This window comes from Staurois parvus, unplaced genomic scaffold, assembly GCF_062004578.1.
Source record: "Staurois parvus isolate SC_StPar_1 unplaced genomic scaffold, SC_StPar_1.0 ptg001162l, whole genome shotgun sequence".
In the NCBI taxonomy this organism is placed as follows: domain Eukaryota; kingdom Metazoa; phylum Chordata; class Amphibia; order Anura; family Ranidae; genus Staurois; species Staurois parvus.
In genome coordinates this window covers 1,168,998-1,241,086 of record NW_028318958.1, presented here as the reverse complement: position 1 = coordinate 1,241,086, position 72,089 = coordinate 1,168,998, and the positions used below count along the sequence as shown (strand labels likewise).

General features: G+C 42.6%; 1 protein-coding gene and 1 long non-coding RNA gene across 2 annotated transcripts; both read right to left on the bottom strand.

Moving 5' to 3' along the window:
- Positions 1–18,447: 18,447 nt before the first annotated feature.
- On the bottom strand, positions 18,448–22,702 carry LOC149439034 (claudin-8-like). Its single transcript, XM_089659509.1, has one exon. It carries the CDS (start codon positions 22,549–22,551, stop codon positions 21,877–21,879), a length of 675 nt encoding a protein of 224 aa, XP_089515635.1. The 5' UTR covers positions 22,552–22,702; the 3' UTR covers positions 18,448–21,876.
- A 28,859-nt stretch (positions 22,703–51,561) lies between these two features.
- On the bottom strand, positions 51,562–61,187 carry LOC149439033 (uncharacterized). Its single transcript, XR_016307876.1, has 2 exons — positions 60,894–61,187; positions 51,562–55,103 (listed from the first exon to the last, which is right to left on the bottom strand). It is a non-coding gene; the product is annotated as an uncharacterized LOC149439033 (long non-coding RNA).
- Positions 61,188–72,089: the final 10,902 nt, after the last annotated feature.

Below are 72,089 nucleotides of genomic sequence, written 5' to 3'. Positions count from 1 at the left end.
TTGCCCCGATGCTGGGCCGGCCGTTGCTGGGGCAACCGGGAAGCGTCCTGCTCAGGCTTAAAAAGACTGGAGCAGGACCCGAGCTGCCTGTTCGTCCCCCGCTCAGGACAGGGTGCTGGGGCCAGACCCCCACAGCTGGTACCCACTGCCACTCTGCCTAATCCACTGGGTCGGGAGTACCCGCTGCCGCTCTGCATACTACACTGGGTCAGGACTATTACCCGCTGCCACTCTGCCTAATACTCTGGGTCGGGAGTACCCGCTGCCGCTCTGCATAATACTTTGGATCAGGACTATTACCGGCTAATACTCTGCCTAATACTCTGGGGCCAGGATTACCCGTTGCTGCTGTGTGCCAGAACTAACTGCTGTGTGGATTACCTGCCATGTACTGAGGGTTGTCGTTGCCTGTTGCCGGCCACTGGGAGCCAGAAGAACCCCTGCCAGAACTGCAAGTGTCCATTCCCCCGTTTCTCCTGCCTGGACTGTCCATGGACTCCCCCCCCCTTACTTTTTCCTGCCTGGACTGTCCGTGAGCCTGCTGTTGTCCCTAGAGAGCTGTGTGAGGGCTGTGCTGAGGTCAGACCCCACAGCCAAGACCCCGCTGAGTCCCCATGAGCCTGCTGTTGTCCCTAGAGAGCTGTGTGAGGGCTGTGCTGAGGTCAGATTCCACAGCCAAGATCCTGTTGAGTCCCTGTGAGCCTGCCGTTGTCCCTAGAGAGCTGTGTGAGGGCTGTGCTGAGGTCAGACCCCACAGCCAAGATCCCGCTGAGTCCCCGTGAGCCTGTTGTTGTCCCTAGAGAGCTGTGTGAGGGCTGTGCTGAGGTCAGACCCCACAGCCAGGGTCCAGCTGAGTCCTCGTGTGCCTGCTACCGTGAGTGTCCCTAGAAGCCACCTCCTGCTGAGTTTCTGCAAGCCGCTTACCGTGAGTGTCCCTAGAAGCCGCATGTTGCGGAGTGCCCTGGACTGCCCCTATTGTATGCCCAGATTACCCTTGCCTGAACTGTCCTTATTGTGTGCACGAATTACCCTTACCTGAACTGCCCCATTGCGTGCCCGGATTAGCTACCTGGACTGCCCCCCTGATTGCTTGGGCCATCGCTACCTGAAGTGGGCCGGATTACAATTATTTTGGGCTTCTCCCCTCTCTTCCCCTTTTTGGTACCTTGACGCTACCTTCCTCCCCTGAGTGAGTGCCTTCCATAGTTTAATAAAGCTTTGTGTGTTTACCATCTTCTTTGTGTGTCCTGCCTACGCTCTGTCACAGAAAGTTTAGAGGCAGAAACTTTTGCGTCCAAGAGTTGTGGCATTTTGGTAAAAAAAAAACACTTTGCACCTGTAAATGTGCCTAAATATGTCTAAATGCGCCTAAGTGCTAGCTGTGTTTAGTACTTGAGTGTTAATTCATTTCATTGGCCAGAATAAATTATTATTCTGGCCATTGAAATTAGTTAATGCCCAAGAGCTTAACACTTCTAAATGCGCCTAAATGCATTGCAAACTTTTACAATTGTTAAGCTTTTTTCTGCCAAAACGGTGCTGCCAGGAGGAAAGGCTTTCTTGGAGAGTTGGCAAAACGTCCTGTGTGCATGAGGCCTTTTTACGCTTCTCCTCTTCCCTATAACTCCAACAAATTCATCCCACGGATGACTGATGTCATTCTCCCCTCTAACCAGTTATGTTTTCTACACCTGACCGTCATCTTAACTCTATATCCCACTCCTTATTTCATTTTTGAACTGTTTGATACTTAAGACCAGTTAGCTAGTAATTGGCCTATCTTACTTTATATTGGTGTATTGTCATGGATGGAAATGTGTCATCTTGTAATACATATGTCGAATTACACTCAATATTTTGTATCACTCAGACATGTCCTATTTGTACCTATATTTTTCAAAGCTCAATAAAACTTTTGTGAAAGAACAAAACCTTCTAATTATATTTTTATAGTACGCTCTGATTGAATCGCCCATGTTTATTTCAAATTGCTGTTGCATGTTTATTAGCCTTTATTTAGATTGTTAGACAGTCCTGTAATCAGTGTAGTAGCAGCATTATGTAAAAGCTATTCTCACCGGTGATACAGAGGAAGTTCTCCCACACACTGTATGGGTAACACAATCACAGCTTTTCCTATTGCCTTCCACATTAGGATGCCATACTTACTAAATGTCCCAGAGTTTCAAGGACATTCCCACTTTTTAGTGTGCTGTGTCCTGGGATCAGGGCTGTGAAGACAACTGCAGTGTCCATGTCCTAGCACCAGTGGTGGAACATCCCCTATGGGAGCCTCTGTAGATAAACTGTGCCACCTGGTCCCATCCAGATCCTTGTCCATGCTGACCTATTCTCTGCGCTGTTCTGTACAATTTATATTTCTCCCACCTCATTCTTTACCCTGTGATGTACATCCCCTCTCCAACAAAGCCCCATTCTGTATGCTCTGCTGTACGTTTTATGCTTCATTCTAAACACTGTACTGTACCTGAGTGCCACAGTGTGGCTTGAAATAATAGTCCATTTTGCATCGGTGTCAGTGGGACAACCAATTAAACCAATGAAACTTTATTTTTCAGTGCAGCTAAGAGCAATGTAAGAAGGGTATTTGTTGTTAGGGAATAAGCCTCTCTATTAAGGAGACCCTCTCACTAGCTTCTTATGAGGACTCTAAAGTCCACCTCATAAAAGAAGCAGATAAATACTGTAGCCCTTTTTTGGGCGTGGGGGGTGGTAATGAGAAATGGTCCTCCCAAAACAGGATATTCCACTAAACCTGTAGCTAAAGAGAACCAGAACTTTTGCTAAGTGGATGAGTAGGTTTGATAATAAAATTGGCAGTGCCTCCACCCACCACCCAGAACAGGACCTCTGTGAACAGACTGGATTCCCTTTCTGGAAAATTTCCAGTAATCTATTCAAAGTTAGAAGTGAAAGCAGAAGAATTATTGCAGCCACTATATAGCATTAACCATAAACATACAGATGTACACCAGTATGGAAATAATACAAGCTTTATATAAGAAAAGATTAATAACAGAACATACATCCAATATACAAACAGGTATTGTCAGCAAAGGAGTCAACAAGAATTCTGGTGGAATTGTGCACCCAAGTATTTATACAGTAGTTAGTAACAGAGATACCTCCAGATGAATGTTGCACTAAAGTCTAGTTGCATGGGCCCCTGAGGATGACTACGATGCGGCGTCCGACTTGGTGTCTGAGACCTGAAGTAAAGAGCTGCGGTAATGAAGAAACCCTGCAGCTGTTGTCCAACCAGCCTGAAATGTAGCTATTCATTACCGGAAACAGTGGCGTGGTACTGGAACACAGAGTCAGCCTATCTACTCTGTGCTTAGTCCCTAGTCACATCTAATTTATCAAGCAACCAGGCCTCTAACTAACAGATGCCTAATCTGGTTCTAGCCTGTGCTGGTTGTTTAGCCTTGAGCTAAAACTAGCTATAGAATCCGAGACCAGAAGAACTATGATTAACTAAAATAACAAGAGCTACATATAAACCCTATTGCAATAAACAGGTTCACCTATTAGTATATTGGAAGGTGACCACTGCATACAGACTTAGTTATCTGGCACTGTACATGTGAGATAATACCAATAGGACAGATATGCTTCTGTCATCAGTCTTTAGATACACTATATTGCCAAAAGTATTGGGACACCCCTCCAAATCATTGGATTCAGGTGTTCCTATCACCTCCATAGAGACAGGTGTATAAAATCAAGCACCTAGGCATGCAGACTGCTTCTACAAACATTTGTGAAAGAATGAGTAGCGCTCAGAAGCTCATTGAATACAAGCGTGGTACCGTGATAGGTTGCCACCTGTGCAATAATTCCATTTGTGAAATTTCCTTGCTACTAAATATTCCACAGTCAACTGTTAGTGGTATTATAACAAAGTGGAAGCAACTGGGAACAACAGCAACTCAGCCACCAAGTGGTAGGCCACATAAATGACAGAGCGGGGTCAGCACATGCTGAAGTGCACAGTGTGCAGAAGTCACCAATTGTCTGCAGAGTAAACAGCTAAAGACCTCCAAACCTTATGTGGCCTTCAGAGTAGCACAACAACAGCTGATAGAGAGCTTCATAGAATGGGTTTCCATGACCGAGCAGCTGCATCCAGTTTTACATCACCAAGTGCAATGCAAAGCATTGAATGCAGTGGTGTAAAGCACGCCACCACTGGACTCTAGAGCAGTAAAGATGTGTTCTCTGGAGTGACGAATCACTCTTTTCTGTCTGGCAATCTGATGGATGTGTCTGGGTTTAGCAGTTGCCAGGAGAACGGTACTTGCCTGACTGCACTGTGCCAAGTGTAAAGTTCGGTGGAGGGGGGAATATAGTGTGGAGTTGCTTCTCAGGGGTTGGGCTTGGCCCCTTAGTTCCAGTGAAGAGAACTCTTAAAGCATCAGCATACCAAAACATTTTGGACAATATCATGCTCCCAACTTTGTGAGACATCAGTGCCTGACCTCATAAATGCGCTTCTGGAAGAATGGTCAAACATTCCCATGGACACAATTCTAAACCTTGTGGACAGCCTTCCCAGAAGAGTTGAAGCTGTTATAATTGCAAAGGGTGGGCCAACTCAATATTGAACCCTACGGACTAAGACTGGGATGCCATTAAAGTTCATGTGTGTGTAAAGGCAGGCATCCCAATATCTTTGGCAATATAGTGTATATGCATATATACACCCAGAAGCTAGGGGAAACAATAATAAACTGTTAAACATAAGAGAACTTGCCTAGTAATCCCTGCATTTTGGTCTGGGTTCAGCAACAGCTCTCTCATGGAGAGGACATGTGTCTCAGATGTTCTCTGTCCATATCCTTCTGGAAATCTCTGGCCTCTGCTAGTATCTCCTAGTATCTGACATTTCCATGTTTATTTCCTGATTCCTCTATACCAGACATTCTAAACCATGGTTCCTTTAGGGGTTACTAGGGCTTCCTTTGAGCTGGATAGAGAAAAACAAACAGAGGGTACACCAGCCTAGTGCATTAACTTAAAAAATATGTTTATTATATGTTAAAAGTAGGTATTGTACTCACAAAATGGCAATACAGTCAAAGGCACATCGTGAAGGAACAGCTCTGTCCAATCCGCAGTATGTATCTGTCCGTAATGGGAACTCTGCACCTCCAACAGGCTAATGCGTTTTGAGGACTTGCCTCTTCCTCAGAGCCAACTGACCAAATGTCTGTCCCTCTCTTATATATGTTCCTTGAGCTGTATCTTACTGACATTCCTATTTGATGGTGCCTGCATTGTTCAAGGGTCAATGCCACTTGGCAGGGCCAGTAGCACAACATCAATGATTTTTTTGGCTGTCTGTAAGATTCACATTCTTAGCAACCCTGTATGGGGTGTTCTTCGTATGGGCAACAAATGAACTGGTTTTAGCAGGGATTCCCCAAGACATGAACATTATTATAAGAGTTCTATCTAACCAAAGATCTGGGGTACAGACCCTCCAAAAATGAAAGGAATGAAACCCCAGATCAAAAAAGTAAGACCTGAGGGATTACTTGCCAGATTTGTGGGATTACAAAATACAACTGTATGTAAAACCAAAATCAGTTATATTACAAAATAAGATTAAAATGCCATATTCATATTAAAAACATAACCTTATGACCCATGTTACATGACACATGTTATACAATAGCATTATAACAGAGTATAGGATCAACACGTTTCGCAAAGGCTTGCTTCTTCAGGATCCACGCTTGAGTATACATGAAGAGGATGGCATGCTGGTATGGAAGAAACACATATCAAATATAGGTGGCCAGAGGCACAAAATCCTGAGAATTATGTGATTCCCTTCATCTCCTGAATCAGTCGGAAGATCAAATTTTCATATCCTTATATTCTGAAACCCTTATGTATATTCATTCAGCTGGTTCTCAGACAAAAGAGAAGGGTAGTCAAAGCTGGAGGTATCACCCACACCAAAGGTCTGACTGTTCTTAACTGTTCGACTCCTCTTGGCTGCTTGGATGGTTAGATAGAAATGCAATTGGGATGATGCCTTAATGCAGAATATTACTGTATATTCAGCTCACGCATTATCACCTATGATTGTATTATAAGCATTCCTCAGGGGTAAAAAGGTTGAAAAAGACTAGTCTACACACAACCCATGGCTACTCCTGCTACAGGAGACAGTAGTGAGATAGGGATCAGCAATTTCACCTCACTTAGTGTCCATTCACACTTTAGCGGGGCATAAATTAATTAAAATATGTAGTTTTAAAGCAGCTTCACATGCATTGCAATGTAGCCAAAAAAGAACATGTGCCTAATATGTTGAGCTACAGTGCAGATGTGTTACCCACTATTAAGGAGCCATTCATAAAAAATGCCAGCGCAACACTATAGTACGCTCATTGTGGTAATGCATGGTAAAAACACACACTACTGTAATACATTGATCTGAACACGCTCATGCTGCACAAGAAGTGAGATCTCCCCAATTGGAACATAGACTTCCCAGCTTTACAATAAAAAAAAATATGTTTTATTACAATCTTTGCCTCCATTGAAGGATTCTGTTCACTTCTTGGGTTGGTGACCATCAGGGGTGGACTGACAACTCATGGGGCCCCCGGGCAATAGGGGATCATGGGGCCCCTGTGGCCTTGCCCAAACTCAAAAAAGCCTATGAAAAAGGTACCAGGGGCATCTCATGGGGCCCCCTACTGACCCCGGGCCCTCAGGCAGTGCCCGAGTTTCCAAATGTTCAGTCCGCCCCTGGTGACCACACAGCAAGTGAGGGGAAATCTCAATGGCCATGGAAATGGCACTAAAACAAAAAAATTATGGTGATGGTTCTAAAGGTTTTGGCTGTACTAAGGCGTAAAAGGCATACTAAGGAAATTAGGGAGGCTGCCTACTTCTAAAAATGCCAGTTGTCTGCCTGCTACGCTTATCCAATAGCTTGAGTATTAATGATGTAATCAGCAATTCTGACTTTATTGTGACTATCTTTTCTATGTGCTTGAACAGTGCTGCAACCAGATAGCCAGACAACTAGTGATGATGGCTTCATATTTCTCTAGTCTTTTTTTGTGACACGGCCATAAAACTGCCTGCTTGACCCATCCTGGCCACATGAGAGTGCTTCCTGTCGGATCAAAGAATGTTCTTTCAAAAATGCCACACTCCTGACAGCGATTGAGGGCTTCCTGGCCACTTCAACCCGCAGTGGCAATCATCAAGCCAGCTGGGATTTTGTACATTGTGTTTCTGCTGAAAAACATGTCATCAACATGACAAACCATTAAGAGACCAAAAAAAGGCTTTTTATTAGAAAATAATCAAAACATAGTAATAAGAAACGTGTAGTTTATTTAATTTTCATTGAAATCAGGAACATACAGTACAGATCTATTATATGCCTTGTGCATGATGTTTTCCAGATGACGATTCATTGAGTGTTACATTACTCAGTCTGTTAGTGTTTTATCATCTCCTATGAGAATACTGTACATAAAAGAGCTCTAATAGCAGAGTGCATTCTGTACACCTGTGTCAGTGTTAACCCTGTGCATGCGATTCACAGAGTGTTTATCTGAGCAATCGAACTTTGTGAGCCACATTTAAAGGGTCACTCCACTTTTGTGGGGATAAAATATAGCAAATTAAAAAAATAAATCTATCATATACAATTCCTGCACAAGCCATGTTGTAATTTAAAGTGCTAGTAAACTCTTGTTTATTTGTACCTACAGGTCAGCTCATAATAAAACTTACCTGTAGGTAAAATGAACATCTTCGAAACGTGCACCATTTATGAGATATTGTATCGAGCAGCAGCCAGTGACGTCATCGGTGCATGCACTCTGAAGGAACGGCATACCTGTGCCGTTCCTGCAGAGCTGTGTGCCGCGGCTGAGACTCCCACTCTCATGCACATGAGTGACGTCATCGCGGCTAGTCCATAGAAGCAGCCGCAGCCCATGAACCTGGAAGGAAGACCGGGTGAAGATGGAAGCTTCTGTAGTGGTGACAGAGCACAGCTGGAGGGCTTCATTTTAACCCCTTCACGCCTAAGGGTAAAACAAATCTAAATGCCTAAGCACAATTTTGTAACGTTGACATGTGTTAGTAAAACCGTACATATCATCACAACTACTTTGTACATCCAGGTGAATTATACCTTGTTTCTTTCACGATAAATTGGGCTTTCATTTGGTGGTAACTGGTAATGGATGTATACTGATCTTTTATTTATTATCAAAGGAAAACTGGCCCAAAATAGTAAAAAAAAAAAATCATTTTTTTAATTTAGTTGTGTGTTTCTTGTTACTACCATAACCTATCACCAAAGAACAACCCAAAATTCATTCTCCAGCTCTTGACAATCGCAGCGATACCGTTTATGTGTATGTTATTTGTTGTTTGTACCCGTAGTACAGCCCAGAAACAATAGTGCACATTTTGTTTTTGTCTTTTTTACCTAAAACACACTGACACTAACTGACACTGATACCAATTTTTTTTTTAAATCCTGACCTTTGACCGTGACCTTGACCCAAACACTTACCCTGGCACTGAACTAGATCAAACCTTGATCTAGGTATTTTTTCTTAATTTTTTATATTTTTATTTTTTTAATATTTATTTATCTTTTTTTTTTAACATATTTTTTCCATCTATGCCAGGAGTTAGAGAGGTACAATATATCTCTCTCCTGCATTCATAGAGAGAAAAAAAAAACAAGGGGGTTGGGCTGTACAGTGACTGACCACTGTGATAGCCAATCAGAGGCTATCACGACAATCATGTGACCCGGAAACGGGAGTCCTGGGTCCCGATCGTTAGACCGGGACCCGGGGCTCTTAGTGACAGCCTGATCTTTGTGCTGGGAACACGCTGTGCGGCGTGCTCCAAGCACATAGACAGATACGCAGATATGTGGCCCCACGGAAAAAAGCCCAGTTCTTTGAGGCCGCATATTTGTGGTACATCGGCGTCAAGGGGTTAAGGTAAGTCCTTCATAATGTGCTAGTATGTGATGTATACTAGCACATTACGCCTTTGTTTTGCAGGGGGACACTTTTTGTTTTGTTTTGTTTTGTTTTCAATGACTTTACTACCACTTTAATGTCAAGAAAATATTACCTTTCCTTTTTGATCTGCAGCCTGTGACCTTTTCTGTAAAATTCAATGCAATATGGTAACCTGGAGGAGTACTCTACACCATCGGTCATCTCCTGCTTGTGTGATTGAAAAAATCATTAGGAAAATCAATCAACAATTTATCACCCGGCTGTGACAGTGTGCGCACCCGGCTGTGACAGCTTGCAGCTTCACAGCTGGGCGAGAAGCGCTGTGCTTTGTGAATGGCCCCGTAGTCTTCTGGGACCTGTCACAAGTTCCACAAGACTATGGGAGGGAGAACAACTCCGCGGAAGTGGGAGCAGGTACCTGTCAAATTCGGGTACCCCACTCCACAAAGGTCTGCAGTCTCTGGTCATCTCCTATAGTCTCTGGTCATCTCCTGTACTATGTCCGCAGTCTCTGGTCATCTCCTGTACTATGTCCGCAGTCTCTGGTCATCTCCTGTACTGTGTCTGCAGTCTCTGGTCATCTCCTGTACTTTGTCCGCAATCTCTGGTCATCTCCTGCACTATGTCTGCAGTCTCTGGTCATCTCCTGTAGTATGTCTGCAGTCTCTGGTCATCTCCTGTAGCGTGTCCGCAGTCTCTGGTCATCTCCTGTAGCATGTCTGCAGTCTCTGGTCATCTCCTATACTATGTTTGCAGTCTCTGGTCATCTCCTGTACTATATCTGCAGTCTCTAGTCATCTCCTGTACTATGTCCGCTGTCTCTGGTCATCTCCTGTACTATGTCCGCAGTCCCTGGTCATCTCCTATACTATGTGTGCAGTCTCTGGTCATCTCCTGTACTGTGCCCGCAGTCTCTGGTCATCTCCTGTACTATGTCCGCAGTCTCTGGTCATCTTCTCCTGTACTATGTCCGCAGTCTCTGGTCATCTCCTGTACTATGTCTGCAGTCTCTGGTCATCTCCTGTAATACATCCGCAGATTCTGGTAATCTCCTGTACTATGTCTGCAGTCTCTGATCATCTCCTGTACTATGTCCGCAGTCTCTGATCATCTCCTGTAGTACATCCGCAGATTCTGGTAATCTCCTGTACTATGTCTGCAGTCTCTGGTCATCTCCTGTACTGTGTCCGCAGTCTCTGGTCATCTCCTGTACTGTGTCTGTAGTCTCTGGTCATCTCCTGTACTACGTCCGCAGTCTCTGGTCATCTCCTGTACTGTGTCCGCAGTCTCTGGTCATCTCCTGTACTATGTCCGCAGTCTCTGGTCATCTCCTGTACTGTGTCCGCAGTCTCTGGTCATCTCCTGTAATACATCCGCAATCTCTGGTCATTTACTGTACTATAGTATGTCCACAGTCTATGGTCATCTCCTATACTATGTCTGCAGTCTCTGATCATCTCCTGTACTATGACCGCAGTCTCTGATCATCTCCTGTAGTACATCCGCAGATTCTGGTAATCTCCTGTACTATGTCTGCAGTCTCTGGTCATCTCCTGTACTGTGTCCGCAGTCTCTGGTCATCTCCTGTACTATGTCCGCAGTCTCTGGTCATCTCCTGTACTATGTCTGCAGTCCATTGGTTCAGAATATTTTTTTTTGTTTTCCTCCTCTAAAATCTAGGTGCGTCTTATGGAGTGAAAAATATGGTATATTTTATGTTAAGAAGTTTAAAGCCAGATTCACACAGTTGTGTTGCAATAACATGTGTATTACAAGAACACACGAAAATGCACAATACATGTGTTGGTATGCTGTGGTGCTATTGATCCTGAAGGCAGCTCAGTGAACCTTTCCCACCTACAAAGAAGCACACCACAGCTCTGCATTGTGTTATCAAAAATAGTTCTAGCAACTTTTTGGGGCCTTTCAATACATTAGGAAACCCATTCATATAATTAGTCCTCCTTAATGCAACACACGTTAACATGTGGCCTAATGTTAATGCACCACTGAGATATTAAGGATTTCCCAAGTATTTTACTGAATGATAAAAAACAGGCAACACTTAAAGAGTAACTCCACTTTCGTGGAAATAAAATGAGCAGATAAAAAAAAGAATAATATCACATATACAATTACTACTCAAGTCATATTGTAATTGAATGTTTTTAAAAATGACCTTTCTGCTTCCGAGGATGCCAGGTCCATGGTGATGTCCTTCATATTTGGTGGACCTGCCCTATGCCGGGCTGCTTGTGGTCCAGGGTCTTCTTGCTGTTGCGTTCGCTACTTGGAACGCCAATTACTAAAGATACTTGGCTGGCCCTCCTGCATTTTAACCCCTGAACATTACTAAATGCCAATTCCAGTTGGTCCACTTTGTTCTGCTAGCTTCTAAACTCACAATCGTTAAAGTGTGGAAGAAGCAATTCACCCCTTTTTCAGAAATCAAAACTCTCCTGGATGGCATTTTTATTATTGACTAGTATTCTTACTCATACAAAATTTCCTAAAATCTGGAGGCTATAGCTCACATACCGACATCCAATGATTTCCTTGGCAAGCCTGACAGCAGCAAAAGTGGCCTCCTAGTGGGCTGGACACTCCCTGTGTCACACCTTTCCTCCCACTCCTCTCCTTCTTCTCCGCTCCTCCTTTTCCCTCTTCCTATTTCTCTTTCTAACAGAACCTAAGTTTCCATTACCGGACAGATGTCTGTCAACCAGGTCAATCAATAGTATCAGCCTTATGGCTGCTATCTCTTTCACTGTTAAATTAACCAATCGTGGACTGTGTCACCTGGTTATGGTCATTTTTGTGGGGCAGCTCAGCTTTTGGGCATCGATGTGAAATGTATTTGTATCGCTCTTTAAAACAAAAAAAAACAAAAAAACATATTGAAAAGAGAAAAACGACCTTTCCTTTTCAATCTGCAGCACTGTAATTTTCTGTAAAATGCAATGGAATATGACAACCTGGAGGAGTTCTGTACAAAGACGGTGTACAGAACGCCCCCCAGAAGTGTCATTTCCTGCTTGTGTGATTGGCTCACTGATTTTCCCAGAAGTCAGATTTTGGGCATCCCCTACAACAAAAATGTCATTTTTGGTGAGATACTCTCAAACAGAAATTACGTCTAAAGATGCAGACCCTGCCACTTTCTTCATTAGAGCCCTACAGGTTCAGCAGCTGATTAATAATGATAAAATCACTCCCATTCACATTCACTCCGCACATGGACATGGAATCATCCGCATTATTTAAAAAGGCTGTTTGATCCTGTCTTCTCTGATCCTTCCCTTTTCTATGGTCCCCAATTAATCTGCTGGTAGTACAGAGCCCTAGGAGGTACTCTGCACATTCTCAGTTTAGTGTGTATTGCTAGAGAGTTTTTTTTCTTTGGGAGAGTGCATGTGATGAGCACAGGGCCAATCAGCACTGTCCAGGCAGAGGATCAGGGGTTATGCCGCCTCATAGGACAATCAGAACAGAATGAAAATTCCTCCTACAAGATTAACCAGTGCTCAGCTGGACACTGATAGAAGTCACAAGACTGCTATACACTGCAGATGAGAAAAGGTATTTAGCAGACTGTATTTACTAAAATAATTGCATGTTCTGTGTGCTGTGGGAGACCAGATATAGTGAATGCAGGGCCCTGGGTTTAGTAACACTTTAAATCCTGAGACAGCCAGTTGGCTAGCATGTCAAGGAGGTCAGTAGCTACAGCTTATGTTTCTGTTTGGCTGCGTTTACCCTAGTGATGGCTACATCTCTGAAAAGCAATCAGCGATTGGATCACTTTTCAGAGGTGGTTTACAGGCATTTTAACCCTGTAAATGCCGCACCACAACCACATGTAGAGCAGCCCTATTTACATGAATACATCACATTTGATGGTGAACCAGTGAAGGCAATAGGGGGCTCTTTTTTACTGTAGCCGTAAAGCAAAGTGCTGTTCCCTGTCTTTGCAGCCTGGGAGGTAAAAGTGCTGCATGTTTTTACCCCCCCTCAACCTGCAAGTCTAAAGGTTTCATTGTTCACAGCAGCTCCATTGGACTGTACTGCCCAACAACTAGATAAGACAATGTTACCATATGTGCTTCCATTTCAGTTCATACCATTGCTTGGTTGGTATGCTCTAAAAATAAGTAGGAAAGGTTGAATTTTACCGCAGTGCAGCATGTTTCCACACACGAAACCATATCACAATGCACTGCTATGCATAGAAATGAACAAAATGGCATTCTGGGACAATAAAGTTAAAAAAAAGAAACTGGTAAACAATGCGATGCATTATGAGAACACATTGCACTGCCCTACACAAGGCACACCAATGGGTGAACATGATACACAGCACAATGCAGACCCACTGCCAGGGGCGGACTGACAACTCATGGGGCCCCCAGGCAATAGGGGATCATGGGGCCCCTGTGTCCTTGCCCTATGAAAAAGGTACCAGGGGCATCTCATGGGGCCCCCTACTAACCACGGGCCCCCGAGCAGTGCCCGAGTTTCCAAATGGTCAGTCCGCCCCTGCCTACTGCTGTTGATGGGCCCTAACAGTGATCATTCATACTTCCATAAATAATTGATTTCTTTCCTGATAAATCTCTTCCGATAGAAATAAACGATCTATAATCAACAACCTATTCAATCGAAATACACACGTGGAAAGTGGATTTTGGTGGATAGCTAAGATACGATCCTAACCCAAGATCATAAGTTATCAATCACATCTCTGTTTCCACCGTGTAATGTCTCAAAATCTGTATAGTTGAAATACAATTGTATTCATCAACAAAGTATCACAATGCTGCCAACTGATGCAAACTGACCAATAATATTCCACCTTGACCGATTGACTCCAAGTAACGCCTTGGCCAATTTAATCCAACTGAAACTGAGTCTTAGGCTAGGTTCACACCTATGCAGTTGGCGTTTGATCTGTTCCTGCAGTGTGTTTTGTGGTGCGTTTTGCGTTTTTGCACATGCATTTTTGCCTTGTTTTTGATGCATTTTGCGTTTTTTCTTCTTGTTGCTAGGCAGATTAAACCACAGCAAAAACGCAATACATGCTTTTCTGCAGCATCTCCACTGAAGTCTTTAGAACCAAAAATGCAACTTTACATTTTAAAAAGTCCCTGACCCTTTCCAAAAAACGCACCGGGTGAAAACAGAGATGTGAACATGTCCTATAGGAAATCATGTTAAATTGAATGCTGTGCATTTCTGCAAAACGCAAAATGCTGCGGAAACACTTAGGTGTAAACCTAGACTAAGGCTTGGTTCACATCAGTGCAGGCAGTGCCACTGCGGGACCCACAAAAATACCTGCAGCCGCACCACCCACACAGAGGAATGCATAACGAGCAGGCAGTTGCCATTAATTCTAATGGCACTCCGCCCGCACTGGAAATCGCAACTGTACTGGGAAACTCAGTTCCCGTGCGGGCTGCAATTCCGAAGAAGTGCATGGAGTTCTTCCCTGCGTGTCCCGGGGCACAGGAGTCCATTCAAATGAATGGGCTCTCGTGCTCGCGCAAATCGCGGCCCACATAGCCCCACATATGGGAACCTGGCCTTAGGCTTTGTTTAGACCTGAGGTTGGGGGGTGGCAAAAATGCACAATTGAGCCACATTTATGCTGCCCACCAACCCCCCCCCCCTCCTTAAGCCTCAGGTACACAGCTACTCCTAAACAGGAGTTTAGGAGCTTTTGACATTTTTCTTGCCAAAGCCCCTGAATTCAACTCAATAAAAGTCTATGTGTCCATGTAGCAGAGTTTAGGGGCAGCAGGGTTTAGGGGCAGTTAAACATTCCTCCCCTGAAAGCAGAAGAAACGTGTTCAAGAGAGGACATTTTTTACCAAAAAGACTAAACGTGGCAAAAACACGTGTAAATGTGTCTAAATGCTTCTAAACGCTAGCCATGTCGCTTGCTTGGACGTTTATTCATGTCAATGGAAAATACTCTGGCTAATCAAATGAATAATTGTCCAAGCGTTAAACATGGCTAAACGGAGTAGCACATTTACATGCATTTTTGCTGCGTTTAGCGATTTTCTGCTGCCAGGAGAGTTTGACTTCTAGGGGAGTTCATGAGTACGAGGCCTTAGACTGCAATAGGCAGCAGACAGGGGTGTTTACATGCTGCAATAGGCAGCTGTCAGGGGTGTTTACATGCTGCGGCCACAAGGTTTCATTCCTGGGCAATGTTTACCCAAAATGTAGCACTACAGTCTACCAAGTGGGGAAGCGCTGCAAACACCCTGTGCAGTGCACGCGGTTGCGACGCAATTATCAAAAATGGGGTTAAAACAGGACGTGAGGAGGCATCACATCACTTCCTCACCACTTGTCATGATTAGAACACATGGTAATGAGGGATTCAGTGAGCGCTAACCGACACAGCAGCTGATACACTAAAAAGGAAAACCATCAACCTTCAAATAAACAATATAAGATAAATAGTGCAGCGCTTGATGTTATATGACTGTACCAGTATTGGAGATGGTACAATATCCCTTACTTAAATATCAGCAGATGTGGACCATATGCATTATATGTGACCAAACACACTATATGTGATCCTCCAATAAGTTGGAAACAGGAGGAGGAGAAGGAATGACATGAACTCCAACAATTTTCACTTCACAATACAAAACGCACAATATAAATGCACAATATAGTCCAATCATCAAAGAAACACAGATGAGTGTATCCCGATGAGATCTTTGTAATGCATGTAGTCCGGCAATGTGCAGAAGAAATGAATGAATTGCGCACTCACCGGAAGCACAATTTAAATGTGCGTTTGTGTCTCATACACCAAAGGTCACTCCGACTGTGGATGAAAGGAAACTCCAAAAGATGGTTCTATGATGAAAGATGACCCATCTGGGGATTCCTACTGGCATACAGGTTCCAAACAGGATCAGCTGGATATATCTCTGAGCTTTGGAGTAATCGCCTGGTGGTCCTGTATTTCCCGTTTAGAAAAAAATCCTTAAACACGGTTGCCATTAATCAAATATGTTTTTAAAAATAGAAATATTTTTAATCACATATCACACGCTGGAATCACACACTGACTGCTGGAATCACACACTGAAATTATTTCTTGGGGACTTCAGAGGCCATGTCAGCTGAAGACAGGATGTAAAGGAACATCTCACCAATGGGACACAGACAACAAGACAACCTGACTGCATTGTTGATGTGCACATGTTGCATATGGTTGACTCATATATTTCTATTTTTAAAAACATATTTGATTAATGGCAACCGTGTTTAAGGATTTTTTTCTAAACGGGAAATACAGGACCACCAGGCGATTACTCCAAAGCTCAGAGATATATCCAGCTGATCCTGTTTGGAACCTGTATGCCAGTAGGAATCCCCAGATGGGTCATCTTTCATCATAGAACCATCTTTTGGAGTTTCCTTTCATCCACAGTCGGAGTGACCTTTGGTGTATGAGACACAAACGCACATTTAAATTGTGCTTCCGGTGAGTGCGCAATTCATTCATTTCTTCTGCACATTGCCGGACTACATGCATTACAAAGATCTCATCGGGATACACTCATCTGTGTTTCTTTGATGATTGGACTATATTGTGCATTTATATTGTGCGTTTTGTATTGTGAAGTGAAAATTGTTGGAGTTCATGTCATTCCTTCTCCTCCTCCTGTTTCCAACTTATTGGAGGATCACATATAGTGTGTTTGGTCACATATAATGCATATGGTCCACATCTGCTGATATTTAAGTAAGGGATATTGTACCATCTCCAATACTGGTACAGTCATATAACATCAAGCGCTGCACTATTTATCTTATAATGATTAGAACACAGATCAGGCTCCAGAGGCCAAAGGGAGATTTAGATGTATGTGCAAATCTACCCTAAGACCCCGATCACACCGGCTGCGACTTGCAATGTGATCTTCCATGCCATGTGAGTAGCAAATTGCATGGCAAGTCGCACCCTATTGTCCACAATTAAATTGGTCATATCAGTGCGATACTGACTTGGTTGGGTCGGCACCGATTTCTAAAGTAGTGCATGCACTACTTCAGGTGCGACTTACATAGACACCTCAAGTCACATCCGAATTTGAAATCACTTCATTGAAAGTCGCACTATTTCAAAGTCGGATCGGTGTGATCGGGGTATAATAAACAGGGGCGTCCCTAGGGTTGGTGTCACCCGGTGCGATAACACTTGCTGACACCCCTGCCAACGATCCCGGCAGAATGGATCGGATCTGCGGATTGAGCATAATGGATCGGACTCCAATCCATTATGCTCAATCCGCAGATCCGATCCATTCTGCGGGTTTCGTCGGCTTGCTTTACAACTTACCTTTTCGTGGAGCGGGTCCTGTGTCACCCTGCGCGGTAGGTGTCACCCGGTGCGGCGCGCACCCCCCGCATCTTTCTAGGGACGCCACTGGGTATAAATCGATCATTAAGGAAGTTATGGCTATTCAGTTGTTTGTAAATTCGATCATTTTGATTGAACTGCACATTACATAGTTACATAGTTAGTCTGGCTGAAAAAAGACAAAAGTCCATCCAGTTCAATCATAAGAAAACAAAAAACATTTTTAATCCTACACCCACAGTTGATCCAGAGGAAGGCAAAAAAAACCCAGCAAAGCACGATCCAATTTGCTCCTGCAGGGGAAAAATTCCTTCCTGATCCCCGAGAGGCAATTGGATATTCCCTGGATCAACTTTACCTATAAATGTTAGTATCCAGTTATATTCTATCCAAGGAAGACCTGATAAAAAAAATCAAAGCATGTGTGGCCACCATTGGAGCTCATTCGCGGGCAGAAAAAAATGCTGCAATCATACGAGTACAGCAGATAGTTTTGTTTGCATCTGAATGCAGCAAGGGCGGACTGACCATTTGGAAACTCGGGCACGGCCCAAGGGCCCGGGGTCAGTAGGGGGCCCTATGAGATGCCCCTGGTACCTTTTTCATAGGCTTTTTTGAGTTTGGGCAAGGACACAGGGGCCCCATGATCCCCTATTGCCCGGGGGCCCCATGAGTTGTCAGTCCTCCCCTGGAACGCAGCACTGTAATAATCAATGAGCCCATACACATAGCTGCGAATTCATATGAAAATGTAACCGTGCAAAAAAAAGTAGAGCACATCTGCAAATTTTATACATGAACATACTTAAATGTGTATAAATGTACTTTAGGCGAGTATTTCACGCAGGATCTTCTAGATCTGACAGCAAGATCTTGCAGAAAATATGCCCATGTGAATGAGCCCTCAGACACAGGCTGTGGGTAGGACATGCTGAGACTTGCAGTTCCTTAGTGGTTCGTGAACATTCCGCAGCCAGAGAGAGTAGCCAATGAGAACAAGACGAGTAAGTTTTACCAAAGACTTTATAGTTCATGCCAGACCCAAATCAATAGCATGTACACTGTATCAAAGTTATTGAAAACAAAAACATACAATTATTCAACTATACAATATACAATTAGGAAAGCCTATATAGTCAGGTAGTGCATTCAGTGCATACGCAGTGTATCATCCGTAGCAACCAATCAGCTTCCACCTTGTGGTTTAGAACTGCCGAAATAATACAAAATGAATTCTGGTTGGTTGCTACGGTTACCACGCTTTGCTCTGTCCTGCTAAGAAAAGCTCCAACTTTTAGCAATTAAATATATAAACATATACAATATTTCGGTAGTGCTTTATTGTCACATTGGAGTGATCTGAGCTGGACTTTTTAACGATAAAATCACCATGATGGCGAAACGATTACCATCCCAGTTAGCACCTCCTCCTTCACCTTCTTTTGTCATCTGTCTCTGTTGCCTGTATGTCACCCTTTAGGTAACTTTGTATGGGTTTAGTCATAACTAACTGCAAAGTGCTGTCACCCATAGCAACCCATCAGCTTCACATTAGGAGTTGGTTCACACTATAGAAATGCAGTCCAGATGCGTTCCAGATGCTTTTCTGCATGCGCATTTCTGACGCATTTATGGTACGTTCCAGTGAGATTTTGATGTGTTTTTTAGTGTTCTCGTGCGTTTTTGATGCTTTCTAGTTCAGTTTTTCCCCCTCTCTTTTTCTTCAATTTAAATAGAGTCGTGTGCGCTCCAGTGTGTTTTTGGTGCGTTCTGGTGAGTTTTTTATGCATTTTACCGCATTCCAGTACAGTTCTCTGCAGGAAAAATGCAGTCTGTTCTACTTTTTTTTTTCTGTAACTGGAACGCACTGGAACTGCAAGCATTGATGTGAACTATAACATTGACAACCATATAACCTACTTTCTGTGCATTTTAGAAAGCAACTGAAAGTGTAGTGTGAACTGACCCTAACTGCGGCCAGCTTGGTGAGAGAAGTGTTCTGATAGGTGGCTATGGCCAGTGGTGTATTTAGGATTTGTGCTTCCCTAGGCAACACAAAAATCGGACTCCCTCCCCAGCGAAGAGAGCCTGACACTGACCAACACAAGCCCTTTCACCCACCCGAGAGTGCCTTCCACTAGCACCCCCCCCCCCCTGGCGATAGTGAGAAAGACGCTCACCTTCACCGCTCTGAACATCCCCAGGAATGACAATCAGGTTCTGCATACATCATCAAAGCAGCCCGCATCCTCTCTCAGTCCCAACTGGTTCCCATGCAACATATGTCCCTTCTTCCAGGGGGCAGTGCAGCCCCCTAAAAAATGCCACCCTAGGCAAATGCCTTGTATGCCTTGTGGTAAATACACCCCGGCTATGGCTAACTGCACTTTGCACACTGCTCTTTCTCCTACCAAACAAGCTCATTAAACTCATATTAAACTGAAAGGTTTTTTTTATATATCTGGAAATGCTCATGTTTATCTGTCATTCATTATTTTCTTCATGTGTAAAGATTTTGCATTAACACCTAAATCACATGTATAGAAACTAGCAATCATACTAACAAAAAAATGGTGTAGTACAAAATATGCAATAAAAAAATCCAATAAACAGTAATTTAGTACAATAGTTAAAGTATAACTAAAGGTAAACCATTCGGATAGAGTCAGCATTTCATTGCTGTCTGTGTCCCCGTCAGGAAGATTCACTCTTTCTAGCTGTCCTGGGCAAATCCACCGGGAATAAAAGTGAGGGAAATCAAACATTTTGAGCTGAGAACCAAAACAGGAATAAAAGGGAAATTTCCTCATGGGGACACTTGTTCCCGTGGCAATTTCCCACACACTGTAAATTCTCTCACTTAGGGACAGTTCACATCAGAACTCAATGCGAGAAAGGTCCATTCCATACGCGTTCAAAATGCACTGTCATTACGATCTGCTGCGGATGACAATACATTTTCTTAGTAAACCAGAAAACCAAATAAAATTGATTCCACTCAAATTCCCCAATCTGTTATCCCAGCTGACCGGCCACAATGTTTGCAGGTGCTGGTCGGATTGAATACCGGCTCACCGGACACACCGAGATCAAAATGATGCATGTCCACATACTACCTTGGCATGTGGTGAACTCCTCTTAGTAAAAAATGGCTTCAGCTTGGTCTGCTACCAATGGGAGAACCCCCTCTAACATGTTTCACCCAGTAGGGGCTTAATGGTGAGGCCTCTACCATTAAGCACCATAAAAATGGAGGCATCAAAGGTAATAGGTATCGCTAGAAGTGTAAAGTATTGCCCAATAACCAAAAAAGCCTACAAAAAACCAATGTGAAAAAGAAATTCACAAGAAAAAAGCGGTTACATAAAGGACAATGCGATACCCAAACTTGTAATCAAAATATGCTTTTATTAGCAAGATAGCAATGTGAAACATTGAGTAAAGACTGCTGACAGCCATCACCTCAATGTATGACAGTACAAAAAAAAACATATGTTGTTGAAAGTTTGAGTATCGCATTGTCCTTTATGTAACCGCTTTTTTCTTGTGAATTTCTTGTTCACATTGGTTTTTTGTTCTCTACCATTAAGCCCCTACTGGGAAAAATATGTTAGAGGAGGTTCTCCCAAGATTAGGCCATTTTTCACTAAAAGGAGTTCACCATATGCTGAGACAGTGCGCAAACGTGCATCAAGTTGTTGGGGTGCCAATACTTTGTTAACTGCACCCCAAATATAGATAAAAAAACGCAGTGCATTTGCGGGCACCAGATTGCATGGTACCACAGTACCATGTGATTTGATGCAGCACTTATTTCGAAAGTAGCACACTTTTTGTGTGTTCTGGTGTGATTTGTAACCCAAAATCACACTGCAGAGGAAGATTGAGGAATTGTGCAGGAATGTGGACCACGTTCCTGTGTGATTCTGGTGTGAAACTGCCCTTAATGTTAAGTGTACAGGACAGGAAATTTAGGGAAATTTCCCTAATCAGACACAGTTGGCTAAAAAAAAAATATAAATACAAATATTAAAAAAAAAAAAAAACATTATTAACCCTTCCCTACTCCAAAATGAAAAAATAATTTTGTCTTTGGATATACTTTAAAGTAAGTTATCTTCTTCGTTCACCTGCCTGCAAGCGGCCTTGGGTTGTTACAGAAGGGGATATATTCCGCCGTAAATAAGTTCACTTTGGACCACTTGTTGCTTTGATCATCACATTACACCTCCTCACAGACTTGAAAGAGTGTCATCAGTGTTCTTTTGAGCACTGTCAACTACAATGCCTGTAGAATTTCCACAAATGGTGTCATCAAAGTGTTCTGTGACTTTTAAATTTTAAGTCCATAGTACAAGATAACTTCAAAATGATGGCCATTTCTGCCATTCTTTGTTCAGTCCTATTAGACTACCATCGCATTGTTGACATCCATCAGACATACTGACTTTTTGAATACAAACTTGATGTTTTCCTCATGATCCCTTCACGGGGAGCACTAGACATGTTTTTTTCAGGCAGACTGTAATTATATTTTGTCTCCTTTGGGGAGCAAAAGCAGCACAAGATGATACCCCCTGTGACAAGAACAAGAGCTGTTGCCCAGCCGAGATAAAGGGCGTCCCCCAACTCTCTCTTCTGAGATTGGTTGACAAGAGGGTTGTAGAAGTCTCTGATGATACTGTTGGCCGTCCACGATACTGGGATCAGAACGATGATGCCAGAAATGATGAAGCTGATTCCAGATATTAATAGGATAATCCCTTTGGTCCGCTCATTGTCTTGACCGCAGTTCGTGCACTTCATGCCGATGATGGCGACAAGGAAGGACATAAAGGACAGACAGATCGCAATGCACATCAGCGCTCTTCCTGCTTGCAAGTCGGGAGTCAGGGCAAGCAGAGAGTCGTACTGTTTGCACTGCATCCTTATGTTAACCTGTCTGTAGCAGTTCATCCACAGGCCTTCCCAGAGAGTCTCAAAGACGACGATGTTGTTCCCGATGAAAGCGGTCACCCGCCACTGCGGCATGCCCGTCACGGCACATGTCCCAACCAGGCCGATTCCGCACAAGACTAGTCCAGCTATTTGCAAGGCACTCTTATCCATCCTGCAATGGCAAATGCTGAGCAACTGATCTTTCCTGCCTTCGCAGCAAGCCCAGATCTCCTTGGAGAATACAGTTCAGACTCCGCCACCTGTAACCAAGCAAAATCCAGCAAAGACTGGCTGGAATTTCAATGTGCTGCACAGCTTCTAAAATTGAAATACCACCAAGAAGACTTGTTTGTCAGGTTCATCCAGTTTATGGACCAATTACATGATAGCACAGAGGGGAGTGTTTAAACCAACAAAGAATTCTTCATTTCAATAACTGTAACCTTTCTCGGAGCTCTTAGCCGTTTCCTTTCTTGCACTACATCATGACACTTGACAGGGCAAACAGGTTCTAGAGAAGAAGGCAGGCTGTGCATGCAATTCCTCCACTGCTTCAATACACAGCAAGTATTTCAAGTAGATGGATGGTTTCCAAAAAAACAAATGCAATCGCTCTGTAAAAGAGAAAGGGGAGATGGCAAGAAGTGAGAGACAGGTCTCCCTGCCCGAGAAACCACATTCTTTTGTATTGTGACCTGAATGGACAGACTGAGAGGTTTGAAAAAAAACAAGAGTGTGTTTTAGAAAAAAAGGTATGCAATAATTATTACAATACTTCTGTGCTCTGTATTATAGACAAACATATTGAACTACGGATAGAGGTAGATATAGATAAACACATTTCACTAGAAGATAGATAGATAGATAGATAGATAGATAGATAGATAGATAGATAGATAGATAGATAAATAGTGCTTCCCCCCAAAGGAGCTGTTGATTTTTAACTGGTTCTCCATTAAACAGTCTAGGGGATGTATTTTTAAATTTTATTTGCTTGTAGAACTTATAAGAGGAGAGGGGTTGGGGTGGTATGGGATGCTACAGCCTTGTGACAAGAGGACATGCTCAGCTAGATAAAACTTTGACCAGTCTTTAAGCCAGAAACCAAGAAGAAGACCAGAATGGAGACCCAGTAGAAACAGGAATAGTTACAGTTGGCACCCCAGAAGCACACAATTACTAAATATTGAGTTTGGGTCAGAACTCACAACATCCCATGGCAGCTGCACATCTCCCAGCTTATACTAGGCATTCCTCAGTGAGTTATCCATACCGACTCCTCAGCTCCACATGAAATTATGAATAGACCCCCCAGTTCTGCCACAAGTGGGACCTCAATGACTATCAGCCAACACTAGCATGGCTGCCTCAAAGGGGCAGCAGCCCCTGAGGCTGGGAACTCCTCCAGCAGTTCCAGACCAGGGCTGCTCCAGACCTAGGACTATTTATGTCCCCCTCCAGCCACCTACTAGGCACACCTTCCCAAGGATTGGCTGAGGTACCATTAATATTTAGGTGCTTATTTGACTTTCCCAACCCTCCATGTTTTGGAAGTCCCCAGAATGCAGGGGCAAACAATCAAAGCAGCAGCCTGTGAAACCCAGAGCAGCTCAAAGAAATCAATGGATGCTCCAATGGCTAAAGAGAAGTAAAAAACGAAAATTTCCTAGCATCCTGTACTAAGAAGGGTGCCACATATATTTATTTAAATGGCTAAACAGCTGGATGGATGGATAGATAGATAGATAGATAGATAGATAGATAGATAGATAGATCGATCGATCTGTGTCCTGCTACTGTGTTGGGAATATTAAATGTCACACAGGGTTCTGATCAGTGGTGTATTTAGATTTTGTGCTGCCCTAGGCAACACAAAAATGTTGCACCCCCCCAATGAGAGAGTGTGAGAGTTCAATAAGTGTGTGTATGTATATATGACTCTCTCTCTCTCTCTCTCTCTCTCTCTCTCTCTTCTTTCTTTCTCTCTCTTTCCTCTCTCTCTTCCCTTGCTCTCTCTCTTCCACTCTCTCCCTCTTCCCCCTATCTCCCCCCCTCCCCCCCTCTCTCTCTCTCTCTCTCCCTCCCTCCCCTCTCTCTTCCCTCTCTCTTCCTCTTCCCTCTCTCTCCCATCTCTCTCGCCTTCTCCCCTTTCTCTTCCCTCTCTTTCTCTTCCCTCTCTCTTTCTCTCTCTGTTCCCTCTCTTTCTCTTCCCTCTCTCTCTCTTCCATCTCTCTCTCTCTTCCCTCTCTCTCTCCCCCCTCTCTCCCTCTTCTCTCTCTCTCTCTCTTCCCTCTCAATCTCTTCCCCCTCTCTCTCCCTCTTCCCCCCTCTCTCTCTTCCCTCTCTCGCTCTTCCCTCTCAATCTCTTCCCACTCTCTCTCCCTCTCCCCCCCCCTCTCTCTCTTCCCTCTCTCTTCCCTCTCAATCTCTTCCCCCTTTCTCTCCCTCTCCTCTCTCTCTCTCTCTCTTCCCTCTCTCTCTCTCTTCCCTCTCAATCTCTTCCCCCCTCTCTCTCCCTCTTCCCTCCCTCTTATTTCTCTCAGATCTTATGGGACTTTACACAGACACACTGTATAATTACCCCCCACACACACACACACACACTGTATGATTACCCCCACCCCACACACACACTGTATGATCACACACACACACACACACACAACTCCTCCAAGGGCTGCTGATCTCCGGGCAGCAGAAAATGTGGGCAGGGGGTGGTAATCATACTGTGTGTGTACAGTCCCATACGATCTATCAATGTCTCATGTGCTGGATAGACAACAGGAGGGAGAGCCCAGAGAACATATCACAGCTCACCTCCTCCAGGCTCTTTCCTCTCCCACTTCTCCTCTCCCTGCTCCAGGCTTTCCCCTGGTCCCAGCTCTGAGTGTGGGCGGGGGAAGGAGCTCAGCGGAGAGCGGCCACTAAGGAACACCAGGGCACCCCTTCCAAGCGGCCAGGTCTGTCTCTCCCTCCAGCAGCAGAAAGCCGGCAGGAGGGAGAGGGGGAGAAACCACAAACCAGCTTTCAGCTGCTGGAGGGAGAGATACACGAACATCGTTCTGCAATTGATCTCCCCCACCACACCGATCCTCCTGTTGTCCGGGCCACCTACAAGAGTACCGGTGGTACCACTCTGATGGCGCGGCCCTGCATGGCTCTGTGCACCGCTGCTCAACAGGTCCCTCCTTCCGGGGTCGGGGGGGCGGTGTCACCCCCATAAAAATTGCCGCCCTAGGCAAACACCTTGTTTGCCTCATGGTAGATACGCTCCTGGTTCTGATCGATGCAAGTTGAGGGGCTCCAGAAAGTCTGTTCTGAGTAGAGGAAATTGTGTTTTCAGTCTTCTTGAGGATTGGATTCTGGAGCCCAAGGCTTCAAAGAGTCTTGAGATGGATGAATTTGAAAGAAATCTTATTGAAGTGGACATAAAAAGCAAAAAGAAAAAAAAAATACAAGGTTTTAACCACTCCCTACTTTATCCAAAGCTAAATTTTACTCTACTTTTGTTTAAAAAATTAAAATGAACATATAGAGTATAATTACTACACATGCCATTTTATAATTCAATGTTATTAAAAATTACCTATTTTAATCATAAAAAAACTTTTTTTTTCAATTTAAATGTCACTACTGTGCAGTATGGCAACAAGGGGTCCCTCAGTCTCTTTCTCTTTTTTTTTATAGAGGTATATATTAATAAAAACTGTTAAAATCACACATTCACAGATACAATGTTTCTCATAACAACCAATTCAAGTATAAGACTGGTCGTGGCATGTAACTGGATGTCAGTGTATATGGTTATTTGTTGCATCACCATCACCATTATTATATAAGGTAGGCAGTGTTTTGCACATAAACGGACTCACCTTCTCAGCAGGAAAGTATCCCTTGCAATTACTTTCAATTGTTGGCACCTGTGCACCTCAAGCTAGCTAGGTGACTCAATAAACCAGCATAATGACATTAGGAACAGTGCCAGAGACTTATAGTCTGCCAGTCACAGTATCACTTAACCCTGCATCACTTGTGAGATAAGGTTCCTCAACAATATTTATGACATTTCTCCATTCTAATTGCTAGAAATAAAGATAGCGTTTAGTTGTCTAGCACTTTGTTCACATATTACACTGCCCAGGGAAGGGGAACTTCACCCTACCTATCCCAAACAGAATGTAAAATCTCCAACATGTATCTCTGTATTCAAATAAAAAAACATACTTACGATTCCATGGAGTCCAGTCAGGCAAGAAGGAGTCTTTTAGGTCCGAATATTTATAAAAAGGACTTACCCTTGCCATACCTCCTGATCACATTCCTCATGGTGAAATAAAGCGTAAGAATGATCACTTAACAATACATTATTATCTCATTTCTCTAAAATAAAAACTGCATTAATCTGAAGGCTGAAAGAGGTTTATTGCAATAACAACAACTTATCATACAACTTAATGTTCCTGTATGGCAATCTAAACCAGCTATTCTGAATCAGGAACCCACAGGTTTCTTCAAAGGTTGCTAGGGGTTCACTGACCTATGGCTGACTGACCCCCTTGTAAGAGTGGGTTTGAGGATGGCTGATGTTGGCCCCAACCCACATTCCAGCCCTGCTAGAGCACTATCCCTCCAGCTGGGGCCAGACTCTCCACCATCTTGTGCCCTCTTCCTTGCCATAGGCCTCCACATAACACTCCCAACCATAGACTTTTACATCCCCAAGGAAGGAATGTGCACACAAGTAATGATTTGCTCCACTTTACTGTTGGTGTTCAGGAAACGGCAATACAGTCACATCACCGGGACATACATTCCAGAGTCAGTTAACATTATACAGTCAATCACATATAGTTGATGATCTGCAGTGAAGTGAAAGCATGTGCAGCACTTTAGCAGCCATCTCCCTTTCACTTTCTTCTCTGCCCGGGGTCATTAGTACTCACAGGACCTCTCCCAGGAACCCTCCAGGAAAGCAGCCTGACACAGGAATCTTCGACCTGGCCTAAAAGACCTTTTACAATCTGCCCTAGCCCCCACTGCCATAAGGGACAGAGACTACTGACGGCTCCTCCTGCATATGGGTCCACTCCACCTGGTCTCTTGCCCTGTCCAGAGCCTACGTCTCCTGACTGCATCCACATACCATAGGTGAGAGTGTGTGCCCCTCCCCACCTGGCTTATATATGGGTGCTGTCTCACCCTGACATCACTGTGGATGGACTTTGCCTAAATAGGGGCCAGAACCTAGTGTCACTACCTGCTGTACCAGACACAATTCTGGTACAGAGTCACGTGGTAGCAAAGTAGCTAATTGCACCTACCTACACCCTATTTGATGGTGCTTGTGTAGTTCAATTTTAAATATTTAAATAACAGCTAAATTGTACTTTGATGCATATAACTCACTACACAGAAACTGAAAAAAAGAAATATTTGGGAGGCATTTGGTTCTAAAAGAAGGACAGTCCCTCCAAATAAGGGATAGCTGGGCACTATAGAGCCCAGTGAAGAATATACTCTATACAGCACAGCTTGAGACAAATTCTTTTTTTGTAGTTGTGTATAGAATGGGCAAAGTTACAGCCTTTATTTATTTACTCATTTATTACAAGTACTTATTTAGTGCTGTCACTTTAGGCAGTCCTTTACATGTACAGTATATTGTACATTCACATCAGTCTCTGCTCACAAGGACCTTACAATTTAAATTTAGCAGTTTTTATTGTTTTCTGTGTCCCCATTTGGTAGATTTCTCCTCCTCAGACATCAGGACCAGAATTGAGGGAAAGTTTCCTGAACTCTTTTGTCATCAAAGCTAAACTCCAAGGTATATAAATATTGTGTGAATACAAGACATAAGTGTATTCTTACTTAAATGATGGTGTCAGGGGCGGACTGACCATTTGGAAACTCGGCACTGCCCGAGGGCCGGGGTCAGTAGGGGGCCCCATGAGATGCCCCTGATACCTTTTTAATAGGCTTTTTTGAGTTTGGGCAAGGACACATTGGCCCCATGATCCCCTATTGCCCGGGGGCCCCATGAGTTGTCAGTCCGCCCCTGAATGGTGTTCATTCTGTATTCCTTTAAGGTCTGTGCAGTAATCCAACACAAAGCAACACCAACAATTTGCCTCTGTGCAGGAACTTCCTGTAATTCAGACCGGTCACTGCTGCTGTCTCTCCTTGTGCTGGGTGACCGGTCTGTTTTCCACAGACAGCCTGTTGTGGGTGGAGCTGCCTTTACAAAGACATTTGATCCCCTTAAAATTAGGCTGATATCCCTTGTGGCTTTTGAGAAACTTATTTAAATGAAAGTTTTTAGGAGGCCGTGTGTACATTGGCTTTCAACAACAGCATGTCAGGGCACTGATCTTTATTCAAGTACAGCTACCAAGGACATTGTTGAAAGCATGGCTACTTGAAACATTATTGATGAAAGCTGCTGCATTGATGTAAAAACTGCTGATAGAAAAGCTTCTTAAAAAAATAAACAGGTATTTTAAGAACATAAAAAAGCTATTTCCTTGCTGTGAGGATGTTGTTTGAAGTTTTTGCCTTTGCAGATTACTTTAGTATTTTTAGAAATATTTGCTTCACATTTTGTTGGTTTGCATTTCTCTTAATGCAACTAGTCCTATTCAGTCTTATTTCATCTGCTATTTTTGTTCTATTTCTCTCCGTGGGAATGCATTGTAAATACATAGCAAACACTGGGAATCCATTTATGGTATTTGATCTTTTTCTACCATAATGCAAATGCTGATCAAATGCATCAGACATATTACTATGACCACCTTTACGCAGAGCCTGCATTGTGTTCCATACAGTGTGATCAATGAAAGATCATTCCTCAATGGCATAGGAGGAAGGAAGGGACCTAAAGCTGTTTACCATTTCAGTGCTGAAAGTTCAGAGACAGGAAGAGGACAAGCATGCTTGAAGTGAAGATTTCTCCAGGATCCAGCTGCTTGCATAATGTGGGACCAGGGGCGGACTGACCATTTGGAAACTCGGGCACTGCCCGAGGGCCCAGGGTCAGCAGGGGGCCCCATGAGATGCCCCTGGTACATTTTTCATAGGCTTTTTTGAGTTTGGGCAAGGACACAGGTGCCCCATGATCCCCTATTGCCCGGGGGCCCCATGAGTTGTCAGTCCGCCCCTATATTGCCAAACGTATTGGGACTCCTGTCTTTACACACACATGAACTTTAATGGCATCCCACTCTTAGTCTGTAGGGTTCAATATTGAGTTGGCCCACCCTTTTCAACTATAACAGCTTCAACTCTTCTGGGAAGGCTATCCACAAGGTTTAGGAGTGTGTCTATGGGAATGTTTGACCATTCTTCCAGAAGAGCATTTGTGAAGTCAGGCACTGATGTCAGACGAGAAGGCCTGGCTAGCAGACTCCACTCTAATTCATCCCAAAGGTGTTCTATCAGGTTTAGGTCAGGACATTGTGAAGACCAGTCAAATTCCTATACCCCAAATTGTCTCATTCGTGTCTATATGGACCTTGCTTTGTGCACTGGTGTGCAGTCATGTTTAAACAGGAAGGGGCCATCCCCAAACTGTTCCCACAAAGTTGGGAGCAGGAAATGATCCAAAATGTCTTGGTATGCTGACACCTTAAGAGTTCCCTTCACTGGAACTAAGGGGCCAAGCCTAACCTGTGAAAAAACAACCTCACACCATACTCCCCCCTCTAACAAACTTTACACTTGGCAAAATGCAGTCAGACAAGTACTATTCTCCTGGAAACTGGCAAACCCAGACATGTCCCTTGAATTGCCAGACAAAAAAGTGTGATTCGTCACTCCAGAGAACACTCTAGAGTCCAGTGGTGGTGTGCTTTACATCACTGCATCTGACACTTTGCATTGTACTGGGTGATGTAAAGCTTGGAATCTAGCTGCTCGTTCATGGAAACCCATTCCATGAAGTCTATGCACTGTTGTTGTGATAATCTGAAGGCCACATGAAGTTTGGACGTCTTTAGCTATTGACTCTGCAGACAGTTGTCGACTTCTGTGCACTGTGCACTTCAGCATGCGCTGACCCCGCTCTGTCATTTTACATAGCTACATAGTTAGTCTGGCTGAAAAAAGACCAAAGTCCATTAAGTCCCCGAGAGGCAATCGGATATTCCCTGGATCAACTTTATCTATAAATGTTAGTAACCAATTATATTATGTGTATCCAAGAAAGAATCCAGGCCTTTTTTAAAGCATTCCACTGAGCTGTCCAGAACCAACTCTTGAGGGAGTCTATTCCACATTCTCACAGCTACTGTGAAGAAGCCTTTCAGTATTTGGAGATTAAATTTCTTTTCCTCCAGACGTAAAGCGTGCCCCCTTGTCCTCTGTGATGACCTCAGGGTGAATAACTCTACACCGAGTTCACTATATGAACCACTGATGTATTTATACATGTTGATCATATCCCCCCTTAATCTCCTCTTCTCAAGAGAGAATAAATTCAGTTCCTCTAATCTTTCCTCATAGCTGAGCTCCTCCATGCCTCTTATCAGTTTGGTTGCTCTTCTCTGCACTTTCTCAAGTTCCCCAATTTTCTTTTTGTGAATTTGTGCCCAAAACTGAACTGTATATTCCAGATGAGGTATTACTAATGATTTGTACCGGGGTAATATGATATCTCTCTCTCTGGAGTCTATACCTCTCCTAATACAAGAGAGGATTTTGCTCGCTTTAGAAATCGCAGCTTGGCATTGCATGCCATTATTAAGCTTGTGATCTACCAGAACTCCCAGATCCTTCTCCACCATTGATTCCCCCAGTTGTACCCCCCCTAGTATGTATGATGCATGCATATTCTTAGCCCGCAAGTGCATAACCTTACATTTATCAACATTAAACCTTTCTAGCTCCCTGGTCTCCTCCTCCCACGCCCGACTGCATGACTTCTCCAGGACTTCCCCCATCCTCTGGAACTCACTACCCCAATCCATCAGACTGTCACCTACCCTCCTCACCTTTAGGCGCACCCTGAAAACCCATCTCTTCAGGGAAGCCTACCCCACTCTCACCTAGCAGCCGATCTCCTCCACTCCTCCTACCACTCCATCCAACACAGCCACCTCCTCCTGTACTACTATCACCTCCCTCATAGATTGTAAGCTCGAAAGAGTAGGGCCCTCGAACCCCTCGTGTATTGTTCTGTTACTGTATTGTCTCATGTACTGTCCCCCACTATAATGTACAGCGCTGAGCAAACCTTTTGGCGCTATATAAATACTGTATAATAATAATAATAATAATTTGCCACATAGTTGCCCAATTAAACAGTGCATTGAGGTCAGCTTGGAAATTGGAGACATCCTGTAATGACTTTATTCCACTGCCCAGCTTGGTGTCATCTGCAAAGACTGAAATGGGATTTATAATCCCAGACCCTATATCGTTTATAAATATATAATAGTAAGGGTCCCAAGACTGAACCTTGGGGTACACCACTGATGACCCCAGACCATTCAGAGTATGAATCATTAACCACTACTCTCTAAATAACATCTTTTAACCAGTTTCCTATCCATTTACATACGGATTTTTCTAAGCCTGTAGACTTTACCTTATATGTGTGGGGAACTGTGTCAAATGCTTTTGCAAAATCCAAGTATACCACATCCACCGCCACTCCTCTGTCCAAGTATACCACGTCCACCCCCACCACTCTGTCCAAGGTTTTGCTCACCTCCTCATAAAAAGAACTCAGATTTGTTTGACAACTTCTGCCTTTCATTAATCCATGCTGTCTGTTGCTTAAAATATTTTTTTCCCCACAAGAACTCATCTATTTTTTTTTTTTATTAAACTCTCCAGTATCTTCCCAACTATAGAAGTTAAACTAACAGGTCTATAATTACTTGGTAAAGATTTTGCCCCCTTTTTAAATATCGGCACCACATTGGCTTTACACCAGTCCAGTGGTACTATGCCAGTCATTAAAGAGTCCCTAAAAATTTGAAACAATGGCTTTGAAATTACAGAACTCAAATCTTTAAGGACCCGTGGGTGTAAACCATCTGGTCCAGGTGCTTTTTTCACCTTTATTCTGTCTAAATATTTCTGGATCATATAAATTGTGAGCCAATGTGGATCAACTGGAGCTGTGTTTACGTGGCCTACCACTGGTGGCTGAGTTGCTGTTCCCAGTTGCTTCCACTTTGTTATAATACCACTAACAGTTGACCGTGGAATATTTAGTGGAATATTTAGTAGCAAGGAAATGTCATGGATGGACTTATTGCACAGGTGGCAACCTATCACAGGACCAGGCTTGGAGTCACTGATCTCCTGAGAGCGACCCATTCTTTCACCAATGTTTGTAGAAGCAGTCTGCATGCCTAGGTGCTTGATTTTATACACCTGTGGCCATGGAGGTGATTGGAACACCTGAATCCAATGATTTGGAGGGGGGGTCCCAATACTTTTGGCAATATAGTGTACTTCATTACAGGTAAGTTATGTGACTAAAGCTGTGGGGATTTTTTTTAGCGAAACTTCAGCTTTATCTGTGAAGGATGAGCTGATAGAGGAGCTGGGTAGGGAGTTCCAAAGGAAGGGATATGCTTTGGAGTAGTTCTGGAGGCAAGCATGGGATGAGATAATGAAGGAGCTTGAGAGCATGAAGTCTTGAGAGGAGAGTTTGGGTATATTTTGAGATGAGGTTGGTAAAATAGCTGCAGGCAGAGTGAAGGTTGGCTTTGTATGTTATTGTTAGTATTTTCAATTGTATTCATTGGGCAAGAGGAAGCCAAAGGAGGGGATGACAGACAGAGATCTTGGCCACCAAGTAGTTGGTAATGTGAAAGAATTTGATGTACAGCATACTTTCACATTATGACAAACTTACCTTTTAGTTTGCCTTTTTCAGTGATGAAAGACCCTGCTCCCCATTACCACTGCAGACATTTTCCACAACCAGAAATCTTCATTCTTCAACCTTTGGGTGGCCACTGGAGTTAAATTATCCTAGCAAATGGCTCCATTCTCAGCATCTTACAGAAGCCTAAATATAATTATGTACTGATAAGAAGAACCATATATATGGTAACACACCGTATATGGTTCTTCTTATCATTATATCATTTTAAAGATATTTACTAATCATTGACAATAATCATTGTTATAGAGTGGTATCCTTTCCCTGAGGAAGAATTTGTGTTAATGTATTCGAAACACATTGGATCCCAGGCTGAATATATCTGCAGTCAAACCTCGAGGTTGCTAGATGGAAATCAACTTTGGGGGATACCACTGGATTCATACTGCAACAACTACAATTTTGCAAAGTGAATGAGCTGTCTAAAGTTGTTGTATTTTATATTGGCTAATATGCAATATTTACCCAATATGTGCTGATTTGTCAAACAAAAGAAATTCGTCTAAATAAAATGTTGAATTTTTAAATAATTGGTTTCTTTGTATATACCCCAAGGTTGCCTTAAAAATCCCATAAAATGTAAGGTGCAGCCCTCTATTATGGAAATAGGGATGATGGCAACCACACCCTGAGCTATGCTGAATGACTTTTTGATCTATTTAGCTATCTGTAAGAGAGGGCATTCTTTCCAATGACCACAAATTTAAGGAGCATTCTTCCCACTGAGCATCACATTAATGTACTGTGAACTGTATATATAACATATATAATAATTATTATGTATATATAATAATTATTAGCAGGGGTTCCCTGAAGACAAAAAGTTATTTCAAGGGTTCCTCTGTGTTAAAGACTAAGTAATAAATGTACGTATTCTTTAGGGTTGCACCGATACCAATATCAGTATCCGTATTGGTGCCAATACTAAGCATTTACACGAATACTCATACAAATGCTCCGATAAAACTGGAACCTTTGTGGTGCGTTTTGAGCCCATACACCTGCAGAAACATTAAGGTTGCACCTATACTGTTTTTTTAATCAGCGAGTACATGTACCAATACTTGTGCTCAAGTACTTGCTGATACCAATGAATAATACCTTTGTGGTGCTATTTGAGCCCATACAAAATTAATGGGCTCAAATCACACTGCAAACAATCGCATGTGGTTTCCCTGTGGGTACGATGCAGTTCACCGTGTGATTTGAGCCATTTCGCACTGCATTCCTGTTCAAATCACATGCAATTCTTTGAAGTGCGATTTGAACCCATTCATTTTGTATGGGTTCAAATCGCACCACAAAGGTATCGGTAATCGGTATCAGCGAGTGGTTGAGCACAAGTACTTGTACTCACCGATTAAGAAACGGTATTGGTGCAACCTAATATTTTTGTAGGTGACCTTGGAGTATTGCACTCGAGATCAACAGATCATAGTACAATGTCAGGCTCCTGTAGAATCTCAATATAGCTGTCTGTTCATACCTCCCATATGGGCAGACAGTTACTGGAGAGCATTAAAATGTTACTAAACCCACAACAGTAAAATCAGTCTGTATATGCAGTAAAGCATACTTGTTATGCTGTGGAACCTAAGGGGTTAATCCTCTGCATTGTGTAAAAAGGATGGTTGATCCCGTCTTCTCTAATTCTCCTCTTCTTCCACGTTCCCCATTTCATCTCCTGATAGAACACAGCCTCGGGGACACTCTGCACATGCTCAGTTTGGTGTGTACCGCTAGAGAGTTTTTTCTGTTTCTTGGGAGCGTTCATGTGATCAGCACAGGGCCAATCAGCACTGTCCAGACAAAGGGTCAGGGATTAAGCAATGTTATGGGGCAGTGAGAGGATAATGAAAACTACAAGCTTTAACCACTTGCCTACCAGGCACTTATACCCCCTTTCTGCCCAGGCCAATTTTCAGTTTTCAGTGCTGTTGCACTTTGAATGACAATTGTGCGGTCATGCAACACTGTACCCATATGAAATTTTTTGCATTTTTTTCACACAAATAGAGCTTTCTTTTGGTGGTATTTAATCGCCACTGGGTGTTTTATTTTTTGCGCTATACAAAAAAAAAATAGCTAAAAATTAAAAAAAAAAAAGTTTTTCTTTGTTTCTATTATAAAATGTTGCAAACAGGTAATTTTTCTCCTTCACTGATGTGCGTTGATGAGGCTGCACTGATAGGCAGCACTGCAAGGCAAAATACATATATAATAAACCTGCACTTAAGAAAATTGTAATATATGATAAATAATAAAGTGTAAACAAATAGCAGCTGAACACTAAAAACCCTGATACTAGGCAGTAAACAATATATACATAAAGTGCAGTGCTTAACTAATTCAATATCGGGCAATTTTACACCTTCCTGCCCAGGCCATTTTTCAGGTCTCAGCGCTCTCACACTTTGAATGACAATTGCGCGGTCATACAACATTGTACCCAAACTAAAATTTTATCATTTTCTTCACACAACTAGAGCTTTCTTTTGGTGGTATTTAATCACCGCTGGGGTTTTTATTTTTTGCTAAATTAACAAAACAAGACCAAAAATTTTGAAAAAAACACGTTTTTCTTTGTTTCTGTTATAAAAGTTTACAAATAAATAATTGTTCTTCATAAATTTAGTCCAAGATGTATTCTGCTACATGTCTTTGGTGAAAATAACCCAAATTAGGATGTATTTTTTAGTTTGTAGGAAAGTTATAGAGTTCACAAACTATGGTATAGATCTGAATATTGATCAATCCTGAAGTACTGACAGCCAATCTAATTTCTTGAGGTCCAAGAATGTCAGAACAGTACAGATATCCCCAAATGACTCCTTTCTGCAGAGTAGACAGTCAGACGTACTTCATAAGAGGAATGGCGAGTTTTTTGAAGTTGTATTTTTTTGTCATAATTTTTCAGAAAATTAAAAAATTTAGAAAATTAGTTTCACAATTTTTTTTTACATATTGTCACCAGTGCAGTACAGCGTCATCATATAACTGGCATGGCGGTAATCAGGGACACTGACTGGTGACAATATGAAAAAAAAAAATTTTTTTTTTTTTTTTTTTTGTTTATTAAATTTTTTTTTTTTTTTTAAGATTTTCTTTTCATATTTCACTATGACCAAAGTAGTACAATGTTACCATAGTAACATTGTACTACTTTGGGAAAGCGATCAGTTTTTTTTTTTTTTTACACAATTTGCTTATAGCAAAGAATTATTTTGCTATAAGCAAGCATTTACCTGAATGACATTGATTTATTCAGGGTTTTTTTTTTTGTGCTTAGCTGTGATTTGGCCACAGCTAATCACATGAATGAAGCCATCCATTGTATACAACTGTCATGTGACCTGCTGTGATTGGTCACAGCAGGTCACATGGTACCGGCAACGGGGGCCGATACTCAGATCTGTCATCGGCCGTGTCTGAGGTACACGACCGGTGACAGATCATGCCGCTGCGCGGCTCTGCAGGAGCGCAATCTGCGCATGTGCAGGAGGACTCCATATGGCGTCCACCCGGAACGCTGATGACATTTGCCGGCCGCCATTCGGCCATAGGGCGGGCGGCAAATGGTTAATAAAGTAACAAATGATTAGTGAAAAAAACTGTGAAAAATTGTGTCATACAAAAAACAGTCCATCAAAAAATTCAGATAAAGAAAAAGTCCCCAGAGGCTGTGATGAAACAAAGGAAATCTAAGGACAGTTGTTGTGTCACCAACCACTCATACGAAAGGCTTACCAGAAAGACATGACCCCCTGTTAAAAGTAGTCAATCACTCTTTGTTGTAAACAACCCAGATCACCAAGAGAGAAAAGTAAAGATCCTCCAAGCAATGGACCCTAATTAGGGTAAATACACAACTCCGGATAGGATTCAGACTCGTGGTAAGAAATATGCAAAAAAGAGTGCTCCACATAGTGTAAAACCATTGAGACAACATTTATTTGAAGTATGGTTGCACTCACATAAGAACGGCCATTATTGAGCATAGATAGGCATGCCCAATGATGGTAGTTAAATAGCTTGTAAGTTTAGTATTGCATAGTTCATATTTTCAGTGAAAAAAGTGGAGGTCCAGTCAAAAACTAAAAAAATAAAAGTCAGCAGCTACAAAAACTGTAGCTGCTGACTTCTAAAAAACAGACCCTCACCTGTCCCTCGATCCAGCGGTGTCCTCAGTAGAGCTGAGCCTTGTGAATGGTCTCACAGTTTTCTGGCACCTGTCATGTGTCCCAGATGGTGTCAGGGAGGGAGAACGTCTGCTTCTGATCGCGTAGGCAATTGCAGCGGAAGTGGGAGTGGGTACCTGTCGAAACTTAGTTTACACCAGATGCAGTTCAGAGTGTTTTTAACTACTTGCCCTATGGAATGTTTTACCCCATTTGTGAGCAGGCCATTTTTTTGCTATTCAGAACTGTACTATTTTAACTGGAAATTGTTCGATCATGCAACACTGTACCCAAATTAAATGTATATCATTGTTTTCACACAAATAGAGCTTTCTTATGAAGGTATTTGATCATCACTGGGTTTTGTTTTTTTTTGCTATATAAACATAAAAAGACCAAATATTTTGAAAGAAAACAATATTATATACTTTCTGTTATAAAACATATACACTAACATCAAATTTCATATATTTTGGCAACAATGTATTCTGCTACATGTCATTGGTAAAAAAAATCCCAATAAGTGTATATTTCTTGGTCTGTGCAAGAAATCTAGTGTCTACATACTACATACTATATATGCATTCGAAAATTCATCAATCCTGATCTACTGATGGCCTATCTAATTTATTAAGTCCCTAAAATGACAGGACAGTAAAAATGCCACCTAAATGTCCCCTTCTTTGGAAAGTAGACAGTCTGGGGTATTTAGTAAGAGACTTGGCAAGTTTTCTTAAGTTGTAATTTTTTTGTCACAATTTTTTGAAAAAATAAGAAACTCAGTTTTTTTTACATACAGTACTGTCACCAGTGCAGTACAGCATCATCATATGACCAGTGTGGCGGTGATCAGGGATACTGACTAGTGACAGTATGTAAAAAAAAACCTATATTTTATTCAATTTTTTTTGTCTCCTTTTTTTTTACATTTTATTTTTTACAATTTTTTTTATATACTGTCATCAGAGTCACCACAGTGATACTGTACTACTCTGGGGGAGGGGGGTGATTAGGGATTTTTTTGTTTACACTGTGATTGTTGGTACAGCGATGCAATCATTTGTACTGTCATGAATGGATTTCATTTGTAACAGCTCTGCTTACTGTAGTGATGCTGTGATTGGCCCACAGCTATCACATGGTACAGGGTGCTCTGACTGGCTCAGGTACCATGTAATAACTGTGAGACAATCACAGCATCACTAGAGTAAGTACAGCTATTATGAATGAATCAAGTGAAAGAATTAATCAAAAATGTATCAAAAACATGTATGAAAAAAAGCATCCAGAACACAGAAATTGTTGTGTGAACCAGATTTACACTAGATGCAGTCAGGTGCATTTTTAAATGCTGCAAATAGGCAGTACAAATACATATGAAAGAAAAAAAATGAATGAATGATCAGGCTTTCTCATACTTAAGGGATGTTGTGGCCCAAAGTCAAGCCTCCTGCTTGGGGATTGGCCAAGATCCCTTAAGTATGCAGATCAGCCCCTCCTCATCCCACCCACTGCCTTCTAGAAACGTCTCATGCTTCTAGAGCAGGGGGAGGTATCAGGGAACTGACCTGCAGAGCCCTTAACCCTGACCTAAAATAACCTGGCTGATTCACACCCAGGCCTACTCATCCCATAAAGTGAACACAGAGACTATGGTGTAAAAGAACTAATTTTGACCTCCCCCACCCCAGCAATTTTTCTTACAGTCTTCTAGGCAATCAGGTGTCATCATAGCAGCTTCCCTTTCTTCCTTTGGCAGACTTGGGAGGGTGGATATTCCTCCAGGACTGAGCAGTGCTCACATAAAGACTAGTCATAGAGTACTGTGAGCCTAGCCTACTTGACAATATGCTGGGAATCATAGAAAATGAACAGAATAACAGGAGGGAAGAATCTAAAAAGTAAAAATAAAATTGGAGTTTTATTTTATAGCTTGGACCAATGTAGGTATGTATGTGCCATACTTGACTGATCCTTCTGAAAGCTGGAATTGCTGTAGTAGGAGCTGCTACAGTGATCATGCCCAGCTTCCGGGACCTATACTGAGCGACTGCCCGATGGCTAAGTGGACACAGGAAGCTGACTGCTTGACAAAAGCACCATTCACAGACTGCCTTTCATTTTATTGAATGAATGCAAGGCTTTCTATGATTGGACAAGGTGGAGATTCTATAGTCACCTCCCACACTTGTGCCAAGTGAGCAAGCCCCTGTGTTCACTATGGAGTGGGCCTGGGACCCAGAAGTTAATGGTGATCACTTCAGTAGCAGTGCCTACTACAGTGATTTTTCCGCTTCCACAGGGATCAACCAGCTTTGGCACATACTTTCTTACATTGGTCCAAGTTGGACCAATATAACTAGACAAAAAAAGCCACACTTAAACCTCAGCTTTAATGCTAATGCCAATTTTCTCATACAACTTACTGGTTAGACTGGGCTTGCGCCTGTGTAGACCCACTTAGCCGCATTTCATGCTGAAAAGCTTCTGCGATGCAAAGTCCTAAGTGCAGAGATAGAGATGAATTCTCCATATTGGCATGCCAGTAAACCAGCCAGGATGCATAATGTCTGTTAATATATGTCAGAAAATAGGATTACTCTATAGCTAAATAACCTGCACAGAGCTGGAGCATAGCCAGGAAAAAGCCAAGTGAACAAAAGTTTATTTTATCTCTGAGTCACAAATATGTTTACACAAAACTGAAAGTCAGTGTTATGTAAACTCAGGAGCCAGTTATGTCAGCTATAATATCGGGAAATGTACCTAATGGTGACCTGATTCCAGGATTCATGAATGGAGCCTGCATGGTTCATTAGTAAAGGGGAGAATGTGGTTTGTAAAATATGTTTTGTCTCCATATAATGACCAAAAATGTCTGTAACAAAAATAGCAATATGAGCAATTATAAAGGTAGAGGAGCACTTAATCAGGATAAATCTTACAAGCAAAACATACATAATATCAGTAAAGAAGATCGAATAACAAAACTAGCTTTAAAGTGGCAGTAAACTTTTTTTTATACTTTTACCTACAGGTAAGCTTATAATAAAGCTTACCTGTAGATAAAATGAATATCTCCTAAACATGCACTGTTTAGGAGATATTCACTTTTTTTTTTAGATCCGACACATGTGCTCTGAAGGAGCGGCATACCCGTGGCATTCCTTCAGAGCACTGTGCTGTGGTCTGCATACGTGCAAGAGTGATGTCATCGCAGTTCGGCCAGTCAGACAGCCGGGGCTCACATACCCGGAAGAAAGATCGAGTGAAAATGGAAACCTTTGCAGCGGTGACAGCACTACTGTCAGACTTGCACATTATGACATTACAACAAAAAATTAATACACTCCTGCGCCACAGAATAATCTCCAACCCAGGTATGAAATGTTGCTGTACACCAGTGTAAAACACCAAATAAAAAACAAAAATATAAACAGCGCAAAACAATACCTATTAAATATAAAGTAATATTATAGTGTCCAAAAAAGAATATTATAATATAATATATCAATAAATGAAATGTGTCCATAATAACTCAAAAATATGATAAATAAATGTGTCCATAATAACTCAAAAAATATTTTTTATATATTCAAAATCCTTCCTCCCAAACTCCACAGTGCTTGAACAAAGAAATATTCTTCTGTGATATATGCTTCCACCATTCACCAGTGCAAACCAACATATACCGCAGTCACCAGATATTGGTGAATAGTAGGCCTTTTAGGACTTTCAGGGATCCTATACCCCCTCTATAGCCTCCAGACCTCCATTCCACCATGCAGAGCTATGATGATCCTTCCACTCCCTCCTTGGTTAATCACTCCAAACCAGCTCCACCGTTGTGCCAAAGGAAAAATATTGCATATAGTGTAATATTGTTAATGACCATAGAACATGGATAAACAAATACCAGGCCACTCACATATTCCAAGATTCATAAAAGCATGTTTAATAACCTCCAACAGCCAAGTAGAATCAAACACCATCCAGAGACAGCTCCAGAAATCTCACAGCTCCAATATAGCAGAGGATGACAGTATGTAGGACAGACAGATCCCAAGATGGCCGCTTGGAACGCACCGTTCAGCGTGCGTTCCACTCACCGGAAGTTTCGCAAGATGTAGGGACAGCAGACCTCTTTGAGAACGCCCAGTGGGAGGGGCGAAACACGTTGACGTACTTCCGGTCTGCTGCCCCTACGTCTTGCGCAACTTCCAGACACAGTGCTGGCTTGAGACTTAGGTAAGTGTTGGGCGGGCTGGGGGAGCTGCTTTTGAAAGTTTTTTTACCTTAACGCAGACAATGCTTTAAAGTGGTTGTAAAGATTCAAGGTTTTTTATCTTCATGCATTAAAAAATCCTTTTGTGTGCAGTACCCCCCCCCCAATACTTACCTGAGCCCCCTCTGGATCTAGTGATGTGCCCGAGAGCATCGACTCTCTGGGGACTCTCCCTCCTCATTGGCTGAGACAGCAGGAGAACCATTGGCTCTCACTGCTGTCAATCACAACCAGTGAGCAAATGAGGGGAGTGGGGGGTGTGGCCAAGCTGCAACTCTGTTTGTGATTAGACATGTAGAGCAGCCGTTTCGGAATCGAGCCTGCCTGACTACCCCTATAGCAAGCTGCTTGCTCTAGGAGTACTAGGCAGGAGGGTGGGAACAGGAGCGCTGACAACAGACCTGAGAAAAGGGCTGCTCTGTGCAAAAACACTGTACAGAGCAGGTGAGTATGACCTTTTTTTGTTGTTTTGTTTAATTGCCTTTAATATTACTTTAAGTAAAAAAAAAAAAACATTTTGCCTTTAAAACCATACAGTATTAATCGTGTTTTAATGATAACAGAGCTGCATAGTTTGTCTCTTTTATCTGCAGCGGTGGGTTTTGGTGACTTTAGGGATGCAACTGCCTCTAAATGACTGCTGAGGGTTACACTTCATTTCAATGATCCTGAGCATGTTATTTTGCCAAAAAAGGCCTCCTATTAGCCTCCATATTTTATTTATTTGTCACAGAAAGAAAAAAACCTGACAAAAAAAGTAAAAGCAACAGTACACAAAACTAACTTTGCTCAGAATAAAAAAATAAAAACTCAAATGCAAGAAAAATATTAAAATAAATAAACTGCACTACTCTAAATAAACAAATTGAATTAAAGAATTAATTAATTAAGGAATTAAAAAAAAAAAGTTCAGACACATTTCACCTTAACAGTTCAATGAGCACAGTTGAGTGATTTCCAGGCAGCAAAACTAGTAGTTTTACAGCAAAATCAATTTTGACAAAAATCATTCCATTCATCCCTACTACTAGCTGTCGGATTGATTCCCCTGCGAAGGCTCAGCAGCTATTTGGTAGATCCTCCTTGCCTGTGTGGACTGATATCCCTCTATATGTTCAGCAATTAGAAAGTATTTCAGGCATTGTCTTGCAAGTATGATGATCTTTTCCTCCAGATCACAAAGTTTATAATTCAGGATAAAGATCCTTATTATAAAAAAAGGGACATTTATTTTCAGCTGACTCCCACAGGTTTTGAAAATAACAGCTATAAAAACAACAAAAAGACAAAATAAAAGTCTTTATCATTGGATTAAAATTCAACTTTACCTAACACCTCCCCTTCTTCCCTGGAGCCCTTCTCCCAAAGAGTTGCTGTTTTTTCTCATGTTTTTGTATATGTAGCACTATCCCCGCAGGAGTTGCTGGGTTTGGGTTCCCCTAAACTAAGCACGGCCAAGCAACACACATTTTCTTTACTTCTTCATATGCACAGAGTCAATAAAACAGTCCTTGAGCTAGTTATTATTTGTTTTTATTAAGGGGTTAACAATAAGAATGGGGTCTAGGGGTATATGGGATGCCCAAGGAACTGTAGAACTTGATGATTAACTTTTTAGCAACTATGTACAAAAAAATGTGGACTAGCAAAAATGTAGCACTGTCCTTTTTTTGGTGTACCTCCTCAGACCCCAAATGTATCCTCCTCTTCACCCAGCTGTGCTGAGGGTATCCCTTAGCTAGGGGGTCCCAAGAGCTTGCAGTTAAGCAGCCCTGGATGAAGACTAGTTGGGTATCACACCTAACTGCCCTCTCCCTTTATCTGGCCCCGAAGGTGTAGGAGTACTCACACTGTCCTGTCAGCACGATGGGTTGGTAACAGTTTCTTCGATGGGCTGGCTCCTTACCTGTTGCTAGGGACATGGGCACTTGTAGGCAGGTGCCTACAAAAGTTGCGCTAGACAGCAATCCTAGGTTGCCCAGGTGGAAAGGCGTAAACATTGGTTCTGCAGTTTTCCTGGGATTTCTTGGGCTCTGCCCTCCACCCTCTGATTCAAATAAAAAAGGCGAAGGTTCAGTATGGTGAGTGCCAGGGAACCACATAGGAGTAGAGTGAGAGGTCCACAGCAGGGGATCTAACCAGGAGCAACCCGCAACCTCGACCCCAAGGGAGCCCATCTGCAAAGAACTTTTCCAGTCATGGACTTCTACCTGAAAAATTATGCCCAGGTAACCTAGGAATAGCTGGTTAGTAAAGGTACTTGTGTGTTCATGAACTGTACTGCTGCAGAGTTCAAAGTATTGTTCTTTCACTGTTGCAAGCCTGGTCTGAAGTTACCACAAAGGGGTACATGGTGGTACATGGCATATTGAAGAACAGGGCCAGTTATGCACACTTGGGGTGAAGGGAGAACATGTAATTGCTAAGGGCAACCAGTGAAAAAAGAGAATGGCATGACAGCCAGACAGCGGGAGAATGGTACCAGCAAGGGTGAGTCTCATGCATTGGGGAGGGTTTCCCAGCAACTGGGACTGAACCCACATGCTGGAAATTTCAGGGACCCAGCCGCAGATACGGAAGGAGTTAACAAGTTTTTGCAAAGGAGTGGGTTCATGAAAACATTTGGAAGAATCACAGGCTAGCACTGGGAGTGAGGAGATAGGAGTGCTAGACTGGTGGAATGGGACATTACTCTGTGGTGTCTCTTTCAAAATGTCACATTCCACAGGGCCGTACATATCATGGGACAGTGTAATGCATTCAGCAAAGTCTCAAGTTATGGTACAAATGCACCGTGTGTACAGGTCACTTCTAATTTGGGGTGCTGTCTTAATGTTGAATATATATGAAAATATTCCCGCCTTGTCCTAAGAGTTAGTGAGAGGAGAGAGTAAAGGTGCCATTTGCTCGGGAAAGTAGGCCCTGTCCACATACTGTCCTCTGCATCATTCTCTTGTGAGCCTAGGGTGGTTTATGACACACCCCAAAATGGCATGTCCTTCATGTCCTGGGCTCAAAGGAAGTGCATTTAATGACACTAGGCATCATTCAGTCCAGAAAAGGAATGGCAAACTGGACCAGGGGAAAATAGGGATGATGTTCAAATTCAGGTTTTAAGTTCACGGTTCCCCAGATTTTAAAGGACTCATAATGTGCAGCCTGACCTTTCAACTGGAATCAGTAGTCAACCCCCTTAAAAGGTAGGGTTCCCAGTAGCCACATGTTACTGTGTGTTACAGAACTTTAGGGAGAACTGACAGTCTATGTAGGGACAGTATAGCGCCAGTGCTATATGATGCTATACTGTGCTTTATTGCACTGTAAAGGTGCCACACTATGTTTCTACAGCTCAAACAAACTGTTTTCTGAAGGGCAAATCCTGTGTTGTGCCTAAAAGTTTTAGGCCTGTTCAGATGCTCAAAAATATTTGTTACTATTGTCTTTCAGAAAATACACTCTAATTTCTATTCCAAGATAAAAATCTTTCTCTCCCTCTTATGTTGTGGCCTAACCAAGTTGCATACATATTGTCTTGTCACTGAACAATATTTGTGGTTATTGAAACAATACACTCTAATATTTGTTGCAAGATCAAACCTGCCTTGTCTCTCTCTTTTTGCTGCCTATTCAAGTGCTCATGTACTATCCTGATGCTGTCCAGTTTCTACTAAGCACATAAAAACTACATTTGGAATAAAAAATGGACAAAGGAATAGATGGATAAAAAAAATACAATCACAAACTCTATTATTAAAAAATATGTAAACCTAACTTTTCATATTCCTGATATGTGCCTGCTGTACCATGTACTTGTATGAAAAAGTATCCTGTTCTCTTTGTATTGCTTACTTTGTGTGAAATCCCTGATGTTCCTGGCAGTCCCTCTGGTTTCCTATTAATAACTGACTACACCAGGCATGAAAGCACAGCATGGTCAGTTTTCTAGCTGTGTGGATACTCAGCCTGCTCTCCTCCAATTATCAGATTTGTCCTACACCCCCCCCCCCCCCCCCCCCACACACACACACACACACAAACACACGCACAGCCGTTCACTGGAAAGGTCAGTGTGCTGCTGTCAACTCTCTATTCTCAGCTGCATAAGGAGCTTGGAGGGTATGTGATTACTTAGAAAACAGGGAAAAAGCATGTATAATTTTTTTTATATCTATACACACATTTTTTGCCTTTCCTTTCTATTTCAAATTGAATGGGTTGTTTTACAATGTGAGGGTTTAAACTGTAGAGCCACTGGGCGATTTGTACAAAGTTGAGGGCTTTAGCTTTATTTTTAAGAGGAAACCTACTTATGGCTTATTATGGTTGCTTCTTCCACTGCTCAATTGATCTAAAGATCGACTTCTGTCATGCAGGAGTGGCCAAAGATGGATCACTGATGAACGATCAATTTCAATCCATCTATGGTCAGCTTACACTCTTAAGGGAGTGGCAAGTAAAAAAAACGGAGAGATGAGATGATGGAAAGATTTTAAGTCAAGATTAGGCTTCCCAAATTTTTCAGTAACATCCTTTCAAACCTGAAAATTTGTTTAAATTATTCTAAAAGTAAATCTATATTTATAATGCAATTGGAAAATAATAGCAATATAAAAACTGACAAAACAATTTTAAACTAAACAAACAAGCCCATTACATTGGTGAGCTGTTTTATTATTGTAGGCCACCCCCTGACTGCCAACAAGTTTTTTTATACATTAATATTCATAGAGTAAATATTAATCAGCATTCAGTATGCACAGAACAGTGTATATCTTAAAAAAATAATATTAATAATTACATCTTAGTTTTCTGTTCCAAGATTCCATATTCAGAGAATCCATTTGGTCAATAATTAAATATAGAACCGCATTTATTACTCAGGAGATAAATTAGACACAAGTACTCTGCTTACATGATTTAATAACGTTACAACATTAGCGAGCAGAGAAGTAGAGAAGTAAATTGCATTTTAATGATATGTAGCTTTCAGGAGGAAAAGTGATTAAGAGAAAAAGTTCCTTCTGTGAATAAACATAAATGCTCCCATGAGTTGAACTTGAAGCTTAGTCTGACTGATGGGACAATCACCACGAGACTTGTTTTTCTTAGGGGCTTGAAGTAAAATTGTGTTTAGATTACGGACATTCAAATATTTACACATTCTTAGTGAGCATTATATAAGCTTTAAAACAAACTCTCACTGTCCCCTGTAGCTGTAGGCACTGTGAAGCAATTCATCCAATGCACACATGCTTACAGGAATAAGAAGATGAGCTGATCAGTCTGCTGAAGGCCTGCCATTGTCCAACCACTGGCTGGAAACAAAGAGGTGATATAACTGTAATACTTAAAGAGGAACTTTAGCCACATAAGTAAAGAGCACAGTACAAATACTGTAACTCATGGCCAGATCTAAGGGGGTGGTGGGGTGAGCTGTGCCCTGCACACATTTCCTTCTGCCAGGACTTGGAGGAGGCAGGGTGCAGGTAAACTGTGTGCAGTCCGAACTAGCAATCGTGTGTGTGAGTGAGGGGGGGCTGTGTGAGACTAATTTGATTGAGATTAGAGGTGGAGGGATTAGCAACTATTTGCACTGGGGAGGGATATTTGCTAGGAGGGGGTATTGGAGGGGAATATGTGCAAGGAGGGATTGGGGGGGGGACTGATATGTGCAAGGAGGAGGGATTAGGAGGGATATGCGCAAGGAGGAGGGATTGGGGGGGATATGTGCAAGGATTAGGGATGGGGGGTAATATGTGCAAAGAGGAAGGATTAGGGGGGATATGTGCAAGGAGGAAGGATTGGGGGGATATGCGCAAGGAGGAGGGATTAGGGGGGATATGTGCAAGGAGGGGGGGTTGGGGGGATATGTGCAAGGAGGAAGGATTGGGGGGGACATGTTCAAGGAAGAAGGATTGGGAGGGACATGTGCAAGGAGGAGGGATTAGGGGGGACATGTGCAAAGAGGAGGGATAAGGGGGACATGTGCAAGGAGGAAGGATTGGTGGGATACGTGCAAGGAGGAGGGATTAGGGGGGATATGTGCAAGGAGGAGGAATTAGGGGGGTTATGTGCAAAGAGGGATTAGGGCTGATATGTGCAAGGAGGAGGGTTTAGGGGGATATGTGCAAGGAGGAGGGATTAAGGGGGATATGTGCAAGGAGGAGGGATTGGGGGGGTGATATGTGCAAGGAGGCAGGATTGGGGGGGACATGTGCAAGGAGGAAGGATGGGGGGAATATGTGCAAGGAGGACGGATTGGGGGGATATGTGCAAGGAGGAAGGATTAGGGGGGATATGTGCAAGGAGGAAGGATTAGGGGGGATATGTGCAAAGAGGAAGGATTAGGGGGGATATGTGCAAGGAGGAAGGATTGGGGGTACATGTTCAAGGAAGAAGGATTAGGGGAATATGTGCAAGGAGGAGGAATTAGGGGAGATATGTGGAAGGAGGAGGGATTGGGGGGATATGTGCATGGGGAAAGAATTGGGGAGGTCATGTGCAAAGAGGAAGGATTGGGGGGATACGTGCAAGGAGGAGAAATTAGGGGGTATACGTGCAAGGAGGAGGGATTAGGGGATATACATTCAAGGAGGAGGGATTAGGGGGGGACATGTGCAAAGAGGAGGGATTAGAGGGGACATGTGCAAGGAGGAAGGATTGGGGGGGGACATGCAAGGAGGAGAAATTAGGGGGGATAAGTGCAAGGAGGAGGGATTAGGGGACAAATGTGCAAGGAGAGGGGTTGAGGGGGATTTGTGTAAGGAGGAGGGATTAGGGGGGATTTGTGCAAAGCCAGATGGTTGCTGTGTATGCAAGAGAATCTGATATCGGCTATGTGCTGTGTGGGGTGGAGATCTGAGTACCCAGGCTGTTTGCAGTGTGGAGGAGGAGACCTTCTGGGTGCTCTGCCACCAGTGACCCTGTCCTCTTCTCTGCTGACCAATGTCTTATGCCCTACTGGCTCCTGTCCTCTGCACTGCTGACCTGACAACCCATTTTCTCCACCCTGCTGACCCTTGTCCTCTGTTCTGCTGACCCGCTGCACACTGTCCTCTGTTCTGATAACCCACTATACATTGTCCTACAAACTAATGACCATTGTAGGCTGCCCTATAAACTGCTGACCCTATCTTCTGCCCTTCTGCCCCCCCTATACACTGCCCTACTGACCTCATATCCTCTGCCCCCCCCCGAGATTTTTTACTGCACCCCTACATCAGGCAGTCTAGATCTGGCCATGCTGTAACTGCTGACTTTTACAAAACAGGTTCTTACCAGCCCACAGAGTCCAATGCTGTCTTCAATTCCATGCCTCCGTCTTGGCTTCATGAGCAGCAGATTGTGACTTTATGATCAGTCAGGGCTGACTCCTCACTGTTCATGCGTGAGATACATTGATTGGGGGAGACTATCTCGAAGCCCTCTGGGATGTGTGACTTATTCCAGGAGGCTACAGCAGTGTGGTGGGAGGCCACCCATCAAACATTATCCTCACCTAGGTAGGGAATGAGGAACTGGATAAAAAAAGTATTTTTTACCTCTCAAAAAAAACGTTCCAAATGTCTTAAAGGGCTGGTGGAGGGCTTAGAATCTGCAATATTCAAAAGGAAGGTGAAGGTCTGCTTTGAAGTTGGCCTCACTCAAGAATTGCCTTTTCCACCATCAAAATCCACCCCCTTCCTCAACATAAACATTTAATTCCTATTATTTCTATATTCTTTTTTTTTTACTCATGTTCAACCCATCATCTGCCTCCAGTCATTCCTAGGTGAGAAAAACGTAAAGCCTTCTCCTGCAGCCTCCTGAGATACCAATGCCAGATTTCCAAGGAGGCTTCTGCTGAGGCATCACACAGCACTGGAGAAAGGACGTGATGGGCCATAATCAGGGGGCCAGGTGCAAGAACCTAGATGAGACAGCTGGCTCCTAATGATGAAAAAAATTAAGATGACAGCAGCACGGAATAGTATGTGTGTTGGAAGGGTGATGGGGGAGAAAAGGACAATGCAGGATTCGCTGCACTTGTATGTTTTGTCCTGCATAAAATGCTATCAAACGTAAGCTGCACATGGTGAATGAATTTACTGGGAATGGATAAAGTTTTTTTTCATCTAAAAAGGTAGGTCACTAATTCGGCTGTGCTTTCTGGTTGGGAAAGACAAGTAAAGCAGCTCCCATGTATATATTTTAGCTGTGCATTTAGCTGCTGGGATGGAGTTTGACTTTACCTTGAAGGATTAAGAGTTAGCATTGGATCAACAAAAATATGATAAAGGTTGGAGTATGGATACATTCATGAAAATTCATATTTGTTTTTGGTGCCAAAAGCCCCCCGCCATGCCAAGTCAGCAGCTACTGTACCATTGATGTGAGGTCTAAAGAAGACCTAAAGCCAAATTCTAGGTTTGTTGCTCAGTAGATCTAAAGTCAAGGTTTTATGTTGGGAAACATACAGTTCACTGCAGGGAAAATTTGATAGAGAAAAAAAATTGTGTTTTTGGCAATACAGATGCCCTCACTCCCACACATTTTTTGAAGTGGCCAAAGCATGCATTTCCATCTCCAGCCTACTATTAGTACTCATTTTGAAGGCTAAGAAAAAACAACTTATTCCCCAAAAAAACCTCAGCCACAAGAGTTGTTTTTGCAGATCCCCATAAACATTGTCAGGGTCACAGCCAGCTAAAGCTGTCTGGATTGGGTGAACTTCATGCAATTTGTATGGGAACCATTGGGCTGTGTTGCTGAAAGATGTATCAGAGTAGGAACATCCGGTGCAATCCTGAGGGTTTTGCTTTACGGCTTCCTTATAAAAGATACTAATCCCATATGTGAGACACCGACAACTCACACTCCCCCTATCTTTGCAGTGACATTGTACATGACCTATTGTGTTAACAGAGGTGGTATGTAATAGATCAATAGCACAACCATCAGTCCCTCCCCTCATGACAGGTGTAATACTGAACTCTAACCTCTCCTTTTGGCCTCTCATCCAATCACTGTCCAAATCTTGTCACCTTAACCCATATAACATCTCCAAGTTATCAAGCTATACCCCTTCTTAACCTGTGACACCAGCAAGCTACTAGTTCACTCCACGATTCTCTCGCTTCTACTATTGCAACTCCCTTTTTCATTGGCCTACCTCTACACATGCTATCCCCCCCCTTTAGTATTTCACAAATACTGTTGCCAGACTGATCCACCTTACCAACTTTTCAGTGTCTGCCACCCCTCTCTGCTGCCAACCTGTCCTCTGGCTTCAGCTTGCCCCTAGAATACAATTGTTCTGTCCCAACTATAAAGATTTTTTCTGTTGTTGTATTGAACTATATCAAGTTATTATTGTTCTGATGTACGCAGATATCTAGTGGTGTTTTAGGGACACTACAACTTGTTTACTTATTTGATTGGTATCTCCCTTTGTTCTCTTCTGATTAGTGTTGTTTAGCTCACTCTTAGCTAGACACTCCCTGTTCCTTTCATGTTCCCTTAGTACGTGTTAGTTCTTCAGAGGCAGGACTTAGAAAAAGCATTACCTTTTAATACAAAAAGACTTGAAAAACATCCTTTGTATGACACTTCCTTGAAGTAACATTGTGTTGGATTCAACTTCTGTGTCTTATTGACCGGTGGATGGTTCCCAGGAGACCATACTGTCTAGACCAACTAGCACTACCCCCTCAAGAGTTATTTTCAGGCTTACTGCCACTCTTGACCCCATTCTGAAAGCCCAACCCCTGTTGACACCACTGTACACATCGGGTAAGAGTAAACTCTCTCAAAATTACCATAAAATAGACACACACAAGTTAAAATGAACTGATATTTTTATTATATTAGAGTTGCGTATGAGCACATTAAAGCAGCACAAAATTATAGGTATGCATATAATAACAGTTATCACTTTTTGTAACTTTAAGCAAAGGTCAGCACACATATAACAAAAATCTCAATCAGTTATGGACATCCTGCAATTCAGAATTTATTCAAAGGCCTCAACTCCGAGATGGCCTGTCCCCAGTGAGCAAGGGGAAACTATTAAATAGTATGGCTAACTCACCTTGGGAAGCTTATGATGAGGTTCACATTTGAGGTGAGGGAAGAGCTCTTTAATTAGGAGGACTATGGTGCCTTTAACTGCAGTGGAAGATCTTCTGCACGCTTGTTGGGGCCCAGTTGCTACATACTTACATAGTCAGTCCGGCTGAAAAAGGACAACTTTACCTATAAATGTTAGTAACTAGTTATATTCTGTGTATCCAAGAAAGAATTCAGGCATTTCTTAAAGCATTCCACTGAGCTGGCCAGAACCAACTCTTGAGGGAGTCTATTCCACATTCTCACAGCTCTTACTGTGAAGAAACCTTTACGTATTTAGAGATTACATTTCTTTTCTTCCAGGCGTAAAGATGACCTCAGAGTGAATAACTCTACCCTGAGTTCACTATATGAACCACTGATGTATTTATACATGTTGATCATATCCCCCCTTAATCTCCTCTTCTCAAGAGAGAATTCAGTTCCTCTAATCTTTCTTTATAGCTGAGCTCCTCCAGTACCCAGTTTTCTGTCCATTTACATACAGATTTTTCAGATTTTTCCAAGCCTGTAGACTTTACCTTACACATTAGCCGAGTGTGGGGAACTGTGTCAAATGCTTTTGCAAACTCCAAGTATACCACGTCCACCGCCACCCCTCTGTCCAAGGTTTTGCTCACCTCCTCATAAAAAGAAATCAGATTTGTTTGACAACTTTTGTCTTTCATGAATCCATGCTGTCTGTTGCTTAAAATATTTTTGTTTCAGCAAGAATTCATCCATGTGGTCTTTTATTAAACTCTCCAGTATCTTCCCAACTATAGAAGTTAAACTAACAGGTCTATAATTACTTGGCAAAGATTTTGACCCCTTTTTTAATATTGGCACCACATTGACCAATCCAGTGGTACTATGCCAGTCATTAAAGAGTCCCTAAAAATTAGAAACAATGGCTTTGAAATGACAGAGCTCAATTTTTTAAAGAATCATGGGTGTATGCCATCCAACCCAGGTTCTTTATTCACCTTTATTCTGTCTAAATATTTGTGGATCATATAAATTGTGAGCCAATGTGGATCATCTGGAGCTGTGTCAATACCATGCCCATTATGGCCAAGAGCTCCCCCATGCTCCTTTGTATACACAGAACTGAAAAAGATATTTAATACATTTGCCTTCTCTTTGTCCCTAGTCAGCCACTCTAGATAATTTTGTAAAGAGCCTACATGCTCAGACCGAACCTTTTTACTATTAATATATTTGAATCATCTTTGAGGGTTGGTCCTGCTGTCCTTTGCAATCTGTTGTTCATTTTCAATTTTTGCAGCCTTTATTTTCTTTTTGCATGTTCTGTTATACTCTTTGTAATGTTTAAATGATGTTAGCATTCCTTCCTTTTTATATTTAATAAAATGTATTTTCTTATTATCCATAGCTTTTTTTTAACTTTGGCCGTAAGCCACATAGGTTTAATTTTTAGCCTTTTAAACTTGTTGCCCATGGGGATATATTTTGAAGTGTGTTCACATACAGTCTTTTTGAAGGACTCCCATTTCTGTGTTGTGTTCATTGATGCCAATATTCCCTTCCAGTCTAAGTCTTGGAGAGCATCTCTCAGCCTTGGAAAATTAGTTCTCTTAAAGTTGAGTGTTTTTATTCTTCCCATATGTGCTTGCTGTTTCCAGCTAACAATAAATTAAATCATGTTATGGTCACTGCTACCCAGATATTCTTTTATATGGACATTTGTAATAAGCGCTACATGGTTTGAGATCACCAGGTCCAGCAGAGTATAATTTATAGTTGGGGCCTTTATTATTATTATTATACAGGATTTATATAGCGCCAACAGTTTGCTCAGCGCTTTACAATATAAAGGGAGACAATACAGCAACAATACAGTTCAATACAAGAGGGATAGGAGGGCCCTGTTCCTTGGAGCTTACAATCTATGAACTGTACCATAAAATTGTCCTGTAGTAGGTTTAAAAAATGTTTGCCCTTTAACTGTTCCTGCAGTACCATTACTCCAGTCAATTTCTGGGTAGTTAAAATCCCCAATTATTATCACTGCCCCAGCCCTTGCAGCCCTTTCAGTCTGTGCAAGGAGCTGAGTCTCCACCTCCTCATTAACACTGGGAGGCCTATAACAAACTCCAATGATTACCTCTGTAGTACGCACCCCCATGTGCAGTTCCACCAATAATGCTTCAGCCTCATCACACTCTCCATCAACTAGGTCCTCTTTCACACTCGCTCTGAGATCACTTCTCACACAGAGACAGACACCACCACCTTTCCTATTTACCCTATCTTTCCGGAACAGAATATAGCCAGGAATATTAATGGACCAATCATGTGAAGAATGAAGCCAAGAGTCAGCAATACCAATTAGATCATAGTTCTGTTCATGCACCAAAGCTTCCAACTCACCTATTTTGCTTGGCAGATTGCACTACAATAATTTAGATCTCCTTGGCTGTAACAGGTAGAAGTCCCTCAAAAGGATTTTTGCAAGCACAAACACTATCCCTTTAAGTGGTATTTCACTTGGGCAGCACCCCTTTAAGGCACAAGATGGGATGCAGTTTTTGGGCAAAAGGTTTAAGGGGTGGGCAGAAGCACTAATTGACAAGGGCTTAATTCCTCTATAGGCCGCAGTAGCAAATGGCGACCATGACAAGTGTCCTTGATGGATGTAAACCGCAGAGGAAACAGTGGTGTGGCTTGGCCTGCAGAGGGCAGACACTGCAGCAGGCTCTGAGGACTGGATTATGCTGGAGATATGTTTGCTAATAGACCGGGTGAACTAGGCTTCAACTTGTGTAACTTGTGAACAATGTCAGTAACTAGATAAATAATGGCTGATTCAATAGAATGTCAGTAACAACTTAATTGGCTGGAGAATGGGACTCTCTGTGGCATCCTCCTGCAGAGTTCACTAGTGGCTGCAGCATTCCAGGTCACCGGCCAATAGGGGTGTTCTCCAGATTCTTTGGCGATGTCAGTGGTTGGCTATTCTTCCCTTTTTCTCCACTCTCCCTCTCGGCCCGGTCCAATCCTCCAGCGTTCTGCACAGCTTTCTCGTCACACCTTCCTTCCAGCTCTCTCCCAGCTCATTTCCTGTCTCTGTTCCCAGACTTCTACAATGATATGCCTCTGCCAATACGCCAGCTCCTCTGGGAAATGTAGTCCCTGCTTTCCAGCAAAGTCTTGCTGTTCAGCCTACAAAATCCATAATGCTTTTCACCAGGACGTGTGCCACTGAGTTGCAGGACACTGCCACCTTGTGTCTCTTCTAGCATCTTGCTGTCTGGAAACAGAACAAAAATTCAAAGTACTAACAGTGACATACAACACCTTCCACAACCCCGCCCTAAGCTCCACCACAAACCTTCTCTCTGCTATCTGAACTCATACAGATATAAGGATATATGTGTATTCCTATTAGAATTTTGGTGTGCTTTGTGTATCTCCTTCAGATCTGCACGACAATCCATCATAAACATTTGACTCCATGCAGTAGATTCTTGTAATAAAGACCGGTCACTACTGCTCACTGTTCTTGTGCTAGTGACTGGTCTGGTCTTCGCCCCCTCCTGTTGTTTTCTGCAGGCAGCCTGTAGTGGGTGGGACCTGCTGGGTCCCTCTCGCATCTCTTCTCTCTGCACAGACTGTGCACAGCGGTGATGTCACTGCTGCTCTTAAAAGGCAATATCTGGGTTTGCAAAGGGACATAAACTGGATTTATATGCTTTGTGATAATTAAGTAATGTATTTAAATGAAAGTTTTTTTTCAGCTATAACAACCTTCACATTAGCTCTAAAGTAAAAAACTCCAGTTAATATCCGACTATTGATTTGTGACTGCAGCACAGCAAACATCAGGGAGATTGCAGGTTATATTATTGAGCTGATCATTTTCAAATGGAAAAACAAACTTATTGCAATATACTGAATCACTTGGTAGAAAAGTAACTCATTTATGGCAGGGCTGACTTTATTTTTATCCAACGCGTACAATGTTCTTTATTTTATGTAACTTGGAAATGTTAATTATAAAGGTCTCTGGCTTTTATACCCCCTGGGGTGGTTCACATACAGTACATTAAACCTGAGCAGTATAATCCTAAGATTACACATTAATTATACAACACTTGTCAATGTTAATTTCGGCTGCAGGCAGACTATGTTATGTAACATGCTAGAATTTAAAGATGCCTACAAGCACTGAAAGCATTCTTTTTTAGATATTTTTGTAATGCTCACCTAAAAGTAGTTTTTGATTTCATTTTGCTGTTCCATATTTTCATGTTTGCATGTCATATGCAGATTTGTTCAATCTCCCTGAACTGACTATTTCCATCAGAAACTGTGGTTGGTATTCCCTATTAGACACTGCTGAAATAAAATCCATTTTCACAGTAATGTCTGTACCCACCTCTTCGCAACCCTGCTAACCTGATTGGGTCTGTACCCATCTACTGGTGGCCCTGCTAACCTGATGGGGCCTGTACCCCGCTACTGGTGGCCTTGCTAACCTGATGGGGCCTGTACCCCGCTACCGGCAGCCCTGCTAACCTGATGGGGCTGTACCCCGATACTGGCAGCCCTGCTAACCTGATTGGGTCTGTACCCCCCTACCGGCAGCCCTGCTAACCTGATGGGGCCTGTACCCCCCTACTGGCAGCCTTGCTAACCTGATGGGGCCTGTACCCCCCTACTGGCAGCCCTGTTTGTGACGATTGCGGCGTCAGACCCTAGCCCTTGTCACCAACTCGTGACCGAAGGACTAGCCAATCTAAAACTGCACTGTCACGTGCGTAACAATGCCACACTCGGCTGCACCCTGTACAAAGATTTTCCAGCTAATGGACCACAATCTATGTACCTGCAGCCTGAGAGCGTTTGTTACTAGGTCAGGTTAATTACGCAATTAACCCTTCACACTGCCACCACCGCCTTTTTGTAGAGAAATGGAGGAAACTCGCTAATATTACCAATAACACTATGATGTTTGAATAATCGTCTGTATACCACTGTCACTGCAGGCAGAGATATATAAAGGTTTAAAACACACATTAGCGCTCTTCAGAGACAGGCATCCTTATTTGCATTAAAGAACTTTAGAAACAGTTCAACACTTTTCAGAGAATAGGATTTCTTACTAAAAAGGTCAAAAGGGTGCAATAACAATATTTACAGAAAAAGATGTAGCCAATATATATATATATATATATATATATATATATATATATATATATATATATATATATAAACACAGAGAGCAATAACACAGCAAAGAGATAACAGACGTTTTAGAGACGTAGAGTACTTGCCAAAAGTCCTGGGTTAAGCAGATCAAGTTTCAGAGCAAAGGGTACCATCTCCCAAGTTGGTTCCTGGTGCTAAAAGGGGAGAATTCTTCAACTTACTGCTCCAAGCATAACAGCCTTTTTCTGGGAACTCAGCAGGGTGTCTCCTTACAGCAGAGAACCAATCCCCTTATTTGGGGAGGGGTGTTGTAGGCGGGGGACTCAGACTAGAACCAAAATCCCTCCCAAGTTATACCTTGGGCAATAATCTTCCCTAGATACATGTAACATTCTATCCACAGGTAGATTAATATGCAGAATCATCTGCTGAACGTCTAGATATCAAACATGGCATAGTTCACTATTTCAGCTAGAACTATATGGTTTTCTGCTCTCCTGTAGACTTCAACTAGGGGGTGTAAGATATCAGACAACTCGCATTAAACTGAGCTATCCGAATATATGCTTGGTTTTTATGTAATTATTTCCCATCTCCAGATATAAAATTATATGGAAAAGTGGGTTTTAAATGTGTTGTCTGTTTTACTGCTAGCTGGAATGTCTTTGAAGGCCAGTGAAGGATTGTTTTATGGTTTTACGATTCCCTCAGATTGAGAAACTAACAGACACCTGGGAACCAGCTAATTTGGGATTTATAACCATGAAGCTCTCCCGCTGGGCCTGATTGCCTGTGCACTTTTGAACCCAGCACACAGGGACCATGTGTCACTTAACAGAGATGGAGGGGGGAATTGCAGGGGCAGAGATACAAGATGGAGGATCCTTAGCAAGATGGATGACTGCGTCCATCTCTGTGTGCCCAATTGCTACACTGCTAACCTGATTGGATCTGTACCCCCCTACTGGCAGCAATGCTAACCTGATGGGGCCTGTACCCCCCTACTGGCAGCCCTGCTAACCTGATTGTATCTGTACCCCCCTACTGGCAGCCCTGCTAATCCGATGGGGCCTGGACCTGCTACAGGAGTATTGCCCGTACCTAACTTTTATTCACTAATGTTCTCAAATAGGGAGTTTTTCATCAATTTGCAGCCTATAACTCATCGATTTCAACCGGACAACAACAAATCCTGACTATGAATCAGAAAGGAACTGAAATGGGGAACAGTACTAACCGAGGTGCCCCCATGTATTCTTGCAGAACTGAAAAGTTACTCATTGCAGCATTTTCCCTGATAATCATGACCACCTCAGCACTGCTGATTTTAGAGAAGATCCCAGGCTTCACACAGCCCTTAGCATTCCCCTTCATTAATGAAGAACTTTAAATAATTAACAGCCTGCTTTTATGAATAAGTAGGAACAGTTTCATTTATTTAAAAGACTTCTTTATTCTCTTCACCATGTATATTTTATCATACCAAATACTGTTCTGTTTAAAATATCAATTTATACATTGACATACCTCCAGTTTGACTTGGCACTCTCCACAGACAGCTTAACTCTCCAATAACACACAGAAGTTGAATCCAACTTAATTTTACTTAAGCTAACTGCAGTACAGTGGATTTTTTGAAGTGGAAGAAGACTTTCCTGAGCCATGTCTCTGCAAATAACTAACACTGAGAGAACATGGAAGTACTTAAAGAATATGGAAGAAACAGGGGTATAGATAGGACTGAACTAACTAGCACTAAACAAGAGGGAGGACAGAGGGAAATACCAAATCATGTAAGTAAACAAGTTGTGGTGGACTAAAACTAGATGGCAGCCCATACATAAAAAATAAATAGTATACATACATTGATACCAAGTGTCTTCCAGCCAGTCCCCTGATGTCACAGGTAATTCCTCCTTTTGCCAGAGTCAAGAATGCGGTTTTGCTCAGCAGTACTGTGCCCAAGGTGGCATGGTGACACACCCCCAGGCATGCGCACCGGTGTCATGTCATCAAAACACAGAGTGGATGCCATCACTGAGTAGCACATGCGTGGCTCAATGTGCATGACAGCTGACAGACAGAAGGAAGCTTTTATGACAGAAGAGACCTATAGGATCTCTTCTGTCATTCAAACCCTATCCTTCAGCAAATAAAAAAAAAATGAATTTAAAGTGTTAATAAACCCACAACAGTAAAACCAGTCTGTATATGGAGTAAAGCATGCTTGTTATACTTACCATGGAAGCTAAGGAGTTAATCCTCTGCATTGTGTAAAAAGGCTGTTAGATCCTTTTTTCTCTGTTCCTCCCCTTTTTCAAGTGGCCACCACTTCTCTCCAGACAAAATTTTCAGTGACTATATTTATTTTGGAGGACATTTCTAAAATTTGGGATTGGGTTATTCTAATTTTGGATAATTTGGACACTGTGGGATTGTATTTTATGCATAATTTTTGATCAGATTATTACACTTTTTGGGGTGAAAGTGTTTGCATGCGTTTTGGGAATTTTTGTATATTGTAAGGATACCGTATATTTTTTCACTTATTATCTCCAGACTGAACCGTAGGCGTTTGCACATGCTTAGTTTGGTGTATATTGCTAGAGACGTTTTTTTTTTTCTTGGGAGAGCACATGTGATCAGCACAGGGCCAATCAGCACTATTCAGACAGAGGTCAAGGGATTTCCATCCTCCTAGAGCAGAAAGAAAACTCCTCCTACAAGCTTTAACCAATGCTCGGCTGAACACTGATAGAAGTCACAAGACTGCTATAAACTGCTGATGAGAAAATGTATTTAGCAGTTTATATTTACTAAAATAATTGCATTTCCATGTTGTGTGTACTGTGGGAGACCAGATATAGTGAATGCAGGGTCCGGGGTTTAGTAACACTTTAATGTGTTAATCTAATTAGTTAATCTATTTAACTCTGCTAGTAATTCTAAAACTACCCTCTCCCCACACTGACAATGCTGCTGCCCAAAGTTGCCTTCATTGTTCCTTCATCCCGAATGGAGACATAGCTCTGTTTGACACCGGTGCTATTTGTCATGTGATTTGACAGTTCCAAATTGCATGACAAGTCGCATCCTACTGTTGGCAATGGGACCATTCAAATTAGTGCGACTCTGACTTTGTGGATTTGAAAAAAATGTTCCTGCACTATTTTTTGCGATTTCAGGTGCGACTGTGCATGAAGTTGCACAGATCTCAGGCAAGTCGCACCTGAAATCATACTGAGCTGTGGCTTTGAAATCGTGTGACTTCAAGTGAAGTCGCATGATTCCAAAGTTGGATTAAGTACACTGATGCGGTGTGGCATATCGCATTTGTGATTCGCACAGGAACCGCACCACATTCTGTGCGGTGCGATTTGAGCCATACATTTTGTATGGCTCAAATAGCACCGCATCCACTCCAAAAAGGTGCAGGACCCTTTTTTGTTCTGCAATACAATCAGATCGCATGGGTATTCACACCTATGCGATCCGATTCTGCACATCGCACCGCGCTTTGCAAACCGATTTCGGGGTGTTTTTAACTTAACATGCACACCTGCAGCAGTTCGCATGAACGGAGCGCGATTGTGATGCGGTGCAGAATTTGCACAGAAACTGCTGCGAATTCCGTACGGCATCAGTGTAAACCCAGGCTCAGTGTGAACCTGGGCTAAGACAGAAAGTATGTTACTAGCCAGATCACCAGGTGAAAATAAAGGAAAAAGCTTAAAAAAAAGAAAACGAATGCAGCCACCACAAATAAGGATCGGTAATCTGTAATACATAGTTTTTTTTCTTTCAATTCCACTTTAAGTCTTGTCAAAACACAAAAATAATGAAAATATATACAAAAATAGTATACCTGCCCCATAAGCTAAATCCTCACCTTGTGGTTATAATGAATGCAATATGTTGATAGGAGGCCATAGCACACCATTGACTTTCCCATTACAGGTTCTGCTGTATGTTAGGGAACTTTTTTCTTGTTTGGATAGAAATGCACAATCCTGGACAGGAGTATTAAAACCGCTTTCCTTTTTGTTTTTCTGATTGAATACAGCGTTGCTGGCTGGCCTGTGAAATGCTCTCGAGCGAGGAGGTAGCCCACTGGGTGCGATCTTCTTCCTGCCAGTTCCCCGCAGGGCACAGCTCCTCTCTGCACTTTTGCGTGCTCCCCTGAGCTGACCTATAAATAAGACACATCAAGCGTCGTGTTGTGTGCAAGGGCTGGAAAAGAGATGCCACTGGTGTCTTTCAGCAGGAATTCACAGAGGTGACTTTATGCTGGCAGACCGCTGTTTCCATCAACGTTCACTTGTCCATGTCTAGGAGATGTAGCAGCTTTAAAAAAAAAAAAAAAAGGTATAGTAGTTTTTTGTCAATTTTATTTTCTTTTTTTTAAGCCTACAAATGTATCAGCTGATGAGTAATATCTTTTTTTTTCAGTCTTTGTATAAAATCCTAATTTCACAGATACACATTTAATAGAAGGTGAATCCATGTCATTCAGTCTACATACAGACTACAAAAGGCTGTGATTTTTGGTGAGAAGGCCCAGCACTGTCTGTATATTTAATTCATTTCTTTTCAGTAATCATACAGGTGAAACTCGAAAAATTTGAATAACGTGCAAAAGTTCATTTATTTCAATAATGCATCTTAAAAGATGAAACTAATATATGAGATAGACTCATTACATGCAAAGCAAGATAGTTCAAGCCGTGATTTGTCATAATTGTGATGATTATGGCTTACAGCTCATGAAAACCCCAAATCCACAATCTCAGAAAATTAGAATATTACATGCAATCAATAAAACAAGGATTGTACATAGAACAATATCGGACCTCTGAAAAGTATAAGCATGCATATGTACTCAGTACTTGGTTTGGGCCCCTTTTGCAGCAATTACTGCCTCAATGTGGCGTGGCATGGAAGCTATCAGCCTGTGGCACTGCTGAGGTGTTATGGAAGACCAGGATGCTTCAATAGCGGCCTTCAGCTCTTCTGTCTCATATCTCTCATCTTTCTCTTGGCAATGCCCCATAGATTCTCTATGGGGTTCAGGTCAGGCGAGTTTACTGGCCAATCAAGCACAGTAATCCCACGGTCATTGAACCAGGTTTTGGTGCTTTTGGCAGTGTGGGCAGGTGCTAAGTCCTGCTGGAAAATGAAGTCAGCATCCCCATAAAGCTCGTCTGCGGAAGGAAGCATGAAGTGCTCCAAAATCTCCTGGTAGACGGCTGCGTTGACCCTGGACTTAATGAAGCACAGTGGACCAACACCAGCAGATGACATGACTCCCCAAATCAACACAGACTGTGGAAACATCACACTGGACTTCAAGCATCTTGCAGTGTGTGCCTCTCCATTCTGCCTCTCCATTCTTCCTCCATACTCTGGGTCCTTGGTTTCCAAATGAGACGTTGCTCTTATCAGAAAAAAGGACTTTGGACCACTGAGCAACAGACCAGGTCTGTTTTTCTTTAGCCCAGGTAAGACGCTTCTGACGTTGTTTGTTGTTCAGGAGCGGCTTGACAAGAGGAATACGACATTTGAAGCCCATGTCCAGGATCCGTCTGTGTGTGGTGGCTCTTGATGCACTGACTCCAGGCTCAGTCCACTCCTTGTGAAAGTCCCCAACACTTTTGAATGGCCTTTTTCTGACAATCTTCTCCAGGCTGTGATCATCCCTGCTGCTTGTGCACCTTTTTCTTCCACACTTTTCCCTTCCACATAACTTTCTATTAATGTGCTTTGATACAGCACTTTGGGAACTTCCAACTTCTTTTGCAATTACCTTTTGAGGCTTTCCCTCCTTATGGAGGGTGTCAATGATGGTTTTCTGTCAGCAGTCAGCAGTCTTTCCCATGATTGTGATTCCTACTGAACCAGACTGAGAGACCATTTAAAGGCTCAGGAACCCTTTGCAGGTGTTATGGCTTAATTAGCTGATTAGAATAGCTGAGAATATTGCACCTTTTCACAATATTCTCATTTTCTGAGATTGTGGATTTGGGGTTTTCATGAGCTATAAGCCATAATCATCACAATTATTACAAATCACGACTTGAACTATCTTGCTTTGCATGTAATGAGTCTATCTCATATATTAGTTTCACCTTTTAAGTTGCATTACTGAAATAAATTAACTTTTGCACGATATTCTAATTTTTCGAGTTTCACCTGTATATACACTATATTGCCAAAAGTATTGGACCAGCCCTCTAAATCATTGGATTCAGGTGTTCCATTCACCTCCATGGCCACAGGTGTATAAAATCAAGCACCTAGGCATGCAGACTGCTTCTATTATTATTATTATACAGGATTTATATAGCGCCAACAGTTTGTGCAGCGCTTTACAATATAAGGAGACAGTACAATTACAATACATTTCAGTACAGGAGGAATGTGAGGGCCCTGCTTGTGGAGCTTACAATCTAAAGACCTACAAACATTTGTGAAAGAATGGGTCGCTCTCAGGAGCTCAGTGAATTAAAGCGTGGTACGTGATATTCCACGGTCAACTATTAAGGGTATTATAACAAAGTGGAAGCAACTGGGAACAGGAGCAACTCAGCCATGAAGTGGTAGGTCACGTAAATTGACAGAGCGCGGTCAGCGCATGCTGATGCGCAGTGCGTGGAAATCGCCAACTGTCTGCAGAGTCAATAGCTAAAGACCTCCAAACTTTGTGGCCTTCAGAGTAGCACAACAGTGCATAGAGAGTTTCATGGAATGGGTTCCCATGGCCAAGCAGCTGCATCCAAGCCTTACAGCACCAATTGCAATGCAAAGCGTCGGATGCAATGGTGTAAAGCACACCGTCACTGGACATTGGAGACATGTTCTCTGGAGTGACGAATCACACTTCTTTGTCTGGCAATCCTATGGATGTGTCTGGGTTTGGTGGTTGTCAAGTAAACGGTACTTGCCTGACTGCATTGTACCAAGTGTAAAGTTTGATGGAAGGGGGATTATGGTGTGGGGTTGTTTTTCAGGGATTGGGCTTGGCCCCTTAGTCCCAGTGAAGGGAACTCTTAAGTTGTCAACATACCAAGACATTTTGGACAATTTCATGCTCCCAACTTTGTGGGAACAGTTTGGGGATGGCCCCTTCCTGTTCCAACATGACTGCATACCAGTGCACAAAGCAAGGTCCATAAGGACATGGATGAGCGAGTTTGAGGTGGAGGAACTTGACTGGCCTGCACAGAGTCCTGAGCTCAACCCGATTTAACACCTTTGGGATGAGTTAGAGTGGAGACTGCAAGCCAGGCTTTCTTGTCCGACATCAGTGCCTGACCTCACAAATGCACTTCTGGAAGAATGATCAAACATTCCCATAGACACACTCCTAAATCTTGTGGACAACCTTCCCAGAAGAGTTGAAGCTGTTATAGCTGTAAAGGGTGGGCCAACTCCGTATTGAACCAGACTAAGACTGGGATGCCATTAAAGTTCATGTGCGTGCAAAGGCAGGCGTCCCAATACTTTTGGCAATATAGTTGTTGGCAGCCAGTGTGTAACTGACCAGTCCAGAAATTTCCGTTATTACCAGAAGGCAGCGAGAAAAGGGGTATCCTACTTCAGAGGCCCTAGGCAATCCCTGTATTCTGATCTTCCCTACTGTTCAGGTCTATTTGCAGCATAGGGTTTTTTATGTTATTCACAAAATAGCTCTAAATCAGCAAATAATAGTAAAAATAATATATATAAAAATACTATAAATATCTTTAAAGTGAAAATCCAGCCATAAAGGTTACGTTCACCTTTGGAACATGTTACATGTTTCACCTGTTTTTAGGGTGGAACACATAACATATTCTCTAAGCTGCAGCTGCCCGCTGCCAAGTATTCTGTGAATGAACGAACTACAAGTCCCAATAGTCTTGGTTGCTGTTGGCTTGTAGTTCTCAATGAACTACCATGGTTGTGGAGCGCCATGGTAGTTCATTGAATCTTCCTGTCAATATATCTGCTTACTTGTACATCCCGTACAGGCAAGTAGATATACTGACAGGTCTACAGGAGATCTGCATGGCACCAGCAATCTGATGGTGCAATGTTTTCCAGCAAAAAAATGTGCATTTATTATTTTTTATTAAAAGGTGAACTTTTCCTTTAAAAAAAATAAGTTATTATACCTGCCTATGGTATTTCCTATAAGTTATATCATTATAAAATATCTAGACTGTTTGTACAGTCTGAACATAGTCATGGAATTTCAGTACTGCATGACCTGGGCAAATGGATGGAGTTTTGGGTTGGAAGGGCTGCACCCAATACAATTACCTAGGTAAGTTTGTGGGGGAAGTTTAGTAAAACTGGAGCGTGCATAATCTGGTGCAGCTTTGCATAGATAATGTTGGAGCTGATGCGGGGTAACTTTTTCTTCTCCTTCAGTGGCTGTGTTTGGCCGTGATTATTGACAACTGGGTAGCACACTTAATCTCACACTCCATGCTTCTCTCTACCCTTTATCTTCCTTAACATCTCCATGCCATGCTAGTTTTGAAACCCTTTTGGAGTCCACCACAAGCTATTGGGGTTATTTACTAAAACTGGAGAGTGCAAAATCTCAAAATCTGGTGCAGCTGTGCATAGTAACCAATCAACCTCTAACTTCAGCTTGTTCAATTAAGCTTCGGCAATAAAACATGGGAGCCGATGGGTTTATATGCAGAGCTGCAGCAGATTTTGCACTCTCCAGTTTTAGTGAATAACCCCCAATGTCTTGCTAAAGAAATAACATACGTAAGGAGGTTACGCGTCCCCTTAGGTGCATACAGGGGCAGCCAGGTCCAGGAGGGCTTTCCTGATGGTTGGTGAATCAATGGCAAATATGGTTTGTAGTGGGCTCCAAAAAGGAGTCAAAACTAAGGTGGCATGGAGATGTTAAGGAAGGCAAAGGGTAGAGAGAAACATGGAGTGTGAGAGAAGTCAGTGTGTTACCCAGTGGCCAATCATCAGTCCCAGCTACAATCTTTGAAGGGGAAAAAAAAAGGTACCCCCTGTCAGCTCCAACATTATCTAAAAGAGTGCATACACATCTGATTATGATTGGGTGGACTGCTTGTAGACAGGTGAAGTCTACTTTCTCTGTTGCAGGTGGTGCTCCACAAGTGGTACCACAGGTGCAGAGGAAGTCGAGGGAAACCTGGTTTCTCTGTGGTTTCCTAGGTTATGGAGAAGCATTCCCAGTTCGCTACGCTGCATACATGTGATCCCTGATGGCCATCTTGGGTCAGCAGGGTCTTTATTAGTCCCTGCCCCTAGGTTTTGGCAAGCTTTGTGCAAAGTGGGTAGAGTAGGGAGAGAGACACCATCTTCCAGGGAAAGTGACTAGCAGCAGGGCAATGTTTCTGATGAGTAGGGACAGGCTAGGGATTTGTTTTCTCAGGGAAGCATCCCCTTTGGGGCCGAACTGGCCAGGGCTTGACTTCTCCCTCTGAACCAGAAGCTGTGGCTGCATCTCTTCCTGCTGCATCCTTGCATTTGAACTGTACTGTGAGTGATAACCCTAAGTTATGAGTTCCCGCAGTGTTTGTAGTTTGACATCCTCTTTAATAGAAGTTTCAAGTTTTAATGCAACTGAACTCTGTGTCTTTACTGTAACCGTATCACGCTGCACCTCCCCACACGCTTATGGGAGGAGTGCTGCTAAGAAGGGTCAGAGATGGCTAATGCCAGTTAGTCTTGAGACAAAATCAATTAACAAACAACATTATCCACCTTGGATGTTTGCCAGAAAAAGGCAAATTAGTCATCAGAATTACTAATAGATTCCCTGCAGCTTATTCTGCACTACGTCTCTGTGTGAAGGCTGCCATCTTGGTAAAGACAAGGTTTTGCTTCCTTCTGTCACAGTCTACAGCAAGGTGAACAGTGTGCAGCACAGTAATGACATCACTAAATATTACTCCAAATCTTCTGAGGTTAACAGTCAGAAGCAGTAGTTTTATATCAGCGTTGGGCTTTAAAGCACTTTTAACAGCTGCTTTAACCAGTTCTCTACCGCTCTATAGCCAAAGGATGGCTACAGTGCAGTTGTCTGGTTCTGGGACGACATCCATGAACATCATTCCAGAATACGCCCCCTGGTGATCGCTGTGTCCTACAGACACAACTGATCACGTCATATGGTAAATGGCCAATCACGGCGGCCTTTTATCACGTGATAAGCTGTGTCCAATGACACAGCAGATCACCGGGTAAATACAGTTGCCGGTTATCGGCTGCACTTTGTCACGCTGTCACAGCATGAGGAAAGTACTGCAGATAACCGGAAATTGTCAGAGAAGTGATCGGCACTGAACATCAGGGCACTGATGATCTCCTGTGCCACCCACCTGTGCCCATCAGTGCTGCCCACCTGTGCCCATCAGTGCCACCCACCTGTGCTTAGCAGTGTCATCCACCTGTGCCCATCAGTGCTGCCCATCAGTGCAGCCCATCAGTGCTGCCCATCAGTACAGCCCATCCGTGCCGCCCAGCAGTGCCGCCCATCAATTAAACCATGGCAACATCTAATGTTTGTGTAGTATTATGTTCAGCAGACTGTGTTCTTCTATTGTTGTGACTTCGATGACGTTCAGAGCACATTTTATGCCCAATTCATGCAAAACTCCACGTAATCCCAAGGGGTTCACATACTTTTTCTTGCAACTGTAAGTGCCCTGTAGGCAAGTGGTTAATCTCGTACAGACTATGCAATTTCTTTACCTTTTAATCCTTGCCAATGTTCCCGTTTAAGCAGGCGCTAGGACCACTACCCTAGATTTCCTGTTCAAGTTGGTTACTTTCACTTGCAGCATCCTATGGAGCCCCCCCTCCTTTGTTCCTCCTTCCTCTCCCCCCCTTCTCCAAGCTGGAGACTGTACTGTCCACTGCTAATTCTTTCCTGTGAGGACAGGAAGTTCAGGGAAGCAGCATTGAGAAAGCAGGAGACAGCAGCTGTAAAAGTGCTGGGGTAAGAATGTTAGCACGTAGTTTACAGGGAATGTTTATTTTATAGTGATCAATGCGTTAAACTAAAAAATGCGGAGGGTTTAATAGTACTTTAAGCCCAGGCTTACTGCTACAGCTTATTTGCCTTTAAACCTGCAGATGGTGAACTCTGAATGCACTTGTTCCCGGATCACATATATCTGGCTGAATTGGTTGTCACAGAGAGTGGAGCATCCTGTGCCCTTTCTGATATAATGGTTGTCCTTGTTCTAAGAGAACATATCTCTCTGCAATCACTCCACGGATCATTTTCAATGGCAGAAGCTCTCGTGTTATATCATTTGCCAAGCATTCTCTTTTGGCAGTTTACACTGCAGGAAAACAACATCTTATCACTGCAAATTCCTTTGTTACGATAATTTACACTCAGCTTTGAAATGATTTGAGCACTAAAAGAGATGCCAGAACCCTGGGTACCATGGAGGAACCAATTCCAGAAAAGCATATAAAAACAGCATTTAGTCTGAATACAGATCCATTTAAAAGCTGTTCAAATCATATTTCAGTTCAGCTAGTATGACTTTTAATTAAACCAGCTTGTTGGCATCAGTAGCATAACTATAGCAGTAGTAGGCCATGTGGCTTACATGGGCCCAGAAGAACAGGGGCCCAGAGCTGTCTACATGGTGATTGATGTAGGTATAGTATCTATGAAAGCAGTTTGTATTCTCTATCACTAGAGCAATTTACTTTAAAATGGAACCGAGCTCAAAATCCCATGATTTGTGATATTAAAGGACACCTTGAAGTGTCAATTGTGTCTAAGCAGTCCTCTAAGAGTTACAGTAATATGCACAAAGATGGACTATTGCTGCACTCCTTGAATTCTTTATTGAAGTATTAAAATGACATCACAGGTATGACAGGAACATCAAAAGGTGACACGTTACTGAAACCTTTGAGGTGTAGATTTTACAGATATATTTTTTACAATATTTGTATCCTATTTTTATCCACACAGACATCTCTAGGGCTCAGATCTCTGACATGTCAGCACATGGGGCCAACATACACACCCACATATATATACACATCGTGGTGCCTCATATGCGGTTGTGGCTGCCAGTTATCATTATTATTATGATTTCATCTGTTCACATGCAGCTTTTGCGGATTTTGTGTTCCTCCCACAAGAGCAGTGACTCCATTCTGTGGGGCCACAGCGGCAATGATTGGTTCCCGCCGCTACACTTCCTATGTCCAACAGTAAGTAAAGACAGGATATACTTCTGATCTATGGCTTGTCAGGGCATGCGTCCTAGCAACCCGTGGCAATGACGGCAAATGCCATATTTGGGTGTTCCCTCCGCGGGAGCAGTGACTCCACTATGTGGGGCCCTTATGGTAAACAGGAAGTGAAGATTTTGACATATTTCTGGTCTGCTAGGAGCTTGTGTTCCAGTGGCCCACAGCCATGATCATATTCTCACAGGATCTTGATGTGGCACATATGTGCAAGATTGTTGTCACCGATATCACCAGTATGCTTTCTTGGCACCGCCTAATATAAAGTACATCAGTCAGTTTTATTACTATTTTTTATGTTATGAGTCTTGCAGCTGTAGATTTTGGCATGTGGCCTATAATGGATCTTCAGCGTGTGAGATTTGGCAGGGGGTAGCCCTAGTACATTTTTTTTACATTTTATTGAGAGCATTTAGCATTTGGTCCCTAGCATGACCTCTGACCTGGACCCTCACCTCCACCCTTTTCGTGGGGTAAGTACAGTAGAGGGATGCATGTGGTGGAATGGATATATCTAGTTTCATACTTGGCGCATGCTGGTTAGCCTAGCTTTGAGGAAAGGGGTGCACCCTCGCAACGCTTGACCGTCTGATAGAGTTGTATGTGCACACATGACTCCTACACACTGTGGCATCTTGGTTTTCACACTATTTTATCTTCCACTCTTGTGAATATCCATTTGACATCTATCTTGTTGTATGTAGAAGAAATCACTGGTAATACATTAGGCAGTTGCGCCCTCCTGTTTGTTCTTTTTGTATCTCATCTCCGGCTTTTTTTATGAGGAGGTGAGCAAAACCTTGGACAGAGGGGTGGCAGTGAAAGTGGTATACTTCGACAGAGGGGTGGCAGTAGACGTGGTATATTTGGATTTTGCAAAAGCGTTTGACTCAGTTCCCCACATGGCTAATATGTAAGGTAAAGTCTACAGGCTTGGAAAAATCCATATGTTAATGGATAGAAAACTGGCTAAAAGATCGTATTCAGAGAGTAGTGGTTAATGATTCATACTCTGAATGGTCTGGGGTCATCAGTGGTGTACCCCAAGGTTCAGTGTTGGGACCCTTACTTTTTAATATATTTATATAGGGTCTGGGATTAAAAGTCCGATTTCAGTCTTTGCAGATGACACCAAGCTGTGCAGTGGAATAACGTCCTTACAGGATGTCTCCAACTTACAAGCCGACCTCAATGCTCTGTGTAATTGGGCAACTATGTGGCAAATGAGGTTTCATGTTGATAAATGTAAGGTTCTGCACTTGAGGGCTAAGAATATGCATGCATCATACATACTAGGGGAGTACAACTGGGGGAATCAATGGTGGAGAAGGATCTGGGGGTTCTGGTAGATCACAAGCTTAATAATAGCATGCAATGCCAAGCTAAAGCGAGCAAATTCCTCTCTTGTATTAAAAGAGGTATAGACTCCAGAGAGAGAGATATCGTATTACCCCGATACAAATCATTATTAAGACCTCATCTGGAATATGCAGTTCAGTTTTGGGCACCGATTCACAAATAGAATATTGGGGAACTTGAGAAAGTGCAGCGAAGGGCAACCACACTGATAAGAGGCATGGAGGAGCTCAGATATGAGGAAAGATTAGAGGAACTGAATTTATTCTCTTTTGAGAAGAGGAGATTAAGGGGGGATATGATCAACATGTATAAATACATCAGTGGTTCATATAGTGAACTCGGTGTAGAGTTATTCACCCTGAGGTCATCACAGAGGACAAGGGGGCACTCTTTACGTCTGGAGGAAAAGAGATTTAATCTCCAAATACATAAAGGTTTCTTCACAGTAAGAGCTGTGAAAATGTGGAATAGACTCCTTCAACAGTTGGTTCTGGCCAGCTCAGTGGATTGCTTTAATAAAGTCCTGGATTCTTTCTTAGATGCACACAATATAACTGGATATAACATTTATAGGTAAAGTTAATCCAGGGAATATCCGATTGCCTCTCAGGGGATCAGGAAGGAATTTTTTCCCCTGTAGAAGCAGGCTGGATCATTTGTGGGTATAGGATTATAACTTTTTTTTTTTTTTTTTTTGGTTGAACTGGATGTACTTTTGTCTTTTTTCAGCCAGACTAACTATGTAACTATGTATCTAAATTGACTGCTAGTCTCATACAATTTGGTGTGAGATTTGAGAATATATATGAGCTGTGCCTTGTTGGAGGCTCTGACATGAGGAACAAAGCCCTGCCTCTACTAAGATGTTCACTTCCACACAGAGACACAGTGCAGAACAAGGTGTGGTGACTTAGTAATGAGGGAAAGATCAGTTGCAAGAAGACCACGGGAAATTCTGGTAATATTGTTAACTATTGGTGACCTGATTCATGAAGCTGCAGTTGGATTTAAGGCATGCTGAATAGCACTTAAGGCATGCTGAATAGCACTCAAGGCATGCTGAATAGCACTTAAGGCATGCTAAACTGTCATACAATAATATTGACTACTATGCTATTTTGTCATGACCTAAGCACAGTTTTAAGGATAATTTCACCTTGAGTAACATGTTACCTGTTACATCCGTATTTAAGGTGTAACATGTTACTAACTGAGCAGCCCTTGTACCCACCAGAGTCCCCGTTGTGACAGTGGGCCTGGGATCTTCTTCCCGCACCCACTGTCACAAGTGAGGCTCAGTTCACACTCCTGCAACTTAGGATACGACTTTGAGACGCAAAGTCGCAAGACATGTGAAATGCCATGTGTCTCTATGAGAGCCATTCCAATTAAAACTAATGAAGTTGCTGCAACTTCAGAAAAGTTTTCTACAATACTTTGATGTGACTTTGATAAGGCTACAGTG

What these genes read in the sequence shown, in the direction of transcription:
- LOC149439034 (XM_089659509.1), bottom strand. Translation starts at nt 22,551, where the DNA reads ATGGATAAGAGTGCCTTGCAAATAGCTGGACTAGTCTTGTGCGGAATC.